Below are 56283 nucleotides of genomic sequence, written 5' to 3'. Positions count from 1 at the left end.
ACTTTAGCCACGTTATTGTGACACATCGCCTGTAATATATATTGCTGTGCCACCTCCTTCTTTATTAGGCCTGCAGTTGTGAATGGCTTTATAACCAGCTAAGTTGTAGTAGAGTTGGGTATAGTCTATACTTAGCCAAGTTTCTGTTAAAATGATGAATGATAATTTAGTACCTAGTGCTGTGAGTAGTGCATTTATATCATCAAAATGTTTACCAAGTGATCTAACATTTTGGTTGTATACTGATAAGCAGGTGCTATTTAGGAGTTTGTTTTTTGCAAGATTTGCTGTGTAATACCTGCAATAATGATGATCAATGTGCTGATTTGTGTGGATATGAGAGATAAGATTTCGATCAGGATCAATATCAGTATGCATATAGATGCAATAATGTCACGATACAATAAGACAAGCTTATTGTATCGTGAGCTTTAACAGGAACAGTTAAATATTAAATCTGCTGTAAATAGAAAGTAATTATAGCAAAACACAACAATAAATGAAAGTACACAAAAAATGGAAACAATTTGAAGTAGAGTAAAAATCACCGTAGATAGCAAGGAAGGATTCAGAAGTTAGGTTAAGAGAGAAGACAAAAAATCAGTAGACTGACAAGATTAATATATAGCGAAAAAATAATGAGACAATTTTTTTTTTTTTTTTTTTTTTTTTTTTTTTTTGAGATATATACAAGAGTTGTTACATTCTTGTACAACCACTAGTACGCGTAGCGTTTCGGGCAGGTCCTTGGAATACGATCCCCGCCACGAAGAATCGTTTTTTCATCCAAGTACATATTTTACTGTTGCGTTAAACAGAGGCTACAGTTAAGGAATTGCGCCCAGTAAATCCTCCCCGGCCAAGATACGAACCCATGACAGCGCTCGCGGAACGCCAGGCGAGTGTCTTACCACTACACCACGGAGACTCATAATAATCGTAAAGTAAAAATAATCTTAAAGAATTCTGCTTAATCTTCTTAATTTTAACTTAATCTTCTGCTAGTCATTAATAAAATACCTTGTAAAGACTGTAATATGTAAGGCAAACATCTAAAGATTTTAAATTTAGAATGTTGCAACATAAATACTCTGTAAGACGGCCAATTGTCTAATAGTTTGTTCATTTGTCAAAAAATTCTCATGAAATTGATTGGGAGATTGCCTCTTCAATAATGAATTGTAAAATCACTTTCAATAGGAACATAATTGACTCTGCTTTAATACAGATTCCAAAATCATGTAATTTGAACATTAGCAGTGGTTTGCATAATTTAGATCCATTTTTGATTGATCATTTAAAGGGCGATTTGAGTAGGATTATTGATACACATGAACAAATCTAAAAGGGCCGTGATGAGGGTTCGAACCTAAGTCCGAGATGATCCCAGATGTGCCTTAGTCGATTGCGCCGCGACATGGTTAAAAAAATTGCAACCAGGAGTGCTACTGCTCCTCAGACGGATCCTGCAGTCTCTCCGAGACACAAACCAGGGTTTTACACAATTCCCCCCATGCACCCGGGCTCTGTCAACAAGCTGTTCCACCTCTTCGTCCTTACTTCAATACACACAGAAATCACAATAGCATAATTCATCATCAACTACGATGATGAAATTAGGTACTTTTTGGTTTTATTTTTGATTAAGGCAAAAGTTGGACAGCTTTTCAATTCATTAGGGAGTGAGTTCCTTAGACTAGGTCCCTTTATTTGCATAGAGTGTTTAGACAGATTAAGTTTGATTCTGGGGATATCAAAGATATATTTATGTCTGGTGTGGTGATTATGTGTTCTATTACATCTGTCAAGGAACCTACAACCACAGTGTCCCAAATAAAGGGACCCAGTCTATGGAACTCACTCCCTAATGAATTGAAAAGCTCTCCAACTTTTGCGTCATTCAAAAACAAAACTAAAAAGTACCTAAATTCACCTTCATAGTTTTCTACCTTGTTGCTTTAAAATTGCACTATATCTAGTGCTACCCAATATCCCAATCTTTATGTACCCAATCCAAACAACTTTACCATTGTGATCATTGCTGTCTTCTTATATGTGCTATCATTTTGCTGTATGGTACCTATTAATATTTGTTTAAATTACGAATCAAGCTGTCAATGCAATCAATCAGAGCTTCAATATACCAATGTGCTTTAATATACTTACTAATCTGTCTCATCTCATTTTTTTCTTACAATGTATCTGTTATCATTTTATTAATTCTGCTAGAATTTACCTACTTAAAATTATCTGTTAGATTAAGGGCCTGCCCGAAACGCTGCACGTAAATAAAATAAATAGATGAGCGAAAAGATTTTATTTATATTGAGGGTCTCTATATTCGGCAATTATATATACGAAACGTACAAATGTTGTGTCCGACAAGGTAAAATAATATGTATACGCTCCGTCCTATGTACCAAGTGAAGAGAATTCATGGTCGTTTCGGACACAAAATGATTCGTCGTAACGCGTTTTCTGTTGGTTAAAACTGTATATATTGTTATGCTAGGCTGTATTAGTTTAGGTTAAGCTATATTGGGCTAGTTGGGTTAGGTTAGGTTGGCATGAGCTTGGTTTTGTTGTGTAGGTTAAAAAAAAATAAATAAAAAATAAAAAAGCGAATCGTCTTGTTTACGCTATTACTTATATGCCATCCACCAGGAGAGAACTTACTCCTTCAAAAATTATATTATCGTATGATATTATGTATAAAGAAAGAATTCCAAGTATATTCGTTAATTGGAAAAGATGAAAAAAATAAAGTTGATAAATGAAGGAAACCAGGTATGAACAAACAATAAGAAGTAGGAAAAATAAGATATGGAACCAGAAAAAAACATTGGAACGCTTGTACGGGCGTTGGCGCTATTTTGTAAACATCAGCTAGTGAGTGTCCAGACAGAAACATTTCTGTGTGTGTATAGGAGCATAAAACCTTTACACAAACTGCAGCCACCATAAAGAAGAAGCACCACCATTGACCGACAAGTGCTCACATCAAGTCTAACTCTTAAGAAACAACCCTCAAACCTTGCTAACCGTCAACATTGACACAGGACCCAGACGCTTCTCCCGCCATCACCACTCGGGCAGTCACCTGGAGAAGACCTTCACACAAACTGCACCAATCGTAAAGAAAATGAAGACTCACCAGTGTCCGGAGTGTGGGAAGGTATTCACTCGTCTCTATCACATGAAGAATCACATGTTAGTACATTCAGGTGACAAACCTCATGAGTGTCCAGAGTGTGGGAAGGTATTCACTCGTCTCGATCACATGAAGAGTCACATGTTAGTACATTCAGGTGACAAATCTCATGAGTGTCCAGAGTGTGGTAAGAGATTCCGTCGTCTTGAAAATATGAAAAGACACAGGATAATTCATACGGATGAAAGACCTTTTGAATGTGCTGAGTGTGGCAAAAAATTTAGACATCGTGTAAGTATAATATGTCACTTGTTAGTGCATTCAGGTGACGAACCTCATCAGTGTCCAGAATGTGGGAAGAGATTCACTCAGCTTTGTAACATGAAGAGTCACAGGTTAGTGCATTTGGGTCACAAACCTCATCAGTGTCCAGAGTGTGGGAAGAGATTCCGTCGTCTTGAAAATATGAAAAGACACAGGATAATTCATACGAATGAAAGACCTTTTGAATGTGCTGAGTGTGGCAAAAAATTTAGAAGCCGTGGAACTATAATACGTCACATTTTAGTATATTCAGGTGACAAATCTCGTCAGTGTCCAGAGTGTGGGAAGAGATTCACTCAGCTTTGTAACATGAAGAGTCACATGTTAGTGCATTTGGGTCACAAACCTCATCAGTGTCCAGAGTGTGGGAAGAGATTCACTCAGCTTTTTAACATGAAGCGTCACATGTTAGTACACTTAGGTCACAAACCTCATGAGTGTTCAGAGTGTGGGAAGGTATTCACTCGTCTTGAACACATGAAGCGTCACATGTTAGTGCATTTACGTCACACATAAATTATTGGGATCGTCTCAAAGTGCTCCAAATGTACTCACTAGGAAGGAGTGAGTATAATATATATACATGTATAATATATATATACATGGAAAATACTGGAGGGCCAGGTCCAAAATCTGCACCGTAAAATAACAAGTACTGAAGTGAACGATATGGAAGAAAATTCAGATAAGAACCAGTGAAGAGCAGGGGTGCCATAGGCACAATCAAGGAATACTGTATAAACATTAGAGGTCTACGGTTGTTCAACATCCTCCCAGTGAGTATAAGAAATATTGCACTTCAGGGAGGTTACCTTGAGGTTACCTTGAGGTGCTTCCGGGGCTTAGCGTCCCCGCGGCCCGGTCGTCGACCAGGCCTCCTGGTTGCCGGACTGATCAACCAGGCTGTTGGACGCTGCTGCTCGCAGCCTGACGTATGAGTGTTGGTCTTGGAGTGCCAGACCAACCGGGCTACGGTGGATATGTAGGTCACCAGGCTGCTCCAAGCTACAGCCTGGAGGACCAAACTCTCACAAGTCAAACCTGGCCTCAGGTCAGGCTTAGGGAGTAGAAGTACTCCCAGAACCCCATCAAGCAGATATTTAGGTCACAAACCTCATGAGTGTCCAGAGTGTGGGAGGTGTTCCCTCAGCTTAGACACATCAAGCATCACATGTTAGTGCATTTAGGTCACAAACCTCATTAGTGTAATTACCTAAGTGTAGTTACAGGATGAGAGCTACGCTCGTGGTGTCCTGTCTTCCCAGCACTCTGTCATATAACGCTTTGAAATTGCTGACGGTTTTGGCCTCCACCACCCACTCACCTAACTTGTTCCAACCGTCTACCACTCTGTTTACAAAAGTGAATTTTCTTATATTTCTCCGGCAGCTTTGTTTCATTAGTTTAAATCTATGACCTCTTGTTCTTGAAGCTGCAGGTCTCAGGAATTCTTCCCTATCAATTTTATAGATTTCTGCTACTATTTTGTACGTAGTGATCATATTGCCTCTTTTTCTTCTATCTTCTAGTTTTTGTATATTTAATACCTTTATCCTCTCCTAGTAGCTCTTGTCCTTCAGTTCTGGGTGCTACTTAGTGGCATGTTGTTGCACCTTTTCCAGTTTGTTAATGTGCTTCTTAAGATATGGACACCATACAACCATTGCATATTCTAGCTTTGGTCTAATAAAAGTCATGAGCGATTTCTTTAGTATTTCTCCATCCATGTATTAAAAAGCAATTCTGAAGTTAGAAAGTGTAGCATAGGCTCCTCGCACAATGTTCTTAATGTGGTCCTTAGGTGACAGTTTTCTATCTAGAACCACCCCTAGATCTCTTTCTTTATCAGAATTCTTTAAAGATTTCTCATATAATTTATAGATTTATAAATTTATAGATTGTGTGGGGGTCTATGTTCTCCTATTCCACATTCCATAACATGGCATTTATTCACATTAAATTCTATTTGCCAAGTGGTGCTCCATATACTTATTTTGTCCAGGTCTTCTTGGAGGGCATGGCAATCATCTAAGTTTTTTATCTTTCCTATTATCTTAGCATCATCAGCAAACATGTTCATATAATTCTGTATTCCATCTGGTAGATCGTTTATGTAGACAATGAACATTGCCGGTGCAAGAACTGAACCCGGTGGTACTCCACTTGTGACATTCCTCCAGTCCGATACATTGCCTCTGATTACTCAGAAAATTTTTCATCCATGTTAGAAGCTCAACTGTCCCCTCTCCTATATGTTCCAGTTTCCAGAACAACCTCTTATGTGGAACTCTATCGAAAGCCTTTTTTTAGGTCCAGATAGATGCAGTCAACCCAACCATCTCTTTCCTGTAAAATCTCTGTGGCTCGATCATAGAAACTGGGTAAATTCGTTACACAGGATCTTCTAGAGTGAAAACCATACTGTCTGATATTATATCATTTTTTCTCCAGGTGTTCTACCCATTTACTTTTACTGTAATTATTTTTTCCAATATTTTGACTATTACACTTGCCAATGATACAGGTCTATAATTGAGGGGGTCATCCCTGCTGCCACTTTTGTAGATTGGAACTATGTTAGCCTTTTTCCAGACATCTGCTACGACTCCTGTTCACAGGGATGCCTGAAAAATCAGTTGAAGTGGAATGCTGAGCTCAGGTGCACATTCTCTCAGAACCCATGGTGAAACTCCATCTGGACCAACTGCTTTGTTCTTACTTAGTTCCTTGAGCATTTTTTCCATTTCGTCTCTTAGACACCTCTATGTGCTCTATGTTGTTCTCTGGAATTCTTGTTGTGTCTAGTTCCCTGAAAATTTTATTTTACATAAACACACTTTAGAACTTTTCGTATAATGTTTCACACATTTCCTTTTCATTTTCCGTGAATCTGTTTCCCATTTTCAACCTCTGAATATTATCCTTTTCCTGAAATTTGTTGTTTATGAATTTATAGAATAGGCCTGGTTCTGTTTTACATTTGTCCGCATTCTCTTTTTCAACATTTTTTTTCTTCCTCTCTCCTCACTGCCGTGTAGTTGTTTCTCACATCTTTGTATTGCTGGTATGTTTAGGGATTTGGCCTCTTCCTATATTGATTCCATTTTTGTGTCTTCTGGTCTCTGGCCCTCTCGCAATTTCTGTTGAACCAATCCTGTTTCATGGTTCTGCATCTCTGCTTTGTTATAAATTTTTTTGTGCCTTTGTCATATATTTAACAAAACTTGACATACATCTCATTTACTTCCTTGCCTAGCAACAAGTCTATCCAATTATACTCATTAAAAAAATTTCTAAGGTTGCTGTAATGTCCTCTCCCGAAGTCAAGTTTTTCAACTGCTTCAACCTCCTTATTTTCTTCTAGATTATAACGCATTGCATACTTTATTCCCAAAAAAGACATGGTCACTTGTTCCCCAAGGGAGGAAGGTATTGAATGTCAAATATCTCTTCCTCCTTCCAGGTAAATATCAAATCTAGCATGGAGGGAACGTCCCCTTTCCTCATCCTCATAGCTTGTTTAACATGTTGATACAAGAATGTTTCCAGGATGAGGTCTACAAATCTACAGGTCCAAAAGTCCTCTGTTCTACCTTCATATGCTTCTCAGTCTATGGATTTCAAGTTCAAGTCACCGACTATCAACAGTCATGATCTATCTTTATCTGCTCTTTATTCTCTCAATATTGTTATAAGACCCCTCTCGTTTACTATCTAGCTCCTCCTTTGTCCATGTGTTGCTTGACGGTGGACTATGTGCATTTATGATCATTAGTTTATCATCCTCGTGGCAGATCATCTCTAGTGCTATTACGTCAATTTCTCGTGGCTTGGTAATCATTATTTCGTTTACCTTTAGGTGTTCTTTCACCATCATAGCAATGCCACCACCTTAACTAGTTTTTTCTTTTCTGTCTCCAAATTGAGTAGCTCCTTGGGAATATGACCTTGTTTAATTAGGGTCCAGAGTGTGGGAAGAGATTCAGTCAGCTTAGACACATGAAGCATCACATGTTAATGCATTTAGGTCATAAACTTCATGAGTGTTGAAAGTGTGGGAAGGTATTCACTCGTCTTGAACACATGAAGCATTTCATGGTAGTGCATTTAGGTCACAAACCTCATGAATTTCCAATGTGTGGGGAGGTAAAGACCTTTTTACCTTGAAAGACCTTGTGAATGTGCTGAGTGTGGCAAAAAATTTGGACACCGTGGAACTATAATATTTCACATGTTAGTGCATTCAGGTGACAAACCTCATCATTGTCCAAAATTCTAATGTGTTTTTTGTTTATATTTATTTAAATAATGTGCTTTCTATTTTTGTTCTCTTTAGAAATTCCTTTAAAATGTAATATATATATAATCTCTACCTATGTTATGGACATTCTTGTTCTGATATTATTTAGCATTGAAGCTGGTGAAGAACATAGTTTGAGATGTACTCAAAATGAGACCTTTTTATTGGTAGGAAAAATGTATATTAGCCAAGGAATTACCTGTTTACAAATGTCTGAATCTGATAATTTATTAATATATAAGGATGTCTGCTTTTAAATTGGTAATTTTAAAAATGTATGTAAAGGCCTAAGTTTGTGTATTGTTTAATTGGATGGTATGATCATTATATACCTGTATTACAATGTTATCACCTCGATTAACGAGCGGCTCTATTTACGAGCCTTTCCAGTAACAACAAGCCACTCGCAGCAAATTTGTCTCTATTGACGAGCTTCACCTCTATTAATGAGCAAAACCACATGGTGCTTCCTAGCGTCTCGTGGGTTAGTGCAAATTCTCTGACGCCAGTGTTGTGTTGTATCGTGCACAACAAGCATCCCTTTGCATTTATTTGTGATTTTCTTTGTTTTTTATGTGGTTTTGTGACTACAATTTGTAACGCATGATGTCACCAAAGAAGCTGCTTGCTAAAGATAGTGCTGTCAAGATGAAGAAAGACACAATTACTGTGGATTTGAAGAAGGAAATTATAGCAAAGCATGAACGTGGTGTCTGTGTGACTGATTTTACAAGGGAGTATAGCAGGGCCTCATCAACAATTTGCAGCATTAGTAAGGGGATGAGGAGGTAAGGGAGGATGCTGCCTCTTCCAGTGAGATCAGGGAAGTGTTGGGAATGTTTGAAAAGGTTACCACATTCTTGGAAAAACTGTCCTGATAAAGCAGTAACAACCCAGTGTGTGAACATGTTTAATGACAATTTGCTGTCTTGTTTTAGGAACATCCTAAAACAAAGAAAAAGCAATTGTCAATAGATACGTTCTTTGCAAAAGTAGAGAAAAGAAGAGCCAGTGATAGTGAACCACAACCCGGTCCCAGTGGGGTGAAATTCCCAAGAAGAGAGAGCCCGCCTGACTCAGATGTGGATTCTCCTTGCACACCATAACCCCTCTCCTCCTTCCCACCTCCCCATCGTCTCCCTCAAGCTAGCAACGACTCTTCATAAGGTTAAGTAAACATGAAAACAGTACAACAAAATATTTATAATTACATGTGTAGTATTATATTTACATAAAAAAATGTCATACAAGTATGGATGTTTTTGGGAGTGGAACGGATTAAATTTATTTCCTTTATTTTAAATGGGAAAATTTGTTTCTTAAGATGAGTTTTCCACATAACGAGTTCGGTGTCAGAACAGATTAAACTCGTTAATAGAGGTGCCACTGTACAGGGGTACCTCAGTTTAAGAGTTTAATTCGTTCCTGGAGACGGCTCGTATTCCGGAGCTAATTTCCCCATAAGAAATAATGGGAAATGAATTAATCCGTTCCTGACTACCCCAAAAACCCCACGTGAAACTAAATTGTTATACCTAATTCATCTAAATAAACCTACAAAACTATGTTCAAGTTATTACTTACCTTGCTGTTGAATGCTGTAGGTGTATGGAAGATGGTGAGGAGAGTGGGGGGGAGGAGAGGAGTTACTGTTTGGAAGGGGAGTCCCCTTCCATTATCACATCAGGCAGTGAGGACCTTTCTGGTGTGCTCTCCCTGGCACGTTTTATCTGAGTGCCACTAGGTCCTGGTTGAGGCTCACTGCTCGATTTCCAACTTTGCAGTTTTTCCCATACTTCACACATTTTCTTAATCAAGAAGGGACATCCTCTACTGCCTCTACTCACAGCTATTTTCTTAGGTTGAACCTTATCAATGGCTTTCTTGAGACCCATGGCAAGATATATAATAACAACTTTTATGCTCAAATGGCCAAAAAACCGACATAAAACTGTAAATCCTTGTGAAGAATTCAGGAGGGATAGTCACTGGGCGGGAGACAATGGTAAACTGAGGGGCGGAGGGGCGACGATCGCCTTACCACCACGCGCTAGGTCGCCCTGAACGCGTATCAACAAACTCGCGTTCCGAGGTAACCCTCGCCTTCCGAGACATTTTCCGAGGAAATCCTGCTCGTATTCCGAAAAACTCGCATACAGGGAGACTCGTGTTCCGAGGTACCACTGTATAGGAGTAGCCTATATGGTTTTGATTGCCTGTTTAATTTCTTGTTATCTTGATGGATGTCAATGATGTGTAGTTATTGTTTATTTAGGCTCTATTATTAGTTCACATTATTTGTAGATAGAATAATGTGCAATAGTTGGCTCTTCCTTAAAAGCTGTTAATTATTATATAATTATTACAGGGGTACCTCAGTTTAAGAGTTTAATCCGTTCCTGGAGACGGCTCGTATTCCGAAGCTAATATCCCATAAGAAATAATGGGAAATGAATTAATTCGTTCCTGACTACCCCCAAAACCCCCACATCAAACTAAATTTTTATACCTAATTCATCTAAATAAACCTACAAAACTATGTTCAAGCTATTACTTACCTTGCTGTTGAATGCTGTAGGCGTATTAAAGATGGTGAGGAGGGGGGAGGAGGAGAGGAGTTACTGTTTGGAAGGGGAGTCCCCCTTCTATTATCACATCAGGCAGTGAGGACTTCACTGGTGAGCACACTCTGGCACATTTTGCCTGCATACCACTAGAACTTGTTTGTCTTACTAAGAATCTGTCTAAAGACACTTGTTTTTCCCTACATTTTAACACTTGTCTGTAGTAAGACATCACATTGTCATTTAAAAGGTCAATGCAACGGGCTGCTACAGCTTTATCTGGGTGAGTTTTTTCAGCAGAACTTTGCAGTTCTTCCCATACTTCACACATTTTCTTAATGAAGAAGGGACATCCTCAACTGCCTCTACTCACAGCTATTTGCTTAGGTTGAACCTTATCAATGGCTTTCTTGAGACCCATGGAGAGATATATAATAACAACTTTTCTGGGGGGAGCCCCGTCGGCTCCCCGGAGCTTTACCAGCTGATATGCTAATGTCAGACTTTGGCATCAGTCATGTGTATGGAGTTCTAGGGCCTACCGGGGACCACGAGCCAGAACCTGGCCCCCTCAGAGAGGCAAGGGGAGCAATGGAATATAGAAACCCCCGTGTGGTTGGAAGCATTCTATGGGTCAAGCATCCAGAGAGGTAAGCATTCCAAAACAAACCCCTATTCTGGTGAAAATTGCTACCTAAAGCCGAACTAGTGGATAGAACTCTTCAACAGAAAACAAGGAAACTAGTATGACGTCATACGTCACCGCGCCGCTGTCTGCGCAGCTCCCCCCTCCCCGGGAGGGGGAAGGGGGAGCCCCAGACCTCCCACGCCGGCTATCCACCCATCAGTTCTTCGGCTGATGCTATAGGCAATGGTTATGTGCTCCGGCTCCAGTGGTTGTTTCAGCACTGTACCTAGAGTGTGGTGTCTGTTTTCAAGGTGGTGCGTGAGCCGGGAGTGATTCTTCAGTACTCGGGCTGCATGCGCCTAGGGTTCCCTTCCCTAGGTGCCCTGTAAGTACTGCCCTTGGGGCTTGGGGCCACCTTCCACAAGTTCCTTGGGTCCTGCCCCTGCCCCTGCTTGGCCGTTTACTGCTTGGTTTTCGGCCGCTCTTTGTGTGCTCGGGTGTTCTGTCTCCCTTGTTCGCCTTAGAGTAAGGGGCAGTTTTTGCACTGGTGGGGCGCAGGGTACTGTGCAGCTTGTCTTTACCAATCATAGCGGCTGGCTCTGTTCCGCTTGGGTACGCTGTCCTCTTGCGGGGTTTTCTTTTTCTTTTTGTTTATCTACCTGGTGGGGGGGGGGGGTCTACCTTCGTTCTTGCCCCTTGTGTCCCTTGTGTTCTGAGCATTTTCTGGTGGTACCCCTGCTAGGTCCCCGTGAGTGTACACGTCCCAGGGGTTCAGCTCTTAGAAAGTTGTTTGGTAGCTTTGGGTGCCGGTTAGCAGTACCCTGCCTGGGATTACCTGAGCGCGAGTCCTCTTATAGTAAACGCTCGGGACCCTGGGAAACCCCTGGGGGCGCGCGGGTCCGATGGATGTGACCCCAGAGTCCCCCCCTCGCTTCCAGCAAGTTTGAGGGTTGCTCTCACCCTTTGTCTCTGGGTGACTCTCTGTTTTGCCTCCGTCTGCTGCCTGTGGGGTCGGTGACACCTTCGACCCGGAGTCCTGCGAGTTTGGTTGCTCGTTGTGGCTCGGTTACCCAGTTGTGCTCACAAAGCGGGTGCGGGCAGCAGGGGCGTTGCACTTGAGCCTTGGTGGTGGCAACGTTCTCGTGGGTTCCTCCCCGGGAGCCCCGGGGCTGCCCCGTTGTAGTTCGTTTTGGGACTTGGGGGTGTTGGTTGCTTCGGTTCCATCCACGCCCCCTTGTCTTTCCCTGGATCACCCTTCCTGCCTGCATCCGGTTCCTTACCGTCTGTAGGTTCGGGGCGGGGTTTTTGATGGTGTTGAGACTCGGGCAGTCTCGGGGAATTCCCCTTCCGGGGTAGTGACGGGGGCATTTGAGCCTGTTCCTCCAGCCGTGTTGTACGAGTCTGCCAGTGGGCTCCCTTCATTAGTGTTTTCACAGCTGCCCCGGTTTTCTGGTACGGCCGGGGCTTTGGGGGAACGGCTCGGCCCCGGGGCCTGTCGTGAAGGTTCCCAGGGCTGGGAAGGGGCTGACTTGGGGGGCCTTGGCCCCGTTGGACCCCGTGGGGGTTTTTATCCCCCCTCTAGGCGGGGCTTGTGGTTACGCAGAGTGGGGTTTTTCCTCCCCACTCGCCGTACGTGCTGTTGGGCGTCGGCCTCTCCCCGGGCTCGGTTCCTTGGCCTTTGAGTCGTTGGTTCCGTCCTGTGGGTGGATGTTTCCTCCCACCCCTTTTTGGGACGGTGTTTTCGTCATGTTTCCCCGTTCGATGGGGTTCTGCGTGACTTCTGATCTCGGGTGCGCCTGCGCCTTCGTGTGCCTTCGGGACTAGTGTTGGCTTCTGTGTTCTCGAGGGTATGGGAAGGTTTTTCGCTACTTCCCGCATTATTGGAACGTCTGTCGGCTCCTCATCCTTGTCGCCCTGTTGGGCTACTTGTCGCCCTGTTGGGCTGCTTGTCGCCCTGTTGGGCTGCTTGTTGCCCTGTTGGGCTGCTTGTCGCCCTGTTGGGCTGCTTGTCGCCCTGTTGGGCTGCTTGTCACCCTGTTGGGCTGCTTGTCGCCCTGTTGGGCTGCTTGTCGCCCGGTTGGGCTGCTTGTCGCCCGGTTGGGCTGCTTGTCGCCCGGTTGGGCTGCTTGTCGCCCGGTTGGGCTGCTTGTCGCCCGGTTGGGCTGCTTGTCGCCTGGTTGGGTTCCTTTTTGGGCTCTTTGCTTCTTTGGCCGGTTTTATTGTTCCTGCTTCCTCTTTTGGCTACTTTTCTCGTGCAGTAGTCCTGGCTGGCGCCTTCCCGCAGGGAGGGTGTGCGGTTCGGCCAGCGTGTTATGCGCATGCGCCGTGGAGTTTGTTTTGGTCCGGGCGGTGTTTCAGGGCTGGTGTTTTGCGCCCTTTTTGCTACAGTGCTTCGCCTCTCGTTCTTCTCCCTGGCTGCGGTATGTGCCCCTTCGTGCCGGGGGTGTCCTGGTTCCCAGTTGTGGGGAGGCCACCGTGGTTTTCCCTGCGTCATGGGTGTGGACCGCCTCCTTCGCCTCTCCCTGCTCTCCTGCGGGTCCAGCAGGGTCCGGCTCTGGCGTCTTCACCTGGCGGTGCTCCCAGGTTCTTCTGGGCACGGTTGAGTCGTGTCACGTTCGTGCCACCATTCGCCAGGTGAGTTTCTGCGGTCTGGCGTCTTTTGGCCGGGCGCTGGATGCGGTGTTGTTTATATACCTGTCTTTATTTAGGTATATTTTTGTACGACTGGGACCGTTCGCACACCAGTGCCTGTCCCTTTTTTCAACCCTTCCTGTCCCCCTCATGTGCATGTCCAACCCATGCTGGAGTCATTCAGGGGACCCTCCTTTTTAATGTTGTGAGGTGTGGGGGTTGCAGGGTTGGTTCTGTACTCACCTGGTAAGGTTCCTGGCTGTGCTTGCAGGTTTTGAGCTCTGGCTCTTGGGTCCTGCCTATCTGGTAGAACTTGCGGGATAGTACCAGTGGAGTGCAGTGGTGCTATTGGCACATTTGGGGAACACTGTATTACCATCAGAGGTCTGTGCTTGTTACACAACCTACTTGCGAGCATAAGCCTTCTTGCTAATTCGTCCGTGGACTTCCAGGGTGCACTAGCCTGTTTTCGTATGGCAGTTCCGACCCGTCCTGGTTGTGGGGGTATGTGGGCCGGTGGACTGCTCCTGGCGGCTGCCTGGTGGGCCACCCTCTGGCCGGTCTAGCCTGGCCTTGGGCCGGGCTTCAGGTGTGGAAGAGCTCCCAGTACCTCATCCAGCGGGTATCGAGCGGGGTTTCTCCGCCGTCGGTTGCCTGGTGCAGGTTTCTGGGCCTGGAGGGTTTTGTCGTGTCTCCGTTGGTCCTGTCTGGGGTCTGCCTGCTCCGTTCTCTGCCCTTGCAGAAGGGAGTTGCTATTTACATGTTGCCTGTTGCAGTGGTGCCTGTTGCTGCTGCTGCACGTGTGCATTGGTACCGTGTTTCACGGTGGCATGTCCTTGTTCCTGTGTCCGGTTGTGGAGTGGCACTTTGCTGCCGTTTTGTGCCTGCGGATTGTGTGGAGTTTTTTCTGTCCCTGCCTGATTGTCCACCCCTGGTTGTTCTCCTGGGGTTTTTGTGCTTCTGCTCTTTCTTCCTGCCTCCTCTGCAGCAGGGATGTTCTGCGTGTGTTCTTAGGCGTTGGTCAGCCTGTGTCCTGTGATGTGCTTCTTTGTCTCGGTCTATTGCAGTTGTTCGTACCCCTTGGTTCGGGTACTGTTCTGGCGGCGACCCTTCCGCCTTCTTTGGTTTCCTAGCTTGCCCTGCCGGTTTTTTTTTTTTTTTTGGGGTCTTGCGATGTCTTGCGTCGGACCCGTCGTTTCTGAACTCCTGGTGGGCTTGCATGCTTTGGGGAGTTTTTCTGTTCGGCAGACGTTCCATCTCCTTGTGCCGCCTGGGTTTCGGTGGTTGCGCCCGAGATCTTCCCGCGGCTCCGCCTTTTTCCTGGGCTCGGAGGGGCCTTGTCGGGGCTGCTTATGTTCTGCCTCGCGGTCTCGCCTCCGGTTGGTGGTCGGGTGGCTTCGTGGTAGGTGTCCCACCTGCGTGCTTCTCTTGGCGGCAGTATGGGGTATTTTGGCGGTCCTTCCTTTTCCTGTCCCTTCTTCGGTGGTTACTCTTGTTAGCTTGGTTTACTCTTGGCTTGGTTTTCTGGTGGGGGTTGGGGGCCGTCGTCTTGCCACATACTGTCGCCTCTTTTCGTGCGGCGCTGGCGGAGCCGCTTCAGCTTGCTTTCGGTCTTGGTGTTGCTTTTGCACTGTTAGTCAGCTGTCTTGTGTGTCGTTTCACCTCCGGCCTGTTCGTGCGCCGCTTGCACCATCCTGGTCTCTGGTCAGCATGCTCTGTCTTCTCCTCGGTTGGTAGTGCCCCTTCGGTTCCGGTGTGTTTTTTCGTCGACTCTTTCCTTTGGGCCTTTGCCTCTGGGGGTCGAGTCGCTGAGTTTTCTTGCTCCTTCGGTTTTAGCGTTTTGGTTGTTTGGTGGCAGCAGTCTCCATCTTTTCTGGCGCGGGGTGGGGCTGCTGCATTCTGGAGGGGTCCAGGGTTTGTTGGTGCTTCGTTGGTCGGGCCGGGGGTGTGTCGTTTGTGTTCAGTGGCGGCCCTCCGCTGTTGTTTGCGTGCCACGGCGTTTGGGTCCGGAGCGCGTTTTGCGTTGCTCCGGTTCTGTTCTTCCCAGTTTGTGGGTGATAGTGTCTCGGGTGGTCAGCCGTGTTCTTGCGGCTAAGCTGCCTGTGTTCTTCCCTCATGCCTGTAGCGTTCGTGGCTTCGCTGCTCTTGCTGCTGTCTGGGCGACGTGGCCTTGCGGTCTTTCGGGCATGTATTTTTGGTGTTCGTGCAGGGGCCTTGCTGCTCGTGGTTCTCGTGTTGTTCTCGGGATTTTCGGGGCTGTGGCGCCTTGGGTTGGTGTTTGCTGCCGGTTGTCTCTCCTCCTTGGGGGGTGCGTGGTGTCCGCCTCCCGGTTCTGTCCCTTTGACCTTCCTCTGTGGGTAGTTAGCTCCGGGGAGCCGACAGGGCTCCCCCCAGAAAACCAGCGTTGAATGTAATGAAACGCCATTTTCTGGGTGAGACCCGGAGGCTCCCCGGCAACCCTCCCTCCCTCCGGCCGGCGTTTTTCGCGTGTTTTGACATCCAGCCTCAGAACTGATGGGTGGATAGCCGGCGTGGGAGGTCTGGGGCTCCCCCTTCCCCCTCCCGGGGAGGGGGGAGCTGCGCAGACAGCGGCGCGGTGACGTATGACGTCATACTAGTTTCCTTGTTTTCTGTTGAAGAGTTCTATCCACTAGTTCGGCTTTAGGTAACAATTTTCACCAGAATAGGGGTTTGTTTTGGAATGCTTACCTTTCTGGATGCTTGACCCGGTCGATGGCAGACATAGAATGCTTCCAACCACACGGGGGTTTCTATAGGCCATTGCTCTCCTTGCCTCTCTGAGGGGGCCAGGTTCTGGCTCGTGGTCCCCGGTAGGCCCTAGAACTCCATACTCATGACTGATGCCAAAGTCTGACATTAGCATATCAGCCGGTAAAGCTCCGGGGAGCCTCCGGGTCTCACCCAGATAATGGCGTTTCATTACATTCAACGCTGGTTTTATGCTCAAATGGCCAAAAAACCGACATAAAACTGTAAATCCTTGTGAAAAATTCAGGAGGGATAGTCACTGGGCGGGAGACAATGGTAAACTGAGGGGCGGAGGGGCGACGATCGCCGTACCACCACGCGCTAGGTCGGCCTGAACGCGTATCAACAAACTCGCGTTCCGAGAGACATTTTCCGAGGAAATCCGGCTCGTATTCTGAAAAACTCGCATACAGGGACACTCGTGTTCCGAGGTACCACTGTACCTGACAGTTGTCTCAACATTCAAATTTACTGTGCACTTACTATAAGTGTTCTTTTAATTAGCACATAATGATCTTTATGTATGATTGTTTTGTTTACCCTATGACAATGCTTCTGTATCTGGCAAGTCATAATTCCTAGTTAGTAAGGTAATTGGAGAAGTAACAAACCCTGAATGTATGGATGTCAAAATCATTTTGGTATGTTTGAGATATTTTTGTTTTGCAAGAACAAGAACATCTTATGGATTTGAAAACCTCTCCATATTTGTTGACGCTTCTTTTTACACTGCCATTATTGAAATGTTTGATGACTGGTCAGGTCCTGAAAGACCCTATTGTGGTATTGCTATCCTGTGGCATAACAACATGCAATGTAAAGTTGATGTTGTTAATACTTTATCATGGCTCATTCCTGCTGTATTTGCTCCAATGGTGCTTGGCAGTATTTGATATGTGTGTGTGTATATGCCTTGTTTCACCAGCAATATCAACTGTGCAGATGTGTATGGAGATGTATGATCAGAAATACAGGTATAGCAATTTGTATCATAATGCTGACCTTATGGTGGTAGGTGATTTTTAACACTGATTTTTCTAGGCAAGATGCTTACTTAAATGTGCTTAATGCATTCTTCAATGCTGAAAATTTACACAATCCTGCTATCAACGATGAATTTAATACTTTAGCTTTCTGTTATGGGATGGGAGTGGAAGGTCTCATAATGATTATCTCATTGATGTTCTAACTGGCCACATCTGTGAGTATAAGGCTGTCAGTGATGACAACCTGTCCAGGCATCTTCCTGTCATGGACACCTTCAATATATCTCACAAGTTGCTGCTGCTAGTGAAAACAGAAACCTCCCTAGAACACATCTAAACTGGTAAAGGCCACTCTTGCTGACCTGGATAAGCTTAAATGCCTTCTTAACGTATACTCACATCACAACTGATGTTATTGCCTAAAATATTCTTAAGTGCAATTTGCATCAGAACAGTCTCAATCACTTTTTTTTAATCTGTTATGTGTTACAGATCCCTGTCCTCTATTTCCCATAGGCCTGCAGTAAGAGTCATAGCGCCCTAACCTGTACGTTCTCTGATGCCCAGGGAACAATTTGGTATATGTTAAGGATAGCCTGAGCTATCGTGTGGAGATAAATTAGTTTTATTTTTGGTTTGAATGAGACTTATGCCTTTTATCATTGCAAATATGGTGGAATGGGAGGAAATTTCCCGCCAGAGGAAACCAGGATGCGAGGTATTGTGGGAGTGGCGCCAGCTGCCTGGTGATTGGTCAGTGCAGGTCAGGTGACAACGATAACCAATGGGGGCAGTGCCCCAGGGCTTAATGCCAGCAGGGCGACAGACACCCGTGGGAAAAGGAGCAGAGAGGTCATCCAGCTGTGACAGGACGCAGAAGTGCTTTTGGAGCTTTCCAGTTTGAGAGGCCAGCCAGACTCAGAAGGTGGATTATTTCAGCAACAGTTGTTACTACAGACATCGAGGAAGACTTGCAAACTCCAGAGGAGTGTACGAAGGCATAGTTCAGCTGGTGAAGAGGGCGCTAGGGGCCGTCAGGTCTATGACTGAGAGGGTGTACATGGGAGGAGCTGCAATAGAGTTCCTGCGGGTCGTGTCCCAGTACAACTTGGAGGAGCTAACGGAACGAGAGTCTAATCCACTATGCATTAAAATGGACACTGTGAATGGGATCACTGGGAAGTGTCGACGAGTTCATGTGTGCGAGGGAAGAAAGTGCGAGTAGTGCCAGCCTGCAGTGCCAGAAGGACTTTCAGTGAGAGGATTGAGCATGGAGACGACACATTAGCTACGAGCCGCTGTGGAAACCTACATGAGCTGGGCCTGGTCAACAAGTAACTGACCAGCGAGCAGAGGATCCTAGCTACCATCACGAGGAATCTACAACTATTGTAGGAGAGAGAGAGTTAAGGTAGATAAACTTTCCCTCCCCTTTTTTTCTTGAGTCAGGTGAAGTAGTATCATTATCATTAGTATTATTATTGATTTATTATAAGGCGATTGCCATCATTATCATAGTAGTGATAGCGAGTTATATGTATATATTTCATGTACGGACTGTTAGTGATTATTGTGGAAGGGCAGTATTCACTCAATGTTTGGTGAAGTGAACCAAATATATTTTTGTGCCAGCGAGAGGAGATGACTAGTATCAAGGTGACAGGCCATGACGATTTGAATGGATCTGCTGATAGAGTTGTCAAATGTGACTTGTCAGAGTGCTGCCACCATCCATCAGTGTAGCAGATTTTCTCACCTGTAATCCTGTGTAGACTTTACTCAGTAAATTCAATTTTATTTTAGTCAAGTGTTTATATTATCTCCTCCATCTCTTGAATAATTAGTAAAGTGATTTGATTGATGCACACCACTCATCTTGTCACTGAAATCTATACTAGTAACTATTAATAAGACCACTGAATTAGTATTACTGGGTTGTGAGTATACGGTAACCCAGCTGGCGACTTTGTGGGCTGGTAAACGGAGTGCAGCCAAGTGATTATACCTGGTAAGCAAGTATATCAGACAGTGAGCAGGTTTGTTTTATGTCGGACAAGCTCAGCCAAGGGCCCCAATTTTATGGGTCGGAGGCCGAGAATAAGGGTTGAGCTTTACCTCCCTCACACGGGTACCGTGGACATTTTCAAGAGGAAACTAGATTTATTCCTCCAAGGAGTGCCGGACCAACCGGGCTGTGGTGGGTATGTGGCCCTGCAGGCCGCTCCAAGCAACAGCCTAGTGGACCAAACTCTCACAAGTCAAGTCTGGCCTCGGGTCGGGCTTGGGAAGTAGAAGAACTCCCAGAACCCCATCAACCAGGTATCAACCAGGGTGCAAGGCCGAGTTGCAGGAAGGAACTCCAGCCCGTGATAGACTGAGGTGCTCCCAGGGTGGGGATTGACACCCAGGTCCAGTGGGAGCGAAGTCCTGTGACATGTCAGTGCTAAGAGAGGGCAGAAGAGTGTTGCTCCTGAAACAAATTGAAGAAACCGTATGCTTGGTTGGAATGATCATGTAACAGAATTTCAAAGTAGATCTACCTTTTGGCATACCCTACAGAAAGATACAGGATTTCCTAGAGATGGTTGGCTGCCCTAAATCAGATGTAATAAGAGGGCTCAATATCATTAAGTCATGAAGAGGATATGGCCTCTGATTTGAAATACAAATTGGAGATGTTTCTGAAGAGGGGGACAAAGAAACAGTTGCGCAGTGCGCCCCGCGCAGATGCGCGGGAAGCCCGGGGCCATATAAATTCCAGGGCAGAGAGGGGCTCCCTCTCTCTCCACCCGACCGTCGCAGTACTCGAAACTGCGTCGCGCTGCGCCTCAATGACACGTGGACCAGTACCAGTCCTGCATTCATCAGTCTGTCGATACGGCAGGGGCCCCCCTGCCCTAATCATCCTACTCTAAGGTAATGTAAAAAATTTATGTTAAAGTTTAGTCAGGACTGTCCAGTGTCTGGCGTGTGTTGGCGCCTTTTCCCCGTGGTCCGTGTGGGCCGCCTTAGTTCCCTAGTGCCTTCTGCACGTTTGCCTGTCTTGAGGTATGCAGGCGCGCCTTTCAGTCTGTGCCAGGTGCTGCAGCGGCTGCTTTGCTGCTGCCGCAATGCCCCGGGTCAGCGTGTGTTTGCGCCGTGTCCCGAGTGAACCGTCTGGTAGTGTTATCTCCCAGGCGTCCACTATGGGCACTGGTCAGCTGTGTTCCCTAGGCGTGCGCCTAGGGGCCCCGGTTCGTGCCTCGCTCGGACGTGCGTGCCTGGCCGGGCCCCCTGCGAGCGGCCCAGCGTCGCCCTTGGAGGCGCCCCCACGAGGGCAGGTTGCTGTGGTCCTATGCCAAGGGCCATGGTGCGTGCCGTGCCCGTACGTGCGTGCACGGCAGGCTCCCTGTGAGCGGCCTGGCGGGCTCCAATGGATACCTGATCAACCAGGCTGTGACTCATACGTCAGGCTGCGAGCAGCCGCGTCCAACAGCCTGGTTGATCAGTCTGGCTACCAGGAGGCTTGGTCGACGACCGGGCCGCGGGGACGCTAAGCCCCGGAAACACCTCATGGTAGGCCCTTGGCGGGGGTGCCTCGAGGCCAGGTTGCAGTGGTCCTATGTTCCTTGGGCCCGACCTTTGGGGCCCATGCCCGGTCGGTGTCGCCCTCGTGCCATGGCGCTCAGAGGAGCGCTTGCCCTGGGTTGTGTCTCGCTTCCGTCCTGTCCCTCTTGGGTGCTAAGCCACGCGGATTAGCGGCGTGGCTTTCCCCGGGGCGGGGGTCTGTCTGCATTCATGTCGTACCTGGGCGTGCCCGCTTGTGGGGGGCCTACCTCACGCCCACGGGCTGGAGACGCCCACGCCTAGTGGCGGTGTCCCGGTCGGTAGGCCCTGAGGCTTCTTTGCCTAGGAGCTACCTCGACGTCAGGTTGGGCTTAGCCGAGTGCCTCCCCGTCCCCTGCTGTTTTGGTCCAGGCTATCCACCGTTCTATGGTCCCCTGTTCTGTTTGGGGGTGCCTTGGTGAGCCAGGGCGCGCTCAGGCGTGTTTTGCGTTCATCAGGTATGCAGGTATGGTTGTATGGTAGGTATGGTAACATACCTGCAGGTATGTTTGTCTCCAGACGTCTCGTCGGGCCGGTTTAGCCGGCACGTTCGTATCCAGATGTTTTCGCCTGGCCGGTTTAGCCCGCACGTTTGTCCCAGACGTTGTCGTCTGTCCAGTGTAGCCCGATACATTTGTTCCCAGACGTTTCGTCCGGCTGGTATAGCCGGCACGTTCGTACCCAGACGTTTTCGTCTGGCTGGTGTAGCCCGGTACGTCAATTCCACCATGTTTCGTTCGAACGCTGTAGCACAGTACTCCCGTGGTTTTCCTCAGTTGCGTGTACCAGATGTTGGTATGCCTGGAGTGCCCGGTTATGCCGCCCCCTTCCCCATCACAAGTTTTCAGCGTCCAGCCTAATGCCCGGCCGTGCGGTCTGCCGCTTGAGCGACTTCAAATCAAATCAAATCAAATGTTTATTTAGGTAAGGTACATACATACAAGAGATTTTACAAAGAGTGATGGATTTAATTCTAATTATTGCGGTCATTTATTATTTAATTCTGTTCAATTTTAATACATTCCTTTATTTAGACTTTCAGCTTGATTAGTTTCATTATGCGGCAAATTTGGAAATTTTATAGCATTGCTTACACCTCTTGCCTTAAAAAAATTATATTTTCGTAAAAGAATTCGTATTATCATGTTAATTTAGTGAACGGGAGCCCGCTCCTGTTTTGGTGATTTATGTTCCTCCATCATTAACTATACCCTTACTTAAATAACTTGTTATATTCTTAGTCTTTCAGTCATGACGCGTATTAAGACTTGCCTCATTTATTCCTCAAGTTATTCCTCAATTTAGCATCGAGCAAGCCTCTGGCTTTAGATTATTCCTGCACTTGATTTATGAGTCAATTACCCTCAGTAATTTGTTACTGCAATTTATGCATTGAGTTTGCTCCATGTTTTATTTAACTTTTTGTGCCGCAATTATGTTTGTGTAACTGTCGCTTTTGTCATTGAGTTTAAGTTAAGGCAGCTAGGATGTGCTAGTTAGGTTATACTATGGTGTCTTTCAGTCACGACGTGTATTAAAGACTTTCAGTTTATTCCTCAATTTAGCCGGAAGGTACCGCGGCTTCCCAGCCAACGTCCTTCCTGTGACGAGTTAAGCCGGCGATGTTTTCAGTTTTATATTTATTTGGTCATATAAATATGCGGCCTACCAGGCCGCTGGTTTATCCAGACGTGTTGTCTGCCCGGTGTAGCCCGGATGTCAATGCGGCCTCCCAGGCCGCTGGTTTATCCAGACGTGTTGTCTGCCCGGTGTAGCCCGGGAGCCACAGCGGCCTCCTAGGCCGCTGGTCGCGAAGTCCCAGCTGACATGCCTATTTTCACTCCTTTTCGTTATTGTATTTGGTTGTATTTACCTCGGCTCAAAGTGTTAAACCCGTTTCTCTAATGAGTTATAGTCCAGCTTTATTTTGAGCATACTTTGTTTTGCAATTTATAATTATTTATAATTAGTTATAATTGGTTTATAATTTTATTATTTACACCATTTATTTACGATTATTCATATTAATAATTTATTACATTGTTAGGCTTCTTTCCAACGACGTCGTCCCAGCCGTCGTTGTCCCAGCCGGTGTTGTTCCTGCAGAGGATGGGCCAGCTGGTGGCTCGGCCGAAGCTGTTGCAGCGGGCGCCCTCACAGTCTCAGCTAGTTTCAGTAGACGATGTTACAGCTGCTAACGCCCCAGTTCCATGTTAGGCTTCCCGGCAGCTGATGCTTCAGTCATGAAGCTCCAGCTGAAGCGTTCCACCCGACGTTGCGCCCATCAATTTATCACTCTTTTCAGTTCTGTAATTCTCGCTTTCCCAGCTTCATGAATTGTTCCTGTTATTTTCTATGACAGTTATATTCCAGTCTTTAGCCTAAATTGTCTTGCAGCTGGCCCTCTACTTACCACTAAGGTCTTCCCTGGTGGCCAGTTGCCGCTATTTTCCTCCCTTTATCAGATGTTGATGCTCCAGCTGTGATGTCCAGCTGCAGGTGCCCAGCTCCGATGCTCCAGCCGCCGATGGTAGGATTTTGCAGTTCAACATGCGGCAACGGTCGTTAAGTTAATCCATTATTTTGCACAATTTTGACTATTGGTGTTTGTGTTATACACGCTACGTTAATGTGGGTTTAAGGTCCAGGTACTACCCACGTGCATAATTCTTTAACTTATAAAACCCGTGCTTATTGTTTTTGAGTTATTAACTAAGCCAGCTAGGTTGTGCTAGTTGCCGTGTCACAGGCCTCATGCCTCTTGCTTCAGTTTCCCTGGCTTCGCATTTACCACTAGCCTATTCACTTTATTTCCACTCAGGATGCGTTGTCTTGTTGCATGTTTACTTTTACTGTGTTTACAGTATGTGTGTTTAACTTTTGCTTTGCCTTAAGTTATTAAGTAAAGTCAGTTAGGATGTGCTAGTCGCGGTCTTACGGGCCCTTGTCTCCTGCTTTAAGTTTCTGGCCCTGCATTTATGTTTAGTTTCCTCTGTAAATTATTACTGTTATTACGGGTAGCCCTTGCGGCATATTTGTTGTTTCTCCTGGTTATGTTATGTGGTTTCTCAATTACGGCCTAAATGTTTACATTTAACCTATCACAATTTAATTCTTCAATTGATGCCCTCCTAACACCAGCTGAGGTTTTTCTTCCTGGTGGAAATTTATGCTTGTTCGCTCGACTTTGTTTAAGTTGTTAGGTAAGGCCAGTTAGGCTGAGCGAGTTGCTACTCGCCGTCTCAGTTATCTCTAACTTAAGCTTTGACGCCCTGGCGTCGTGCGGCCCGCCGTTTTGGTGATTTATAATTTATATTATTTGTGAACATATTTAAAATATATCTTATGATTGCTAGACTTTCAGTTATGAGTTGTATTACGTCCGCAATTTATAGCATTGCTTACGCCTCATGCCTAAAATTTTTTATTATTGGACTCGCAATTATGATTCGTATTTAGCACGGCAAATTTTTCCCGCAATTTACACTTTGCTTAAGTTTCACGTTTAATTTGTTATATTAAGGGACTTTCAATTAGGATTTGTATTAATCTATTGCTTTGCCTCTACGCCATTAAGTTAATTTCAGCTAGGGTACGCTAGTTGCAGTGCATTTGGGTTGGGTCCCCCCCCCCCATTTTTTCCTCTGGTTATTTCGTCCTATTACGCTCGTTTCCCTCATTATATATTCTACATTTTGTGCATTATATTTGACCACCCATTCCTCATCGTTTCGGCAGTACATTAAGATACATTTGGAATGCTACAGAGAAGTTTAGCATAGCCTCGCGCACGGTGTCATGCAAACTGGCCATTCGGCCTTCCATACGGCAAGCATAAGCCAGTCAGTCGCATGATGTCGGCCACCATGCTGTTGGTCAGCAGTCAGCCAGCATGTTGTTGGCCATACGGTCGCTAACGTTCTTTGGCCATTCGGCCTTCTGGGCTAATTTACTCTTCTTGTTCCTTCGTCATTGTTGTTTCTTACTACGTAATAGTATTCTATTTAATTTAACCTCATCTCATACTTACTACGGGTGTACCTTTTAAGTTAAATCTAGTCCTCGGACTTGGAATTGTTACTTTTGTTAATTCTTACTTTATATATCTACATGTTCTGCAGAATTTATTTTATCAATAAACATTTAAGCCCCATACTGTCAGTATCTTTCTCCCCCTGATCAGAAAATGGCCACTGCTTCGCAAGCGGGGATGTTTCTGATGGGGGAGAAAGAAACAATTGCGCAGCGCGTCCCGCGGCGTTGCGCGGGCAGTCTGGGGCCATATAAATACTGGGGTAAAGAGGGGCTCTGCCCTCACTTCGCCTGCCCTCGCCACTGCCCTCGCAAAGTAGATCTACCTTTTGGCATACCCTACAGAAAGATACAGGATTTCCTAGAGATGGTTGGCTGCCCTAAATCAGATGTAATAAGAGGGCTCAATATCATTAAGTCATGAAGAGGATTAAGAGAAAATAAAAAAGTATATGCAGAATGGTAACAAATGTCTGATGATGTCTTGGCTCAATATTATATGTACTGTAATGTTTTCATGATAATTATTTAACATTATTGAACATTGCAAGGTATAGGGCAGATAAGACTGAAACTATGGAGCTATTGCCCTAAACACACTAATAACCAAAGTATTTGATTATACACTCATTGACTTCCTAGCTGTGAAATTGAGTGATGTCCTTGTTGAATATTTCTCTATTAAATCGTGTCAAACACGGTGCTGTCTTTAGATCTATATTATTTGCCCACTTGATTCGTTGTTGATTGAGTTTGGAGCCAGTCAAGCTGGCTGTCACATAGGCTATACTAAGGCCAATGTGTTTTGTTATGCTAATGATTTAGTTCTACTTGCACTGATCAAAGATAATAACACATAATATTTATTTAAGAAGATGAACATACAAGATGGGATACAGGAAGAATGCGAATAATGATGGATATATTGATGAAATCGTAGAGGAAGTAATCTATGAGAACCTTTAGGCTGCTCAACTGTTAATAGCTGACATCCATAAGGTGTGCAAGAAAACATTGTTCTGACAAAATTATTGTTTCTTTTGACATTGTTAACTAGCCTTCAGCAAGCACAAAAATAAAAAGTCAATACTTGTGGTTTAGCTGTAGTGGCCTGGAGAAATTGCATTTTTTGGGTAGAAATGAGGTGAGGTAACTGGTCACATGGAAATACTGTTAACTTTTATATCGAGTAATGATTAATGATATACAGACACCAAGTACTTATTTGTACTAATATATATATATATATATATATATATATATATATATATATATATATATATATATATATATATATATATATATATATATATATATTACTGTCACTGTCTGTGGTAATAAAAATAAAAATTCTCCGAAATTCATTTTTTAATTGTCTGACGCCTGAACGCGTTTCGTAATTCGTATTACATTTTCAAACTTAATACTAATTGAGATTAAAGTGTAAAATGTGTTGAGACAATATAAAAATAAAAAAGGGGGGAACATGGCAGAAAAACAGCAAAAATAAAATTTGGTTGACAAACAGCATTGTTTAAAAATAACAGACATGGGTTGACATTATAGGGGCAAGGAAGGTTTCAGGGAGTTAATTAGGTAGTGCTTAGTTTTTATCTTAAACTGGTTGAGAGTGGTACAGTCTTTAACATGGTTGGGAAGGTCATTCCGCATTCTGGGTCCCTTGATTTGTAGAGCATCTCTAGTTCGGTTAAGTCGTACTCTTAGAATATCAAAAAGGTATTTGTTTCTGGTGTGGTGCCCATGGGTTCTGTTACAACCTTCAATGAAGCTTTTAAGCAGAGGGTGTGGGGCCTGGGTGAGGGTGTGGGGGCCTGGGTGAGGGTGTGGGGGGCTAAGTGAGGGTGTGGGGGCCTGGGTGAGGGTGTGGGGGGCTGGGTGAGGGTGTGGGGGGCTGGGTGAGGGTGTGGGGGGCTGGGTGAGGGTGGGGGGGGGGCTGGGAGAGGGTGGGGGGGGGCTGGGTGAGGGTGTGGGGGCTGGATAAGGGTGGGGAGGGGGCTCGAACAATAAAAAGAGTCGAACAATAACATCATATGTAAGGAATGATACTGAAGCCACCAAAAATGTTGGTTGTTTGGTGGGTGTGTATAGTGTAGGGAGGCTGGTAGGTGGGTGTGTATAGTGTAGGGAGACAGGCAGGTGGGTGTGTATAGTGTAGGGAGGCAGGCAGGTGGGTGTGTATAGTGTAGGGAGGCAGGCAGGTGGGTGTGTATAGTGTAGGGAGACAGGCAGGTGGGTGTGTATAGTGTAGGGAGGCAGGCAGGTGGGTGTGTATAGTGTAGGGAGGCAGGCAGGTGGGTCTGTATAGTGTTGGGAGGCAGGCAGGTGGGTGTGTATAGTGTAGGGAGGCTGGCAGGTGGGTGTGTATAGTGTAGGGAGGCAGGCAGGTGGGTGTGTATAGTGTAGGGAGGCAGGCAGGTGGGTGTGTATAGTGTAGGGAGGCTGGCAGGTGGGTCTGTATAGTGTTGGGAGGCAGGCAGGTGGGTGTGTATAGTGTAGGGAGGCAGGCAGGTGGGTCTGTATAATGTTGGGAGGCAGGCAGGTGGGTGTGTATAGTGTAGGGAGGCTGGCAGGTGGGTGTGTACAGTGTAGGGAGGCAGGCAGGTGGGTGTGTATAGTGTAGGGAGGCAGGCAGGTGGGTGTGTATAGTGTAGGGAGGCTGGCAGGTGGGTCTGTATAGTGTTGGGAGGCAGGCAGGTGGGTGTGTATAGTGTAGGGAGGCTGGCAGGTGGGTGTGTATAGTGTAGGGGGGCAGGCAGTTGGGTGTGTATAGTGTAGGGAGGCAGGCAGGTGGGTGTGTATAGTGTTGGGAGGCAGGCAGGTGGGTGTGTATAGTGTAGGGGGGCAGGCAGGTGGGTGTGTATAGTGTTGGGAGGCAGGCAGGTGGGTGTGTATAGTGTAGGGGGGCAGGCATGTGGGTGTGTATAGTGTTGGGAGGCAGGCAGGTGGGTGGGTCTGTATAGTGTTGGGAGGCAGGCAGGTGGGTGTGTATAGTGTAGGGAGGCTGGCAGGTGGGTGTGTATAGTGTAGGGAGGCAGGCAGGTGGGTGTGTATAGTGTAGGGAGGCAGGCAGGTGGGTGTGTATAGTGTAGGGAGGCAGGCAGGTGGGTGTGTATAGTGTAGGGGGGCAGGCAGGTGGGTGTGTATAGTGTTGGGAGGCAGGCAGGTGGGTGTGTATAGTGTAGGGGGGCAGGCAGGTGGGTGTGTATAGTGTTGGGAGGCAGGCAGGTGGGTGTGTATAGTGTAGGGGGGCAGGCAGGTGGGTGTGTATAGTGTTGGGAGGCTGGCAGGTGGGTGTGTATAGTGTAGGGAGGCAGGCAGGTGGGTCTGTATAGTGTAGGGAGGCTGGCAGGTGGGTGTGTATAGTGTTGGGAGGCAGGCAGGTGGGTCTGTATAGTGTAGGGAGGCTGGCAGGTGGGTGTGTATAGTGTAGGGAGGCAGGCAGGTGGGTGTGTATAGTGTTGGGAGGCTGGCAGGTGGGTGTGTATAGTGTAGGGAGGCAGGCAGGTGGGTGTGTATAGTGTTGGGAGGCAGGCAGGTGGGTGGGTATAGTGTAGGGGGGCAGGCAGGTGGGTGTGTATAGTGTTAGGAGGCAGGCAGGTGGGTGTGTATAGTGTAGGGAGGCAGGCAGGTGGGTGTGTATAGTGTAGGGGGGCAGGCAGGTGGGTGTGTATAGTGTTGGGAGGCAGGCAGGCAGGCAGGTGGGTGTGTATAGTGTTGGGAGGCAGGCAGGCAGGCAGGTGGGTGTGTATAGTGTTGGGAGGCAGGCAGGTGGGTGTGTATAGTGTTGGGAGGCAGGCAGGTGGGTGTGTATAGTGTAGGGAGGCTGGCAGGTGGGTGTGTATAGTGTTGGGAGGCAGGCAGGTGGGTCTGTATAGTGTAGGGAGGCTGGCAGGTGGGTGTGTATAGTGTTGGGAGGCAGGCAGGTGGGTGTGTATAGTGTTGGGAAGCAGGCAGGTGGGTGTGTATAGTGTAGGGAGGCTGGCAGGTGGGTGTGTATAGTGTAGGGGGGCAGGCAGGTGGGTGTGTATAGTGTTGGGAGGCTGGCAGGTGGGTCTGTATAGTGTTGGGAGGCAGGCAGGTGGGTGTGTATAGTGTTGGGAGGCAGGCAGGTGGGTGTGTATAGTGTAGGGAGGCTGGCAGGTGGGTGTGTAGAGTGTAGGGAGGCAGGCAGGTGAGTGTGTATAGTGTAGGGAGGCAGGCAGGTGGGTGTGTATAGTGTAGGGAGGCTGGCAGGTGGGTGTGTATAGTGTAGGGAGGCAGGCAGGTGGGTGTGTATAGTGTAGGGAGGCAGGCAGGCAGGTGGGTGTGTATAGTGTAGGGAGGCAGGCAGGCAGGTGGGTGTGTATAGTGTAGGGAGGCTGGCAGGTGGGTGTGTATAGTGTAGGGAGGCAGGCAGGTGGGTGTGTATAGTGTAGGGAGGCAGGCAGGTGGGTGTGTATAGTGTAGGGAGGCTGGCAGGTGGGTGTGTATAGTGTAGAGAGGCAGGCAGGTGGGTGGGTGTGTATAGTGTAGGGAGGCAGGCAGGTGGGTCTGTATAGTGTTGGGAGGCAGGCAGGTGGGTGTGTATAGTGTAGGGAGGCAGGCAGGTGGGTGTGTATAGTGTTGGGAGGCTGCAGGTGGGTGTGTATAGTGTAGGGAGGCAGGCAGGTGGGTGTGTATAGTGTTGGGAGGCAGGCAGGTGGGTGTGTATAGTGTAGGGAGGCTGGCAGGTGGGTGTGTATAGTGTAGGGAGGCAGGCAGGTGGGTGTGTATAGTGTAGGGAGGCAGGCAGGTGGGTGTGTATAGTGTAGGGAGGCAGGCAGGTGGGTGTGTATAGTGTAGGGAGGCTGGCAGGTGGGTGTGTATAGTGTAGAGAGGCAGGCAGGTGGGTGGGTGTGTATAGTGTAGGGAGGCAGGCAGGTGGGTCTGTATAGTGTTGGGAGGCAGGCAGGTGGGTGTGTATAGTGTAGGGAGGCAGGCAGGTGGGTGTGTATAGTGTTGGGAGGCTGGCAGGTGGGTGTGTATAGTGTAGGGAGGCAGGCAGGTGGGTGTGTATAGTGTTGGGAGGCAGGCAGGTGGGTGTGTATAGTGTAGGGAGGCTGGCAGGTGGGTGTGTATAGTGTAGGGAGGCAGGCAGGTGGGTGTGTATAGTGTAGGGAGGCAGGCAGGTGGGTGTGTATAGTGTAGGGAGGCTGGCAGGTGGGTGTGTATAGTGTAGAGAGGCAGGCAGGTGGGTGGGTGTGTATAGTGTAGGGAGGCAGGCAGGTGGGTCTGTATAGTGTTGGGAGGCAGGCAGGTGGGTGTGTATAGTGTTGGGAGGCAGGCAGGTGGGTGTGTATAGTGTAGGGGGCAGGCAGGTGGGTGTGTATAGTGTAGGGGGGCAGGCAGGTGGGTGTGTATAGTGTTGGGAGGCAGGCAGGTGGGTGTGTATAGTGTAGGGAGGCAGGCAGGCAGGTGGGTGTGTATAGTGTAGGGAGGCAGGCAGGTGGGTGTGTATAGTGTAGGGTGGCAGGCAGGTGGGTGTGTATAGTGTTGGGAGGCAGGCAGGTGGGTGGGTATAGTGTAGGGAGGCAGGCAGGTGGGTGTGTATAGTGTTGGGAGGCAGGCAGGTGGGTGTGTATAGTGTAGGGAGGCAGGCAGGTGGGTGTGTATAGTGTAGGGAGGCTGGCAGGTGGGTGTGTATAGTGTAGAGAGGCAGGCAGGTGGGTGGGTGTGTATAGTGTAGGGAGGCAGGCAGGTGGGTCTGTATAGTGTTGGGAGGCAGGCAGGTGGGTGTGTATAGTGTAGGGAGGCAGGCAGGTGGGTGTGTATAGTGTAGGGAGGCTGGCAGGTGGGTGTGTATAGTGTAGAGAGGCAGGCAGGTGGGTGGGTGTGTATAGTGTAGGGAGGCAGGCAGGTGGGTCTGTATAGTGTTGGGAGGCAGGCAGGTGGGTGTGTATAGTGTTGGGAGGCAGGCAGGTGGGTGTGTATAGTGTAGGGGGCAGGCAGGTGGGTGTGTATAGTGTAGGGGGGCAGGCAGGTGGGTGTGTATAGTGTTGGGAGGCAGGCAGGTGGGTGTGTATAGTGTAGGGAGGCAGGCAGGCAGGTGGGTGTGTATAGTGTAGGGAGGCAGGCAGGTGGGTGTGTATAGTGTAGGGTGGCAGGCAGGTGGGTGTGTATAGTGTTGGGAGGCAGGCAGGTGGGTGGGTATAGTGTAGGGAGGCAGGCAGGTGGGTGTGTATAGTGTTGGGAGGCAGGCAGGTGGGTGTGTATAGTGTAGGGAGGCTGGCAGGTGGGTGTGTATAGTGTAGGGAGGCAGGCAGGTGGGTGTGTATAGTGTAGGGAGGCAGGCAGGTGGGTGTGTATAGTGTAGGGAGGCAGGCAGGTGGGTGTGTATAGTGTAGGGAGGCTGGCAGGTGGGTGTGTATAGTGTAGAGAGGCAGGCAGGTGGGTGGGTGTGTATAGTGTAGGGAGGCAGGCAGGTGGGTCTGTATAGTGTTGGGAGGCAGGCAGGTGGGTGTGTATAGTGTAGGGAGGCAGGCAGGTGGGTGTGTATAGTGTAGGGAGGCAGGCAGGTGGGTGTGTATAGTGTAGGGAGGCAGGCAGGCAGGTGGGTGTGTATAGTGTAGGGAGGCAGGCAGGTGGGTGTGTATAGTGTAGGGAGGCAGGCAGGTGGGTGTGTATAGTGTAGGGAGGCAGGCAGGTGGGTGTGTATAGTGTAGGGAGGCTGGCAGGTGGGTGTGTATAGTGTATGGAGGCAGGCAGGTGGGTGTGTATAGTGTAGGGTGGCAGGCAGGTGGGTGTGTATAGTGTTGGGAGGCAGGCAGGTGGGTGGGTATAGTGTAGGGAGGCAGGCAGGTGGGTGTGTATAGTGTTGGGAGGCAGGCAGGTGGGTGTGTATAGTGTAGGGAGGCAGGCAGGCAGGTGGGTGTGTATAGTGTAGGGAGGCAGGCAGGCAGGTGGGTGTGTATAGTGTAGGGAGGCAGGCAGGCAGGTGGGTGTGTATAGTGTTGGGAGGCAGGCAGGTGGGTGTGTATAGTGTAAGGAGGCAGGCAGGTGGGTGGGTGTGTATAGTGTATGGAGGCAGGCAGGTGGGTGTGTGTATTCACCTGTTGTACTTGCATGGGTTGAGCTCTGCTATCTTGGCCCACCTCTCAACTCTCAATCAATCAACTGTTACTAACTACTATTTTTTTACACACACACACACACACACACACACACACACACACACACACACACACACACACACACACACACACACACACACACACACACACACACACACACACAAAGCAGAGGGTATAGAATCGTTTCTCTCAATGATTGCTGATGATGCAAAAATTATGAGGATGATTGAAACAGAGGATGATAGTAGGAGGCTACAAGATGACCTAGACAATCTGAGTGAATGGTCCAACAAATGGCTGTTGAAGTTCAACCTGAGTAAATGCAAAATAATGAAACTAGGCGGTGGAAACAGGAGGCCAGGCACAGAATGCAGAATAGGAGATGAAGTACTTAATGAAACGGACAGAGAGAAAGATCTAGGAGTTGATATCACACCAAACCTGTCTCCTGAAACCCACATAAAAGGAATAACGTCTGCGGCATATGCGAGGCTGGCTAACATCAGAACAGCATTTAGGAACCTGTGTAAGGAATTATTCAGAATCTTGTACACCACATATGTAAGACCAATCCTGGAGTATGCAGTCCCAGCATGGAGCCCGTACCTTGTCAAGCACAAGACGAAGCTGGAAAAAGTTCAAAGGTATGCCACTAGACTAGTCCCAGAACTAAGAGGCATAAGTTACGAGGAAAGGCTGCGGGAAATGCACCTTACGGCACTGGAAGAAAGAAGAGTAAGGGAAAACATGATCACAACCTACAAAATCCTCGGGGGAGTCGACCGGGTAGACAAGGATAAACTATTCAATACTGGCGGTACGCGAACAAGGGGACACATGAGCCACAGGGACGTTAGAAAGAACTTTTTCAGTGTCAGATTAGTTAATGGATGGAATGCATTAGGCAGTGATGTGGAGGCTGACTCCATACACAGTTTAAGTGTAGATATGATAGAGCCCAATAGGCTCAGGAACTTACAGTACACCTGTTGATTGACAGTTGAGAGGCGGGACCAAAGAGCCAGAGCTCAACCCCCACAAGCACAATTAGGTAAGTACACACACAGACACACACACACGTAGGAAGGTGAGAACGATTAAGACAGAGGAGGACAGCTTGAGGCTTCAAGAAGACCTGGACAAGCGGCAGGAATGGTCGAACAAATGGTTGTTAGAGTTTAACCAAGGCAAATGTAATGTAATGAAGATAGGGGTAGGAAGCAGGAGACCAGATACAAGGTATCATTTGGGAGACAAACACTTCAGGAGTCAGAGAGAAAGACCCAGAGGTTGATATCACGCCAGACTTGTCCCCTGAAGCTCATATCAAGAGGATAACATCAGCGGCATATGCCAGGTTGGCTAACATAAGAACGGCCTTTAGAAACTTGTGTAAGGAATCTTTCAGAACATTATATACCACATGTGTTAGACCAATCCTGGAGTATGCGGCTCCAGCATGGAGTCCATATCTAGTCAAGCATAAGACTAAACTGGAAAAGGTTCAAAGGTTTGCCACCAGACTAGTACCCGAGCTGAGAGGTATGAGCTACGAGGAGAGACTACGGGAATTCAGCCCGTCCTCCAAACAAAGATCCAAAAGTGATTCCATGCACCCGCCAAACCCCCTGTTTATGAATGAAAAACGGTTTACACCAACCCGTCCTCGACTCAAGTCCATTACATTCGGCGGTCAACCCCACAGACGCATTCATAAATTTGTACATGCTGTTCATTCAAAACGGGAATTTTCTCAAGTATAAATTAATATTATAATAAATTAGCATATTGTGTATAAATAGGCATAGGTTAGGTTAGGTGTTTAGGTTCTGTTGGTGATTATTTGTATTTGTAGTACGTGGGTGAAGCATTTACAGCGTTGTGGTTCGAACAAAATTCGTCAGTGAAGCACTTGTTCCGGATATGTTCGAACGTCAGCAGTTGTGAGTCGTGTGTAAACCGCTTTTCATTCATAAACAGGGGGTTTGGCGGGTGCATGGAATCACTTTTGGATCTTTGTTTGGAGGACGGGCTGGTTTACACACGACTCACAACTCAATTCGTTCGAATACTTCCGGAACAAATGCTTCACTGACGAATTTTGTTCGAACCACAACGCTATAAATGCTTCACCCACGTACTACAAATACAAATAATCGCCAACAGAACCCAACCACCTAACCTAACCTATGCCTATATATGCACAATATGCTAATATATCATAATATTAATTTATATTTGAGAAAATTCCTGTTTTAAATGAACAGCATGTTAAAATTTATGAATGCGTCTGTGGGGTCGACCGCTGGTTGTAATGGACTTGAGTCGAGGACGGGTTGGGGAATTAAACCTCACTTCGTTGGAAGACAGAAGAGTTAGGGGGGACATGATCACCACATTCAAGATTCTCAAGGGAATCGACAGGGTTGATAAAGACAGGCTATTTAACACAAGGGGCACACGCACTAGGGGACACAGGTGGAAACTGAGTGCCCAAATGAGCCACAGAGATATTAGAAAGAACGTTTTTAGTGTCAGAGTGGTTGACAAATGGAATGCATTAGGCAGTGATGTGGTGGAGGCTGACTCCATACACAGTTTCAAGTGTAGATATGATAGAGCCCAGTAGGCTCAGGAACCTGTACACCTGTTGATTGACGGTTGAGAGGCGGGACCAAAGAGCCAGAGCTCAACCCCCGCCAGCACAACTAGGTGAGTACACACACACACACACACACACACACACACACACACACACACACACACACACCAGGCAGGTGGGTGTGTATAGTGTAGGGAGGCATCGGGATGTGTGGGTGAAGTAGTGGCAAAAGAGGCAGGTGGGTGTGGTGGGGACAAACAGGTGGGTGTGGTGTAGACAAACAGGTGGGTGTGATGTAGACAAACAGGTGGGTGTGGTGGGGACAAACAGGTGGGTGTGATGTAGACAAACAGGTGGGTGTGATGTAGACAAACAGGTGGGTGTGGTGGGGACAGACAGGTAGGTGTGGTGTAGACAAACAGGTGGGTGTGGTGGGGACAGACAGGTGGGTGTGGTGGGGACAAACAGGTGGGTGTGGTGTAGACAAACAGGTGGGGGTGGTGGGGACAGACAGGTAGGTGTGGTGTAGACAAACAGGTGGGTGTGGTGGAGACAAACAGGTGGGTGTGGTGTAGACAAACAGGTGGGTGTGGTGGAGACAAACAGGTGGGTGTGGTGTAGACAGACAGGTGGGTGTGGTGGAGACAAACAGGTGGGTGTGGTGTAGACAGACAGGTGGGTGTGGTGAAGACAGACAGGTGGGTGTGGTGAAGACAGACAGGTGGGTGTGGTGTAGACAAACAGGTGGGTGTGGTGGAGACAAACAGGTGGGTGTGGTGAAGACAAACAGGTGGGTGTGGTGTAGACAAACAGGTGGGTGTGGTGGAGACAAACAGGTGGGTGTGGTGGAGACAAACAGGTGGGTGTGGTGTAGACAGACAGGTGGGTGTGGTGAAGACAGACAGGTGGGTGTGGTGAAGACAGACAGGTGGGTGTGGTGAAGACAGACAGGTGGGTGTGGTGAAGACAGACAGGTGGGTGTGGTGAAGACAGACAGGTGGGTGTGGTGTAAACAAACAGGTGGGTGTGGTGTAGACAAACAGGTGGGTGTGGTGTAGACAGACAGGTGGGTGTGGTGTAGACAAACAGGTGGGTGTGGTGGAGACAAACAGGTGGGTGTGGTGGAGACAAACAGGTGGGTGTGGTGGAGACAAACAGGTGGGTGTGGTGTAGACAAACAGGTGGGTGTGGTGTAGACAAACAGGTGGGTGTGGTGGAGACAAACAGGTGGGTGTGGTGGAGACAAACAGGTGGGTGTGGTGGAGACAAACAGGTGGGTGTGGTGGAGACAAACAGGTGGGTGTGGTGGAGACAAACAGGTGGGTGTGGTGGAGACAAACAGGTGGGTGTGGTGGAGACAAACAGGTGGGTGTGGTGTAGACAAACAGGTGGGTGTGGTGTAGACAGACAGGTGGGTGTGGTGTAGACAGACAGGTGGGTGTGGTGTAGACAGACAGGTGGGTGTGGTGTAGACAGACAGGTGGGTGTGGTGTAGACAAACAGGTGGGTGTGGTGTAGACAGACAGGTGGGTGTGGTGTAGACAGACAGGTGGGTGTGGTGTAGACAGACAGGTGGGTGTGGTGTAGACAAACAGGTGGGTGTGGTGTAGACAGACAGGTGGGTGTCACCATATCCATCACTATACACTCCCCCATCAACACTGGCAAATATATCTCTCACAAATGAGAAAAAACACAGTATTTCACTTCCAATATTCAGCTGACACATACAATTAAATTTTATGGCGGATCAGTCGGAAGTCCCTGATACAGTATTTAATAATTTTGTTTTTCATGGAATGTTTAGGGCTAATATTTATTTGAAATATGTAAATTTTGATTTTTCATTATTTATATTTTTGATGATTTTAAACGGTGATAAAATACAAAAGTTTATTGCGATTACAAGGCTAATGATTAATGTCCTAGTGTGCGTGATCAATGTTTATTTGCCCTAACTATAAATATATGCAACAATATATATATATATATATATATATATATATATATATATATATATATATATATATATATATAACTGAAAACTCACACCCCAGAAGTGACTCGAACCCATACTCCCAGAAGCAACGCATCTGGTATGTACAAGACGCCTTAATCCACTTGACCATCACGACCGGACAAAATGAGGTGATAGCCGAGGCTATTTGAACCACCCCACCGCCGGCACTCGGATAGTTATCTTGGGCATAGCATTTTACCAAATCACCTCATTCTTTGGGGCAACACGTGAGGAACACAAATGCGAACAAGCCTGAATGGTCCCCAGGACATATGCAACTGAAAACTCACACCCCAGAAGTGACTCGAACCCATACTCCCAGAAGCAACGCATCTGGTATGTACAAGACGCCTTAATCCACTTGACCATCACGACCGGACAAAATGAGGTGATAGCCGAGGCTATTTGAACCACCCCACCGCCGGCACTCGGATAGTTATCTTGGGCATAGCATTTTACCAAATCACCTCATTCTTTGGGGCAACACGTAAAATGGGTAAAATGCTATGCCCAAGATAACTATCCGAGTGCCGGCGGTGGGGTGGTTCAAATAGCCTCGGCTATCACCTCATTTTGTCCGGTCGTGATGGTCAAGTGGATTAAGGCGTCTTGTACATACCAGATGCGTTGCTTCTGGGAGTATGGGTTCGAGTCACTTCTGGGGTGTGAGTTTTCAGTTGCATATGTCCTGGGGACCATTCAGGCTTGTTCGCATTTGTGTTCCTCACGTGTTGCCCCAAAGAATGAGGTGATTTGGTAAAATGCTATGCCCAAGATAACTATCCGAGTGCCGGCGGTGGGGTGGTTCAAATAGCCTCGGCTATCACCTCATTTTGTCCGGTCGTGATGGTCAAGTGGATTAAGGCGTCTTGTACATACCAGATGCGTTGCTTCTGGGAGTATGGGTTCGAGTCACTTCTGGGGTGTGAGTTTTCAGTTGCATATGTCCTGGGGACCATTCAGGCTTGTTCGCATTTGTGTTCCTCACGTGTTGCCCCAAAGAATGAGGTGATTTGGTAAAATGCTATGCCCAAGATAACTATCCGAGTGCCGGCGGTGGGGTGGTTCAAATAGCCTCGGCTATCACCTCATTTTGTCCGGTCGTGATGGTCAAGTGGATTAAGGCGTCTTGTACATACCAGATGCGTTGCTTCTGGGAGTATGGGTTCGAGTCACTTCTGGGGTGTGAGTTTTCAGTTGCATATGTCCTGGGGACCATTCAGGCTTGTTCGCATATATATATATATATATATATATATATATATATATATATATATATATATATATATATATATATATATATATATATATATATGTCGTACCTAGTAGCCAGAACGCACTTGTCAGCCTACTATGCAAGGCCCGATTTGCCTAATAAGCCAAGTTTTCATGAATTAATGTTTTTTCGTCTACCTAACCTACCTAACCTAACCTAACCTAGCTTTTTTTGGCTACCTAACCTAACCTTACCTATAAATATAGGTTAGGTTAGGTTAGGTAGGGTTGGTTAGGTTCGGTCATATATCTACGTTAATTTTAACTCCAATAAAAAAAATTGACCTCATACATAGAGGAAAGGGTTGCTTTATCATTTCATAAGAAAAAAATTATAGTAAATATATTAATTCAGGAAAACTTGGCTTATTAGGCAAATCGGGCCTTGAATAGTAGGCTGAGAAGTGAGTTCTGGCTACTAGGTACGACATATATATATATATATATATATATATATATATATATATATATATATATATATATATATATATATATATATATATATATATATATATATATATATATAATACACACATGTTGCCACGTGTTGCTCACGTGGCCCTATAAAGTGAAGTGATGCGATGAAATATCTCTGCCCGAGTTGACCACCGAGCGGTGTCGGATCTTGGATAAAATAGTCTCACGACTACCAAGATTTTTGTACAGTGGTTTGGTCTAGTGGTTACGGTACCAGGTACGCCAAGATGCATAGCGCTCCTGGCTATCTGGGTTCGAATCCTTCTGGGGTGTGGACTTTTCAGTTTAATAATAATAATAATAATAATAATAATAATAAATTCCTACAAGTTCCCTTGGGAACGCTTAGTCAAGAAAGGGAGCCATATAACCTAAGCTATTCTCTCCCTTTGAGATGTATTTTCTTGTCTCTTTAAACATAAATATTTAATTCAAAATTATCTGCTACCAGAAATTGTAGCCAAATATCCCCTAGTTTGCAAACTGTAGGTAGTAACTAAGTGATTGTAACCTATCCACCGCTGCCCACTGGATGGGGGGCGGTGTGCAGGACAAACATATCAATTGTGACACTAGCTCTCCACATATGTCAGTTGCTTAATTTAGGAACTGTACTTGTGGTCGATCTTGAACCCATTTATGATGTGACGACTTATACTGAATTTTGTAACTACCTCATCAAGATTGTAACTTGCTTAGCTAAATGAATTGTGGGGTTGAGTCCCTAAGCCCATTATGTGTCTCTGTAACCCTTTCCACTACCGCCCACAAAATGGGTATGGGGTGCATAATAAATGAACTAAACTTTAAAAATACTTGAACTGGAACTTGGGGGAAGTGGAGGGGAGGTTACTTAGCTAGGAAGCGATGGTATATCCAGTGTTTTGTAGCTTCCATGTGTCCCCAGCTCACTGAAGTTCCGTCACCACATCCTTGGCTGCACCCTGGCGTCACACGTATCCTCTTCCTTTCTTGGGTAATGCAGACGTGGCGCCAATCCTCTCGACGCTCCAAGCGGACGTGTTCTCTTGGCATCCAACGCTGGTGTCAACACTGGATCTTCCTTGACCCTACCCCTAGCGAGTGGAGAGGTTCAAGTCTACCTGTGACACACCTGAACCTGCCCATCCTGACACTGGGACGCTCTCTTAGATATCTGGTCGCCAGCTGGGTGTTTATACTCGTGTCCCAGCAACACGTCCCAGTGTCCCAGTGGTCTCATTAGTTATCTTAATTTAAGGATGCAATCTCATGTGCAGTACAAGGTGACACCAACAGTTTCACTCAAGATAGCCCTAGAGAATGGAGACTCACTCAAACACATAGGTGAGATTAAAAATTTACTGAAGAAAAATATATACAATTGTATAAGGAAATAGTCAGGTGGAAATTTCCGATGGCGGCAACCTTCTCTCGTCGCGTCTCTGGCAACATGGTCAGCTGACTGGGTCCACACGTCAGTCGGCGGGCACACACCTCGTGCCTCTGGCAACACGATCAGCTGGCGGCTCCAACTGTCAAACCGGCGGGGACACACCTCGTGCCTCTGGCAAGACTATCAGCTGGCGGCTCCAACTGTCAAACCGGCGGGGACACACCTCGTGCCTCTGGCAAGACTATCAGCTAGCGGCTCCAACTGTCAAACCGGCGCGGACACACCTCGTGCCTCTGGCAACACTATCAGCTGGCGGCTCTAACTGTCAGACCAGCGGGGACACACCTCGCGCCTCTGGCAACTCTATCAGCTGGACAATTCAAAATTCGTTTCTGGCTTCTTGAGAACCAGCTACTATTCCCAGATACACTAACGTCACCGCATCAACGTACTTATGTTCCACCACCAATTTACGCCTACATGAGCTCCTTGGCTCCTAGCCTAACACTATCACATAGACGATAAATGGTAACAAGAAATGCTCACGATATATAAAATATCCTAGCTCACCTAGATCTAAGGGGTAAAGGGAGTGATAACTATCTACCTTACTTCATTCCTTTACGAAGCCGACTCGTCCTCTGGCGAGGGATGATGAGGTTTCTGGACCTGGCTTCTGGTCTTCCGTTGATCAGTTCCTACACACACAAGTTCCTCAATCGTCCTCGTAATAACGCGTCCTCACCGTACTCACATCCGGCAGGTACGACCCTCTTCCTCCTCTCACTCGGGGTACTGGAGTCAGATACCTGCGCCGTTGCCCCTTTCCTCCTCTCACTGGCGCTGTAGTCGCACTTGCAGCCCAGTGGAGCTCCCCTTGCCTCACTTCCAGTGGATTCGGCCTGGCCGTCGCTACTCGTTTGATATGTAGAACGCGGTCCGCCGGTCGTCCCAAACGTTTCCAGCCCCCACGTCCGTTCCTGCTACAGACTCTTGAATAGAGAGCTCTTGACTCTCTATCCCGGCCAACCCTTGCTTCCTGGCACTCCACAGGATGTCTGCAGTATTAAAGCGATGCTTAAATCCACTGGTAGGGGCTTTCTGGCCTCAAGATCTGGAGCTTACTCGAGTGCGTCCACACTTTAGGGCGGCTCGAGAAGTACTCTCCCGCCCAGGCGTCAGCCGCCCCTGGGGTCCTCCGCCTCGTGACGTCACACCGCCAGAGGGCTCTCACCACTGGTTACTTCTGGCACGTGACCTGACCTCGCCAATCAGGTGCCGGGAGGAGTCACGACGTTTTGGAGGGAAACAGAATGGCTCGGCGCCATCTTGTGCCCCAAAAGGGCGTAAGCCCCTTGCATAATCACCCTTATATGGCAATTTTACAGCCAACCTGATAACGCCCACTCTCTCACACATATGAAAATGTTCCCTGGATATCAGAGAACGCTTAGGTTATGGAGATATGACTCTTCAAGCTGGGTTAGGAGAAATATAGGGGTGGGACACCGTCAGAACACCCACCGCCCCGCCAGCGACCATCCAACACCCACCGCCCCGCCAGCGACAATCCGGCCTACACCCACCGCCCCGCCAGCGACCATCCTACGTCCACCACAGTGCCAGCGACCATCCTACGTCCACCACAGTGCCAGCGACCATCCTACGCCCACCGCCCCACCAGCGACCATCCTACGCCCACCGCCCCACCAGCGACCATCCTATGCCCACCGCCCCACCAGCGACCATCCTACACCCACCGCCCCACCAGCGACCATCCTATGCCCACCGCCCCGCCAGCGACCATCCTACGCCCACCACAGTGCCAGCGACCATCCTACGCCCACCGCCCCACCAGCGACCATCCTACGCCCACCGCCCCACCAGCGACCATCCTATGCCCACCGCCCCACCAGCGACCATCCTACACCCACCGCCCCACCAGCGACCATCCTATGCCCACCGCCCCGCCAGCGACCATCCTACGCCCACCACAGTGCCAGCGACCATCCTACGCCCACCGCCCCACCAGCGACCATCCTATGCCCACCGCCCCACCAGCGACCATCCTACGCCCACCGCCCCACCAGCGACCATCCTACGCCCACCGCCCCACCAGCGACCATCCTATGCCCACCGCCCTACCAGCAACCATCCTACACCCACCGCCCCACCAGCAACCATCCTACACCCACCGCCCCACCAGCAACCATCCTACACCCACCGCCACACCAGCGACCATCCTATGCCCACCGCCCTACCAGCGACCATCCTACACCCACTGCCGCACCAGCGACCACCCTATGCCCACCGCCCCGCCAGCGACCATCCTACGCCCATCGCCCCACCAGCGACCATCCTACACCCACCGCCGCACCAGCGACCATCCTATGCCCACCGCCCTACCAGCGACCATCCTACACCCACCGCCGCACCAGCGACCATCCTATGCCCACCGCCCCGCCAGCGACCATCCTACACCCACCGCCCGCCAGCGACCATCCTATGCCCACCGCCGCACCAGCGACCATCCTATGCCCACCGCCCCGCCAGCGACCATCCTACACCCACCGCCCCACCAGCGACCATCCTACACCCACCGCCCCGCCAGCGACCATCCTACACCCACCGCCCCACCAGCGACCATCCTACACCCACCGCCCCACCAGCGACCATCCTACACCCACCGCCCTACCAGCGACCATCCTACACCCACCGCCCCACCAGCGACCATCCTACACCCACCGCCCGCCAGCGACCATCCTACACCCACCGCCCCGCCAGCGACCATCCTACACCCACCGCCCCACCAGCGACCATCCTACACCCACCGCCCCACCAGCGACCATCCTACACCCACCGCCCCGCCAGCGACCATCCTACACCCACCGCCCCGCCAGCGACCATCCTACACCCACCGCCCCACCAGCGACCATCCTACACCCACCGCCCCACCAGCGACCATCCTACACCCACCGCCCCACCAGCGACCATCCTACACCCACCGCCCCACCAGCGACCATCCTACACCCACCGCCCCACCAGCGACCATCCTACACCCACCGCCCCACCAGCGACCATCCTACACCCACCGCCCTACCAGCGACCATCCTACACCCACCGCCCCGCCAGCGACCATCCTACACCCACCGCCCGCCAGCGACCATCCTACACCCACCGCCCCACCAGCGACCATCCTACACCCACCGCCCCACCAGCGACCATCCTACACCCACCGCCCGCCAGCGACCATCCTATGCCCACCGCCCCACCAGCGACCATCCTACACCCACCGCCCGCCAGCGACCATCCTACGCCCACCGCCCCACCAGCGACCATCCTACACCCACCGCCCCACCAGCGACCATCCTACACCCACCGCCCGCCAGCGACCATCCTACACCCACCGCCCGCCAGCGACCATCCTACACCCACCGCCCGCCAGCGACCATCCTATGCCCACCGCCCTACAAGTGACCATCCTACACCCACCGCCCCGCCAGCGACCATCCTATGCCCACCGCCCGCCAGCGACCATCCTACACCCACCGCCCGCCAGCGACCATCCTATGCCCACCGCCCTACCAGTGACCATCCTACACCCACCGCCCGCCAGCGACCATCCTATGCCCACCGCCCCACCAGCGACCATCCTACACCCACCGCCCCACCAGCGACCATCCTACGCCCACCGCCCTACCAGTGACCATCCTACACCCACCGCCCCACCAGCGACCATCCTACACCCACCGCCCCACCAGCGACCATCCTACACCCACCGCCCCGCCAGCGACCATCCTACACCCACCGCCCCACCAGCGACCATCCTACACCCACCGCCCCACCAGCGACCATCCTACACCCACCGCCCCGCCAGCGACCATCCTACACCCACCGCCCCACCAGCGACCATCCTACACCCACCGCCCCACCAGCGACCATCCTACACCCACCGCCCCGCCAGCGACCATCCTACACCCACCGCCCCGCCAGCGACCATCCTACACCCACCGCCCCACCAGCGACCATCCTATGCCCACCGCCCGCCAGCGACCATCCTACACCCACCGCCCGCCAGCGACCATCCTATGCCCACCGCCCCACCAGCGACCATCCTACACCCACCGCCCGCCAGCGACCATCCTACACCCACCGCCCCACCAGCGACCATCCTACACCCACCGCCCGCCAGCGACCATCCTATGCCCACCGCCCTACCAGCGACCATCCTACACCCACCGCCCGCCAGCGACCATCCTACACCCACCGCCCCGCCAGCGACCATCCTATGCCCACCGCCCGCCAGCGACCATCCTACACCCACCGCCCGCCAGCGACCATCCTATGCCCACCGCCCCACCAGCGACCATCCTACACCCACCGCCCGCCAGCGACCATCCTACACCCACCGCCCCACCAGCGACCATCCTACACCCACCGCCCGCCAGCGACCATCCTATGCCCACCGCCCTACCAGCGACCATCCTACACCCACCGCCCGCCAGCGACCATCCTACACCCACCGCCCCACCAGCGACCATCCTATGCCCACCGCCCGCCAGCGACCATCCTACACCCACCGCCCGCCAGCGACCATCCTATGCCCACCGCCCCACCAGCGACCATCCTACACCCACCGCCCGCCAGCGACCATCCTACACCCACCGCCCCACCAGCGACCATCCTACACCCACCGCCCGCCAGCGACCATCCTATGCCCACCGCCCTACCAGCGACCATCCTACACCCACCGCCCGCCAGCGACCATCCTACACCCACCGCCCCGCCAGCGACCATCCTATGCCCACCGCCCGCCAGCGACCATCCTACACCCACCGCCCGCCAGTGACCATCCTGATGATGACCAATCTACCAAAACTTGATGTTTTATGACAAACAAAAAAATATGTCGCCGACTTAAACAAAAATTCTAAGTATATTAAAAATTTCTGGAACACTTTACAGATGAAATTTGTAATTTATTGTAAAAAAAACCCATTAGTATGAATACTAATTATATATCAACCGGTTCTCAATAGAGAGAATATAATTTAAAAACAAAAATTACCTCCAGCATTACTGAAGAATATTGGAGTGTAAATATTTTCACCGTGGGAACCACACTACAACAATGGGAAGAAAATGAGGAAAGTCCCAAAATAACTTGGTACAAGATTTTCAATCAGTGAAGGTGTGTGTGTGTGTGTGTGTGTGTGTGTGTGTGTGTGTGTGTGTGTGTGTGTGTGTGTGTGTGTGTGTGTGTGTGTGTGTGTGTGTGTGTGTGTGTGAGGCGCCAGGAGGGCCAGAGACGGTAATGATCCTGGAGGGAGCATCAGGTGTCCTGGACCACCCATCAATAACCTTAAGTGACACGGGTTCTCCACACTCCCGCCTGTTTATATAGGATCCTCCACCGTCGTCGTCGCCGCCGCCGCGAGTTCCTCTGACGGATCACCCGCAGCAAGACGCTCCGGGTTTTAGTGTTTCTCTCTCACCCTCTCACCACAAACTCCAGACCAGGCTTACTTACACCAAGCTCGCTTACACCAGGCTTGCTTACACCATGCACGCTTACACCATGCACGCTTACACCAGGCTTGCTTACACCATGCACGCTTACACCAGGCTTGCTTACACCAGGCTTGCTTACACCAGGCTTGCTTATACCAGGCTTGCTTACACCAGGCTTGCTTATACCAGGCTTGCTTATACCAGGCATGCTTATATCATGCACGCTTACACCACGCTCGTTTACACCAGGCTTGCTTATACAATGCACGCTTACACCAGGCTCGTTTACACCAGGCACGCTTATACTAGGCTCACTTACACCAAGCACGCTTACACCAGACTCACTTACACCAAGTTCGCGCATACCAGGCTCGCATGCCTGGTTGCCTGCACCAGGCTCGCTTATACCAGGCTCGTTTACATCAGGCACACTTACACCAGGCGCGCTTACACCAGACACGCTTAAACCAGGCTCATTTACACAAGGCACGATTACACAAGGCTCGTTTACACCAGGCTCACTTATACCAGGCTCACTTGCACCAGGTTCACTTACACTAGGCTCACTTACACCAGGATCACTGACATCAGACACACTTACACCAGTAGAAGAAGGTGTACCGGATGTGCATGTAACATATTTGAACAATCTTCTCTCGTACATACAGCAATGAAGCGCGTCAATGACTGGGCAAGTACAACTCAAACCGAACTTGAAGGCATATACCTTGCCACTGAATTTTTAAAAGACAAAGGCAGTGGACTTATATATTGTGACTCGCAGAGTGCACTCCTGGCACTGAACGCACATAGCAGTGACACCCAGAAAATAGTCAGTGATATTCGAATGAATGTTTTGAAAACAGATTTGAAATTAAATTCCTATGGATACCATCACATGTTGGCATCTCAAGGCATGACACTGTTGATATGCTTGCAAAGACAGCTTGTAGAAAACCAGTGGTAGAAATTGATATGGGTGTTTCATTAGCAATGGCAATTAAAGAGAATACTTAAACAAATATCTAATGAAGATCTCACCGACCTAACAAATTCACAAAGACCTGAAAGTTGTAGCATTAAATATTATGATAGATATCGTGAGGAGACATTCACATATGGGACTAATAGAACAAGAACCCGGCAATGTGATGTTATAGTGGCCAGAATACGCCTGGGATATAGACGTATCTGGCAGCTTTCTCAAAACCCAAATGTCGAGTACACAATGTGTCAACTTTGTGAAAGAGAAAACATGCACTCTCTTGAACATTATATTGTAGAATGTCCCATATTGACTGACTTTCGCTCTCCTGGGCTAAGGTATGATGAACTGTGTAATTACTATATGAGTACTGGAACACTTGATGATATATTGAACTTGTACCCAAGATTAACCATGTAATATATCAATTATATAATGTATGTATGTGATGTAACTATATAGCCTGAGCTTGTAAAAGCACCTTCAGTGATTAAGTGCTTAATTGCACACTAGTTTCTCTATCAGCTATCTCACTCTGTCAGGGTAAAAGAGACAAATGTATGTGAATGCATGTGTGTGTGTATATATGTGGGAACCGACCTGTGAGATTTATATTTATTTAATTTATATGAATTTATATTTACGTTAATTTATATACTTCGATAGCAATTTGTATAATGATAAGTGGACTGTATTTCTGCAATAATCTCATAATCTCACAAATCGATCCTCTACACATTAGGGGGGGGGGGTTATTAAATTAATATATATATGCAGCCAATCAAACTACAGAAATAACTACATACATTAAAGAGGTTCCTTATCTTATAGTACAGCAGGTTAGTCCACCAGGTATAACTAGGGTGTAGACACCAAATTATCCTCTTTGAGGTAGCTTCCATATCACCCAGTAACTGGTGCACAAATCTTGCATCCTCGTCTTGACCTGTCAAAAGTGCGCTAGCTGTGAAGCCAGATACCTATATATGACAAGTATATCAGAGAAAACAGTACATGGAACATGAAGACCTGGCTTAATTACCTTTAGTTTGAGGCTTCCATGTGATCTAACCGGGTCACCCTATATAATGACATTAATGGCCACTAATGATAAATAATGGGTTTCGGAAAGAACACTTAACTTGATTTGTTGACAGCGTGTTGACAGATGGTACACCTTTGGTATCCATAACACTACGTCCAAGTAAAATTAACAGGAGCCGAATTTGCTCCCGTGTGAGCCTCTGGTCTCGTATAACAATGGCTGCCCTCCTTCCCCACTGACGCCTGGCCTACTTTGTCCAGATTTCAGAAAGTGATAGAAGGGTCACATTTACTCTACTTTAATATTGATAATTAAGTTAATTTATATAAGATGTTTTTATGATGGTAAAGTCCAAAGACTAATGTATTTAAGAATAATTCCCAGCAGAATAGCTGGTGAATTATAATAGTATGTGGTGATGATATCCCGTTTTCTTTAGACGGTAATTCCACTACAAGTTACGTTTTCTATGGGTAACTTGTTTATACAATACAGCTATTATCTGTATGATATTAAATAGTGTCGGATTTTCCGACAATATATGTATGTATACATGTATGTATATATGTATGTGTACATATATGTGTGTGTGTGTATGTATATGTATGTGTATAAAGTATATATGGAAGTTGATCAGAATTACATTTCACCTTTGTAAATGCACATTAATGACACTATGTAAAAGACACATCAAACACTTTATGTAGGGCATTCGTAAATCTGTGTATCTATGTATTTACGTATGTAGGTTAGCTTAGCACTTTAAAAGCACCGAATCACCTTCTGTGGTTGAGTGTTCAATAAACCCTTGAACTATATGTTTAACACATCTCTAACCCTGTCCATGGAGGACAGAAGAAAATGTATATATGCTGGTTAGCATTGTAAATGTGTGGCCACGTCTGTGGTAGAAAATAATAATAATAAAAAAAAAACAGGCTCACTTACACCAGGCTCACTTACAACAGGCGCGCTTACACCAGCCTCACTTACACCAGGCTCACTTACACCAGGCACACTTACACCAGCCTCACTTACACCAGGCACACTTACACCAGCCTCACTTACACCAGCCTCACTTACACCAGGCACACTTACACCAGCCTCACTTACACCAGGCACACTTACACCAGCCTCACTTACACCAGCCTCACTTACACCAGGCACACTTACACCAGCCTCACTTACACCAGCCTCACTTACACCAGGCACACTTACACCAGGCACACTTACACCAGCCTCACTTACACCAGGCACACTTACACCAGCCTCACTTACACCAGGCACACTTACACCAGGCTCACTTACACCAGGCTCACTTACACCAGGCACACTTACACCAGCCTCACTTACACCAGGCACACTTACACCAGCCTCACTTACACCAGCCTCACTTACACCAGGCACACTTACACCAGCCTCACTTACACCAGGCACACTTACACCAGGCTCACTTACACCAGGCACACTTACACCAGCCTCACTTACACCAGGCACACTTACACCAGCCTCACTTACACCAGGCACACTTACACCAGGCTCACTTACACCAGGCACACTTACACCAGCCTCACTTACACCAGGCACACTTACACCAGCCTCACTTACACCAGGCACACTTACACCAGCCTCACTTACACCAGCCTCACTTACACCAGGCACACTTACACCAGGCACACTTACACCAGGCACACTTACACCAGGCACACTTACACCAGCCTCACTTACACCAGGCACACTTACACCAGGCGCGCTTACACCAGGCACACTTACACCAGGCACACTTACACCAGGCACACTTACACCAGCCTCACTTACACCAGGCACACTTACACCAGGCACACTTACACCAGCCTCACTTACACCAGCCTCACTTACACCAGGCACACTTACACCAGGCACACTTACACCAGGCACACTTACACCAGCCTCACTTACACCAGCCTCACTTACACCAGGCGCGCTTACACCAGGCACACTTACACCAGGCACACTTACACCAGGCACACTTACACCAGGCACACTTACACCAGGCACACTTACACCAGCCTCACTTACACCAGGCACACTTACACCAGCCTCACTTACACCAGGCACACTTACATCAGGCTCACTTACACCAGGCACACTTACACCAGGCACACTTACACCAGCCTCACTTACACCAGGCACACTTACACCAGCCTCACTTACACCAGGCACACTTACACCAGGCTCACTTACACCAGGCACACTTACCCCAGGCACACTTACACCAGCCTCACTTACACCAGGCACACTTACACCAGCCTCACTTACACCAGGCACACTTACACCAGGCTCACTTACACCAGGCACACTTACACCAGGCACACTTACACCAGGCTCACTTACACCAGGCACACTTACACCAGGCACACTTACACCAGGCTCACTTACACCAGGCACACTTACACCAGCCTCACTTACACCAGGCACACTTACACCAGCCTCACTTACACCAGGCACACTTACACCAGCCTCACTTACACCAGGCACACTTACACCAGGCACACTTACACCAGGCACACTTACACCAGCCTCACTTACACCAGGCTCACTTACACCAGCCTCACTTACACCAGCCTCACTTACACCAGGCACACTTACACCAGGCACACTTACATCAGGCACACCTACACCAAGCACACTTACACCAGCCTCACTTACACCAGGCACACTTGCACCAGCCTCACTTACACCAGGCACACTTACACCAGCCTCACTTACACCAGGCACACTTACACCAGCCTCACTTACACCAGGCACACTTACACCAGGCACACTTACACCAGCCTCACTTACACCAGGCACACTTACACCAGGCACACTTACACCAGGCACACTTACACTAGGTTCACTTACACCAGGCACACTTACACCAGGCACACTTTCACCAGGCACACTTACACCAGGCACACTTACACCAGGCACACTTACACCAGCCTCACTTACACCAGGCACACTTACACCAGGCACACTTACACCAGGCACACTTACACCAGGCTCACTTACACCAGGCACACTTACACCAGCCTCACTTACACCAGGCACACTTACACCAGCCTCACTTACACCAGGCACACTTACACCAGGCACACTTACACGAGGCACACTTACACCAGGCACACTTACACTAGGCTCACTTACACCAGGCACACTTACACCAGGCACACTTTCACCAGGCACACTTACACCAGGCACACTTACACCAGGCACACTTACACCAGCCTCACTTACACCAGGCACACTTACACCAGGCACACTTACACCAGGCTCACTTACACCAGGCACACTTACACCAGCCTCACTTACACCAGGCACACTTACACCAGCCTCACTTACACCAGGCACACTTACACCAGGCACACTTACACCAGGCACACTTACATCAGGCACACCTACACCAGGCACACTTACACCAGCCTCACTTACACCAGGCACACTTACACCAGCCTCACTTACACCAGGCACACTTACACCAGCCTCACTTACACCAGGCACACTTACACCAGCCTCACTTACACCAGGCACACTTACACCAGCCTCACTTACACCAGGCACACTTACACCAGGCACACTTACACCAGCCTCACTTACACCAGGCACACTTACACCAGGCACACTTACACCAGGCACACTTACACTAGGCTCACTTACACCAGGCACACTTACACCAGGCACACTTTCACCAGGCACACTTACACCAGGCACACTTACACCAGGCACACTTACACCAGCCTCACTTACACCAGGCACACTTACACCAGGCACACTTACACCAGGCACACTTACACCAGGCTCACTTACACCAGGCACACTTACACCAGCCTCACTTACACCAGGCACACTTACACCAGCCTCACTTACACCAGGCACACTTACACCAGCCTCCCTTACACCAGGCACACTTACACTAGGCTCACTTACACCAGGCACACTTTACACCACGCACACTTACACCAGCCTCACTTACACCAGGCACACTTACACCAGGCACACTTACACCAGCCTCACTTACACCAGGCTCACTTACACCAGGCTCACTTACACCAGGCACACTTACACTAGGCTCACTTACACCAGGCACACTTACACCAGCCTCACTTACACCAGCCTCACTTACACCAGGCACACTTACACCAGGCACACTTACACCAGGCACACTTACACCAGGCACACTTACACCAGCCTCACTTACACCAGGCACACTTACACCAGGCGCACTTACACCAGGCACACTTACACCAGGCACAATTACACTAGGCACACTTACACTAGGCTCACTTACACCAGGCACACTTACACCAGGCACACTTACACTAGGCTCACTTACACCAGGCACACTTACACCAGGCACACTTACACCAGGCACACTTACACCAGGCACACTTACACTAGGCACACTTACACTAGGCTCACTTACACCAGGCACACTTACACCAGGCACACTTACACCAGGCACACTTACACTAGGGACATTTACACTAGGCTCACTTACACCAGGCACACTTACACCAGGCACACTTAAACTAGGCTCACTTACACTAGGCTCACTAACACTAGGCTCACTTACACCAGCCTCACTTACACTAGGCTCACTTACACTAGGCTCACTTACACCAGCCTCACTTACACTAGGCTCACTTACACCAGGCACACTTACACTAGGCTCACTTACACCAGGCACACTTACACCAGGCACACTTACACCAGGCACACTTACACAAGGCTCACTTACACCAGGCACACTTCCACTAGGCTCACTTACACCAGGCACACTTACACCAGGCACACTTACACCAGGCACACTTACACCAGGCACACTTACACCAGGCACACTTACACCAGGCTCACATACACCAGGCACACTTACACCAGGCACACTTACACCAGGCACACTTACACCAGGCACACTTACACCAGGCACACTTACACCAGGCACACTTACACTAGGCTCACTTACACCAGGCACACTTACACTAGGCTCACTTACACCAGGCACACTTACACCAGGCACACTTACACCAGGCACACTTACACCAGGCTCACTTTCACCAGCCTTACTTACACTAGGCTCACTTACACCAGGCACACTTACACCAGGCACGCTTACACCAGGCACACTTACACCAGGCACACTTACACCAGGCACACTTACACCAGGCTCACTTACACTAGGCTCACTTACACCAGGCACACTTACACCAGGCACACTTACACCAGGCACACTTACACCAGGCACACTTACACCAGGCTCACTTACACTAGGCTCACTTACACCAGGCACACTTACACCAGGCACACTTACACCAGGCACACTTACACTAGGCTCACTTACACCAGGCACACTTACACTAGGCTCACTTACACCAGGCACACTTACACCAGGCACACTTACACTAGGCTCACTTACACCAGGCACACTTACACTAGGCTCACTTACACCAGGCACACTTACACCAGGCACACTTACACCAGGCACACTTACACCAGGCTCACTTTCACCAGCCTTACTTACACTAGGCTCACTTACACCAGGCACACTTACACCAGGCACGCTTACACCAGGCACACTTACACCAGGCACACTTACACCAGGCACACTTACACCAGGCTCACTTACACTAGGCTCACTTACACCAGGCACACTTACACCAGGCACACTTACACCAGGCACACTTACACCAGGCACACTTACACCAGGCTCACTTACACTAGGCTCACTTACACCAGGCACACTTACACCAGGCACACTTACACCAGGCACACTTACACTAGGCTCACTTACACCAGGCACACTTACACTAGGCTCACTTACACCAGGCACACTTACACCAGGCACACTTACACCAGGCACTCTTACACCAGGCACACTTACACTAGGCTCACTTACACCAGGCACACTTACACCAGGCACACTTACACCAGGCACACTTACACCAGGCTCACTTACACTAGGCTCACTTACACCAGCCTCACTTACACTAGGCTCACTTACACTAGGCTCACTAACACCAGCCTCACTTACACTAGGCTCACTTACACTAGGCTCACTTACACCAGGCACACTTACACCAGCCTCACTTACACCAGCCTCACTTACACTAGGCTCACTTACACTAGGCTCACTTACACCAGGCACACTTACACCAGGCACACTTACACCAGGCACACTTACACTAGGCTCACTTACACCAGGCACACTTACACTAGGCTCACTTACACCAGGCACACTTACACCAGGCACACTTACACCAAGCTCACTTACACCAGGCACACTTACACCAGGCACACTTACACCAGGCACACTTACACTAGGCTCACTTACACCAGGCACACTTACACCAGGCACACTTACACCAGGCACACTTACACTAGGCTCACTTACACCAGGCACACTTACACCAGGCACACTTACACCAGGTAAGTGGAGCCTGGTGTAAGTAAGTCTTACACCAGGAGGAGACGGGAGGGAGGAGACGGGAGGGAGGAGGCGGGAGGGAGGAGGCGGGAGGGAGGAGACGGGAGGGAGGAGACGGGAGGGAGGAAGCGGGAGGGAGGGAGCGGGGGGGAGGAGACGGGAGGGAGGAGACGGGAGGGAGGAAGCGGGAGGGATGAAGAGGAAGGGAGGAGACGGGAGAGAGGAGGCGGGAGGGAGGAGACGGAAGGGAGGAGACAGGAGGGAGGAGACGGGAGGGAGGAGGCGGGAGGGAGTAGGCGGGAGGGAGGAGGCGGGAGGGAGTAGGCGGGAGGGAGGAGGCGGGAGGTAGTAGGCGGGAGGGAGGAGGCGGGAGGGAGGAGGCGGGAGGGAGGAGGCGGGAGGGAGTAGGCGGGAGGAAGGAGCCGGGAGGGAGGAGACGGGAGGGAGGAGACGGGAGGGAGAAGACGGGAGGGAGGAAGCGGGAGGGAGGGAGCGGGGGGGAGGAGACGGGAGGGAGGAGACGGGAGGGAGGAAGCGGGAGGGAGGAAGAGGAAGGGAGGAGACTGGAGAGAGGAGGCGGGAGGGAGGAGACGGGAGGGAGGAAGCGGGAGGGAAGAAGCGGGAGGGAGAAGACGGGAAGGAGGAGACGGGAGGGAGGAGGCGGGAGGGAGGAGACGGGAGGGAGGAGGCGGAAGGGAGGAGACGGGAGGGAGGAGGTGGGAGGGAGGAGACGGGAGGGAGGAGGCAGAAGGGAGGGAGCGGGAGGGAGGAGGCCGGAGGGAGAAGACGAGAGGGAGGAGACGGGAGGGAGGAGACGGGAGAGAGGAAGCGGGAGGGAGGAAACGAGAGGGAGGAGACGGGAGGGAGGAGACGGGAGGGTGGAAGCGGGAGGGAGTAGGTGGGAGGGGGGGACGCAGGAGGGAGGAGACGGGAGGGAGGAAGCGAGAGGGAGGAGACGGGAGGGAGGAAGCGGGAGGGAGGAGGTGGGAGGGGGGGAGGCAGGAGGGAGGAGACGGGAGGAAGGAAGCGGCAGGGAGGAGACGGGAGGGAGGAAGCGGGAGGGAGGAGGTGGGAGAGGGGAGGCAGGAGGGAGGAGACGGGAGGGAGGAAGCGAGAGGGAGGAGACGGGAGGGAGGAGACGGGAAGGAGGAGACGGGAGGGAGGAAGCGAGAGGGAGGAGACGGGAGGGAGGAGACGGGAAGGAGGAGACGGGAGGGAGGAGACGGGAGGGAGGAGGCGGTAGGGAGGAGACGGGAGGGAGGAAGCGGGAGGGGGGAGGCAGGAGGGAGGAGACGGGAGGAAGGAAGCGGGAGGGAGGAGACGGGAGGCAGGAAGCGGGAGGGAGGAGGTGGGAGGGGGGGAGGCAGGAGGGAGGAGACGGCAGGGAGGAGGTGGGAGGGGGGAGGCAGGAGGGAGGAGGCGGGAGGGAGGAGACGGGAGGGAGGGAGCGAGAGGGAGGAGCAGGGAGGGAGGAGACGGGAGGGAGGAGGCGGGAGGGAGGAGGCGGGAGGGAGGAGGCGGGAGGGAGGAGACGGGAGGGAGGAGACGGGAGGGAGGAGGCGGGAGAAAGGAGGCGGGAGGGAGGAGGTGGGAGCGAGGAGGCTGGAGGGAGGAGGTGGGGGGGAGGAGACGGGAGGGAGGAGACGGGAGGGAGGAGACGGGAGGGAGGAGGCGGGAGGGAGGAGGTGGGAGGGAGGAGGCAGGAGGGAGGAGGTGGGGGGGAGGAGACGGGAGGGAGGAGACGGGAGGGAGGAGGCGGGAGGGAGGAGGTGGGAGGGAGGAGGCAGGAGGGAGGAGGCGGGAGGGAGGAGGCGGGAGGGAGGAGGTGGTAGGTAGGAGGTGGGAGGGAGGAGACGGGAGGGAGGAGGCGTGAGGGAGGAGGCAGGAGGGAGGAGACAGGAGGGAGGAAGCGGGAGGGAGGAGACGGGAGGGAGGAGGCGGGAGGGAGGAGGTGGGAGGGAGGAGGCGGGAGGGAGGAGGTGGGGGGGAGGAGACGGGAGGGAGGAGACGGGAGGGAGGAGACGGGAGGGAGGAGGCGGGAGGGAGGAGGTGGGGGGGAGGAGACGGGAGGGAGGAGACGGGAGGGAGGAGACGGGAGGGAGGAGGCGGGAGGGAGGAGGTGGGAGGGAGGAGGCAGGAGGGAGGAGGCGGGAGGGAGGAGGCGGGAGGGAGGAGGTGGTAGGTAGGAGGTGGAGGGAGGAGACGGGAGGGAGGAGGCGTGAGGGAGGAGGCAGGAGGGAGGAGACAGGAGGGAGGAAGCGGGAGGGAGGAGACGGGAGGGAGGAGGCGGGAGGGAGGAGGTGGGAGGGAGGAGGTGGGAGGGAGGAGGTGGGAGGGAGGAGACGGGAGGGAGGAGACGGGAGAGAGGAGGTGGGAGGGAGGAGGCAGGAGGGAGGAGGCGGGAGGGAGGAGGCGGGAGGGAGGAGGTGGGAGGGAAGAGGCGGGAGGGAGGAAGCAGGAGGGAGGAGGTGG

The 56283-nt window shown here is 49.5% G+C and overlaps 2 protein-coding genes across 2 annotated transcripts; one reads left to right on the top strand and one right to left on the bottom strand.

Annotated features, from left to right (window-relative positions):
• Positions 1-40882: 40882 nt before the first annotated feature.
• On the top strand, positions 40883-44711 carry LOC138353752 (uncharacterized). The gene is made up of 2 exons (XM_069307149.1): positions 40883-41174; positions 41344-44711. Exons 1-2 carry the CDS (start codon positions 40883-40885, stop codon positions 44709-44711), a joined length of 3660 nt encoding a protein of 1219 aa, XP_069163250.1.
• A 608-nt stretch (positions 44712-45319) lies between these two features.
• LOC138353751 (spermidine/spermine N(1)-acetyltransferase-like protein 1) lies at positions 45320-46003 on the bottom strand. Its single transcript, XM_069307148.1, has one exon. The coding sequence runs from the start codon at positions 46001-46003 to the stop codon at positions 45320-45322; it is 684 nt and encodes a 227-aa protein (XP_069163249.1).
• Between the last annotated feature and the right edge of the window lie 10280 nt (positions 46004-56283).

This window comes from Procambarus clarkii, chromosome 59, assembly GCF_040958095.1.
Source record: "Procambarus clarkii isolate CNS0578487 chromosome 59, FALCON_Pclarkii_2.0, whole genome shotgun sequence".
In the NCBI taxonomy this organism is placed as follows: Eukaryota; Metazoa; Arthropoda; class Malacostraca; order Decapoda; family Cambaridae; genus Procambarus; species Procambarus clarkii.
Note: the sequence above shows the minus strand (reverse complement) of the source record. Positions and strands in the feature narration are given on the sequence as shown.

Bases quoted from the DNA above. Each gene is read 5' to 3' on its own strand.
- LOC138353752 (XM_069307149.1), top strand. From the start codon at position 40,883: ATGTCTGCAGTATTAAAGCGATGCTTAAATCCACTGGTAGGGGCTTTC. The intron at 41,175-41,343 runs GTAAGCCCCTTG...GGACACCGTCAG, and splicing joins ATCTTGTGCCCCAAAAGGGC to AACACCCACCGCCCCGCCAG.
- LOC138353751 (XM_069307148.1), bottom strand. From the start codon at position 46,003: ATGTACGAGAGAAGATTGTTCAAATATGTTACATGCACATCCGGTACA.